Below are 72,089 nucleotides of genomic sequence, written 5' to 3'. Positions count from 1 at the left end.
TAATCCTTTGTCAGTTGCTTCATTTGCAAATATTTTCTCCCATTCTGAGGGTTGTCTTTTCGTCTTGTTTATGGTTTCCTTTGCTGTGCAAAAGCTTTTAAGTTTCATTAGGTCCCATTAGTTTATTTTTGGTTTTATTTCCATTGCTCTAGCAGGTGGGTCAAAAAGGATCTTGCTGTGATTTATGTCATAAAGTGTTCTGCCTATGTTTTCCTCTAAGAGTTTGATAGTGTCTGGCATTACATTTAGGTCTTTAATCCATTTTGAGTTTATTTCTGAGTATGGTGTTAGGGAGTGTTCTAATTTCATTCTTTTACATGTAGCTGTCCAGTTTTCCCAGCACCACTTATTGAAGAAGCTATCTTTTCTCTGCTGTATATGCTTGCCTCCTTTATCAAAGATAAGGTGACCATATGTGTGTGGGTTTATCTCTGGGCTTTCTATACTGTTCCACTGATCTATATTTCTGTTCTTGTGCCAGTACCATACTGTCCTGTTTACTGTAGCTTTGTATTATAGTCAGAAGACAGGGAGCCTGATTCCTCCAGCTCCGTTTTTCTTTCTCAAGATTGCTTTGGCTCTTCGGGGTCTTTTGTGTCTCCATACAAATTATGAAATTTTTTGTTCTAGTTCTGTGAAAAATGTCATTGGTAGTTTGATAGGGATTGTGTTGAATCTGTAGATTGCTTTGGGTAGTATAGTCATTTTCACAATGTTGATTCTTCCAATCCAAGAACATGGTATATCTCTCCATCTATTTGTATCATCTTTAATTTCTTTCATCAGTGTCTTATAGTTTTCTGCATACAGGTCTTTTGTCTCCTTAGGTAGGTTTATTCCTAGATATTTTATTCTTTTTGTTGCAGTGGTAAATGGGAGTGTTTTCTTAATTTCACTTTCATATTTTTCATCATTAGTGTATATGAATGCAAGAGATTTTTGTGCATTAATTTTGTATCCTGCTACTTTACCAAATTCATTGATTAGCTCTAGTAGTTGTCTGGTAGCATCTTCAGATTCTCTTTGTATAGTATCATGTCATCTGCAAACAGTGACAGCTTTACTTATTCTTTTCTGATTTGGATTCCTTTTATTTCTTTTTCTTCTCTGATTGCTGTGGCTAAAACTTCCAAAACTATGTTGAATAATAGTGGTGAGAATGGGCAACCTTGTCTTTTTCCTGATCTCCGTGGAAATTGTTTCAATTTTTCACCATTGAGGACAATGTTGGCTGTGGGTTTGTCATATATGGCCTTTATTATGTTGAGGAAAGTTCCCTCTATGCCTACTCTCTGGAGGGTTTGTATCATAAATGGGTGTTGAATTTTGTTGAAAGTTTCGCTGCATCCATTGAGATGATCATATGGTTTTTCTCCTTCAGTTTGTTAATATGGTGTATCACATTGATTGATTTGCGTATATTGAAGAATTCTTGCATTCCTGGGATAAATCCCACTTGATCATGGTGTATGATCCTTTTAATGTGCTGTTGGATTCTGTTTGCTAGTATTTTGTTGAGGATTTTTGCATCTATGTTCATCAGTGATATATGCCTGTAGTTTTCTTTCTTTGTGACATCTTTGTGTGGTTTTGGCATCAGGGTGATGGTGGTATCAAAGAATGAGTTTGGGAGTGTTCCTCCCTCTGCTGTATTTGGAAGAGTTTGAGAAGGGTAGGTGTTAGCTCTTCTTTAAATGTTTGATGGAATTCGCCTATGAAGCCATCTGGTGCTGGGCTTTTGTTTGTTGGAAGATATTTAATCACAGTTTCAATTTCAGTGCTTGTGATTGGTCTGTTCATATTTTCTATTTCTTCCTGGTTCAGTCTCGGAAGGTTGTGCATTTCTAAGAATTTGTCCATTTCTTCCAGGTTGTCCATTTTATTGGCATAGGGTTGCTTGTAGTTATCTCTCATGATCGTTTGTATTTCTGCAGTGTCCATTGTTACTTCTACTTTTTCATTTCTAATTCTATTGATTTGAGTCTTCTCCCTTTTTTTCTTGATGAATCTGTCTAATGGTTTATCAATTTTGTTTATCTTCTCAAAGAACCAGGTTTTAGTTTTATTGATCTTTGCTATCATTTCCTTCATTTCTTTTTCATTTATTTCTGATCTGATCTTTATGATTTCTTTCCTTCTGCTAAATTTGGGGTTTTTTTGTTCTTCTTTCTCTAATTGCTTTAGGTGTAAGGTTAGGTTATTTATTTGAGATTTTTCTTGTTTCTTGAGGTAGGACTGTATTGCTATAAACTTGCCTCTTAGAACTGCTTTTGCTGCATCCCATAGGTTTTGTGTCATCGTGTTTTCATTGTCATTTGTTTCTAGGTATTTTTTGATTTCCTCTTTGATTTCTTCAGTGATCTCTTGGTTATGAAGTAGTGTATTGTTTAGCCTCCATGTGATTGTATTTTTTACAGATTTTTTCCCTGTAATTGATATCTAGTCTCATAGCATTGTGGTCGGAAAAGATACTTGATATGATTTCAATTTTCTTAAATTTACCAAACCTTGATATGTGACCCAAGATATGATCTATCCTGGAGAATGTTCCATGAGCACTTGAGAAGAATGTGTATTCTGTTGTTTTTGGATAGAATGTCCTATAAATATCAACTTAGTCCATTTTGTTTAATGTATCATTTAAAGCTTGTGTTTCCTTATTTATTTTCGTTTTGGATGATCTGTCCATTGGTGAAAATGGGGTGTTAAAGTCCCCTACTATTATTGTGTTACTGTCGATTTTCCCTTTTATGGCTGTTAGTATTTGCCTTATGTATTGAGGTGCTCCTATGTTGGGTGCATAAATATTTACAATTGTTATATCTTCTTCTTGGATTAATCCCTTGATCATTATGTAGTGTCCTTCTTTGTCTCTTGTAATAGTCTTTGTTTTAAAGTCTGTTTTGTCTGATATGAAAATTGCTACTCCAGCTTTCTTTTGATTTCCATTTGCATGGAATATTTTTTTCTATCCCCTCACTTTCAGTCTGTATGTGTCACTAGGTCTGAAGTGGGTCTCTTGTAGACAGCGTATATACGGGTCTTGTTTTTGTATCCATTCAGCCAGTCTATGTCTTTTGGTCGGAGCAGTTAATCCTTTTACATTTAAGGTAATTATCGATATGTATCTTCCTATTACCATTTTCTTAATTGTTTTGGGTTTGTTATTGTAGGTCTTTTCCTTCTCTTGTGTTTCCTGCCTAGAGAAGTTCCTTTAGCATTTTTTGTAAAGCTGGCTTGGTGGTGCTGAATTCTCTTAGCTTTTGCTTGTCTCTAAAGGTTTTAATTTCTCCGTCAAATCTGAATGAGATCCTTGCTGGGTAGAGTAATCTTGGTTGTAGGTTTTTCTCCTTCATCACTTTAAATATGTCCTACCACTTCCTTCTGGCTTGCAGAGTTTCTGCTGAAAGATCAGCTATTAACCTTATGGGGATTCCCCTGTGCGTTATCTGTTGTTTTTCCCTTGCTGCTTTTAATATTTGTTCTTTGTATTTAATTTTTGATAGTTTGGTTAATATGTGTCTTGGCATGTTTCTCCTTGGATTTTTCCTGTATGGGACTTTCTGTGCTTCCTGGACTTGATTAACTATTTTCTTTCCCATATTAGGGAAGTTTTCAACTATAATCTCTTCAAATATTTTCTCAGTCCCTTTCTTTTTCTCTTCTTCTTCTGGGACCCCTATAATTCGAATGTTGGTGCGTTTAATGTTGTCCCAGAGGTCTCTGAGACTGTCCTCAATTCTTTTCATTCTCTTTTCTTTATTCTGCTCTGCAGTTGTTATTTCCACTATTTTATCTTCCAGGTCACTTATCTGTTCTTCTGCCTCAGTTATTCTGCTATTGATCCCTTCTAGAGAATTTTTAATTACATTTATTGTGTTGTTCATCACTGTTCGTTTGCTGTTTAATTCTTCTAGGTCCTTGTTAAACAATTCTTGTCTTTTCTCCATTCTATTTCAAGATTTTGAATCATCTTTACTATCATTATTCTGAATTCTTTTTCAGGTAGACTGCCTATTTCCTCGTCATTTGTTAGGTCTGGTGGGTTTTTGCCTTTCTCCTTCATCTGCTGTGTGTTTCTCTGTCTTCTCATTTTGCTTAACTTGCTGTGTTTGGGGTCTCCTTTTCGCAGGCTGCAGGTTCATAGTTCCCATTGTTTTTGGTGTCTGTCTCCAGTGGCTAAGGTTGGATCAGTGGGTTGTGTAGGCTTCTTGGTGGAGGGGACTGTTGCCTGTGTTCTGGTGAATGATGCTGGATCTTGTCTTTCTAGTGGGCAGGTCCACGTCTGGTGGTGTGTTTTGGGGGTGTCTGTGAACTTAGTATGATTTTAGGCAGCCTCTCTGCTAATGGATGGGGTTGTGTTCCTGTCTTGCTAGTTGTTTGACATAGGGTGTCCAGCACTGTAGCTTGCTGGTCACTGAGTGGAGCTGGGTCTTGACGTTGAGATGGAGATCTCTGAGAGATTTTCACCATTTGATAATATGTGGAGCTGGGAAGTCTCCTGTGGACCAGTGTCCTGAACTTGCCTCTCCCACCTCAGAGGCACAGCCCTGATGCCTGGCTGGAGCACCAAGAGCCTGTCATCCACATGGCACAGGATAAAAGGGAGAAGAAAAAAAAGGAGGAAGAAAGAAGAAGATAAAATAAAATAAAATAAAGTAAAATAAAATAAAATAAAGTTATTAAAATAAATAATAGAAAATAGTTATTAAAATTTTTTTAAAAAGTAAAAAAAAAAAAGAAAGAAAGAAGAGAGCAACCAAACCAAAAAACAAATCCACCAATGTTAACAAGTGCTAAAAAATATACAAAAAAACCAAAAAAAAAAAAAACAAAACAGAAAACGGACAGACAGAACCCTAGGACAAATGGTAAAAGCACAGCTATATATACAAAATCACACACAGAAGCATACACATACACACTCACAAAAAGAGAAAAAGGGAAAAATATATATATATCATTGCCCCCAAAGTCCACCTCCTCAATTTGGGATGATTTGTTGTCTGTTCAGGTATTCCACAGAGGCAGGGTACATCAAATTGATTGTGGAGATTTAACCCACTGCTCCTGAGGCTGCTGGGAGAAATTTCCCGTTCTCTTCTTTGTTTGCACAGCTCCCGGGGTTCAGCTTTGGATTTGGACCCACTTCTGTGTATAGGTCGCCTGAGGGCGTCTGTTCTTCACTCAGACAAGACGGGGTTAAAGGAGCAGCTGCTTTGGGGGCTCTGACTCACTCAGGCCAGGGGGAGGGAGAGGTATGGAGTGCGGGGCGAGCCTGCGGTGGCAGAGGCCAGCGCGATGTTGCACCAGCCTGAGGCGTGCCGTGTGTTCTCCCGGGGAAGTTGTCCCTGGATCACTGGACCCTGGCAGTGGCGGGCTGCACAGGCTCCCGGGAGGGTCAGTGTGGAGAGTGACCTGTGCTTGCACACAGGCTTCTTGGTGGCTGCAGCAGCAGCCTTAGCATCTCATGCCCGTCTCTGGAGCTCCTTTAAGCAGCACTCTTAATCCCCTCTCCTTGTGCACCAGGAATCAAAGAGGCAAGAAAAAGTCTCTTGCCTCTTTGGCAGCTCCAGACTTTTTCCTGGACTCCCTCACGGCTAGCTGTGGCACCCTAGCCCCTTCAGGCTGTGTTCACGCAGCTAACCCCAGTCGTCTCCCTGGGATCCAACCTCCGAAGCCCGAGCCTCAGCTCCCAGCCCCCACCCGGCCTGGCGGGTGAGCAGACAAGCCTCTCAGGCTGGTGAGTGCTGGTCGCCACCGATCCTCTGTGTGGGAATCTCTCCGCTTTGCGCTCCACACCCTTGTTGCTGCGCTCTCCTCCGTGGCTCCAAAGCTTCCCCCCTCCGCCACCCGCAGTCTCCGCCAGTGAAGGGGCTTCCTAGTGTGTGGAAACCTTTCCTCCTTCACAGCTCCCTCCCACTGGTGCAGGTCCCGTCCCTATTCTTTTGTCTCTGTTTTTTCTTTTTTCTTTTGCCCTACCCAGGTACGTGGGGTAGTTTCTTGCCTTTTGGGTGGTCTGAGGTCTTCTGCCAGCGTTCAGTAGGTGTTCTGTAGGAGCTGTTCCACATGTAGATGTATTTCTGATGTATTTGTTGGGAGGAAGGTGATCTCCACGTCTTACTCTTCTGCCATCTTGAAGCTCCTCCCCCAGAATTTTTTGTATTCCAAGATTTTGTAGCCAAATTTTCTATTGAAAATTATGGTTTATTGATTCCATTTAAATTTTTATTAAAGTAGAATATTTTTTGGCTTAGGGTATGAAGTTACATTATTAGTCATTTATCTTTAAATAGTTATGCTATTTGTTGCATAATTATTTTGCCCAAGATTTATAATGCCAAAATTATATATTAAGTGTTACATCTGTGGTTTGTTTCTGGACTTCCTTTGATATTTAAACGCATCTTCTATAACTGTTTTGACTACTGCATTTATAGTAAAATCCAGCATATGCTACTGTATAGACTAGCCAGCCCCTGCTCACTCCATGAGCCTCTCTTTTTGGAATCATCTTGTTTATTATTAAATTCTAGATAAATTTGTGACTATTTTTTCAAATTCTTCCAAAAGTTTGTGGTTTTTCTTTGTAACTACTACATCAATTATTCTACTAATTAATTAGGGGAAAACATTATTTTTAGTACCATTCAAACTTCCTATTCAGAAACATGCTCATTATCTACAATTATACAAATATTCAAAGTCCTTTAAAAATATTATGGTTTTCTTGCAGGGGAACCTTTAAGATGACGGAGGAGTAAGATGAGATCACCTTCCTCCCCACAAATACATCAGAAATACAACTACATGTGGAACAACTCCTACAGAACACCTACTGGACACTGGCAGAAGACCTCAGACTTCCCCAAAGGCAAGAAAATCCCCACGTACCTGGGTAGGGCAAAAGAAAACAGAAAAAACAGAGACAAAAGAATAGGGATGAGACCTGCATCTCTGGGAGGGAGCTGTGAAGGAGGCAAAGTTTCCACACACTAGCAAGCCCCTTCACTGGTGGAGACAGGGGGTGGGTGGAAGGACAGCTTTGGAGCCATGGAGGAGAATGCAGCAACAGGGGTGCAGAGGGGAAAGTGGAGAGATTCCCACACAGAGGATCACTGCTGACCAGCACTCACCAGCCTGAGAGGATTGTCTGCTCACCCGCTGGGGTGGGTGGGGGCTGGGAGCTGAGGCTTGGGCTTCGGAGGTCAGATCCCAGGGAGAGGACTGGGGTTGGCTGTGTGAAGATAGCCTGAGGGGGCTAGTGCACCACAGCTAGCCAGGAGGGAGTCTGGGAAAATGTCTGGACCTGCTGAAGAGGCAAGAGACCATTGTTTCAGGGTGCACGAGGATAAGGGATTCCTTCCCCATGTGCCCACAGAAGGCAGAGCACCACCTAAGCGAGCTCCAGAGATGGGCACGAGCTGTGGCTATCAGCTTGGACCACAGAGACAGGCATGAAATACTAACGCTGCTGCTGCCACTAAAAATCCTGTGTGCAAGCACAGGTCACTATTCACATGCCCCCACCCCAGGAGCCTGTGCAGCCTGCCACTGCCAGGGTCCCATGATCCAGGGACAACTTACCCGGTAGAACACATGGTGCACCTCAGGCTGTTCCAACATCATGCTGGCTTCTGCTGCTGCAGACTCACCCCACATTCCAATTATAACTACTGTACTCCTCCCTTCTCCCAGCCTGAATGAGCAAGGGTCACCTAATCAGCCGCTGCTTTAACCCCCTACTGTCTGGGCCTGGAACAGATGCCTGAGGGCGACCTACATGCAGAGGTGGGGCCAAAACCAAAGCTGAACCCCAGGAGCTGTGAGAACAAAGAAGAGAAAAGGAAATTTCTCTGTGCAGCCTCAGAAGCAGTGGATTAAATCCCCACAATCAACTTGAGGTACCCTGTATCTGTGGAATACTTGAATAGACAATGAATCAACCCAAAAGTGAGGTGGTGGCCTTTGGGAGCAACTGTAGACTTGGGGTTTGCTGTCTGTGACTGACTTGTTTCTGATTTTTATGTTCATCTTAGTATAGTTTTTAGTGCTTGTTATCATTGGTGGATTTGTTTATTGCTTTAGTTGCTCTCTTCTGGGTTTTTTTATTTTTAATATTAAATTTTAAAAAAAATTTTAATAATTAAAAAATTTTTTTCTTTCTTTTTTTCTCCCTTTTCTTCTGAGCCTTGTGGTTGACAGGGTCTTGGTGCTCTGGCCTGTTGTCAGGCCAGAGCCTCTGAGGTGGGAGAGCCAAGTTCAGGGCGTTGGACCACCAGAGACCTCCCGGTCCCATGTAATATCAATCAGTGAGAGCTCTCCCAGAAATCTCCATCTCAATGCTAAGACCCAGCTCCACTCAATGACCAGCAAGCTCCAGTGCTGGACACCCCATGCCAAACAACTAGAAAGACAGGAACACAACCCCACCCATTAGCAGAGAGACTGCCTAAAATCATACTAAGTTCACAGACACCCCAAAACACACCACTGGATGCGGTCCTGCCCACCAGAAAGACAAGATCCAGGCTCATCCACCAGAACACAGGCACTATTCCCCTCCACCAAGAAGGCTCCACAACCCACTGAACCAACCATACCCACTGGGCACAAACACCAAAAACAACAGGACCTAGGAACCTGCAGCCTGTGAAAAGGAGACTCCAAACACAGTAAGTTAAGCAAAATGAGAGACAGAGAAATACACAGCAGATGAAGGAGCAAGGTAAAAACCCACCAGACCAAACAAATGAATAGGAAATAGGCAGTCTACCTGAAAAAGATTTCAGAATAATGATAGTAAAGCTGATCCAAAATCATGGAAATAGAATGGAGAAAATACAAGGAACGTTTAAAAGGACCTAGGAGAACTAAAGAGCAAACAAACAATGCTGAACAACACAATAAATGAAATTAAAAATTCTCTGAAGGAATCAATAGCAGAATAACTGAGGCAGAAGAACAGATAAGTGACCTGGAAGATAAAATAGTGGAAATAACTACTGCAGAGCAGAATAAAGAAGAAAGAATGAAAAGATGAGGACAGTTTTAGAGACCTCTGGGACAGCATTAAAGCATCAACATTCGAAATATAGGGGTCCCGGAAGAAGAAGAGAAAAAGAAAGGGACTGAGAAAATATTTGAAGAGATTATAGTTGAAAACTTCCCTCATATGGGAAAAGAAATAGTCAATCAAGTCCAGGAAGTGCAGAGAGTCCCATAAAGGATAAATCCAAGGAGAAACACGCCAAGACACATATTAATCAAACTATCAAAAATTAAATACAAAGAACAAATATTAAAAGCAGCAAGGGAAAAGCAACAAAAAACATACAAGGGAATCCCCATAAGGTTAACAGCAGATATTTCAGCAGAAACTCTGCAAGCCATAAGGGAGTGGCAGGACATAGTCAAGTGATGAAAGGGAAAAAACTACAACCAAGATTACTGTACCCAGCAAGGATCTCATTCAGATTCGACGGAGAAATTGAAACCTTTACATACATGCAAAAGTTAAGAGAATTTAGCACCACCAAACCAGCTTTACAACAAATGCTAAAGGAATTTCTCTAGGCAGGAAACAAAAGAGAAGGAAAAGAAAAATAAACAGAAAACAATTAAGAAAATGGTAGTAGGAACATACATATTGATAATTACCTTAAATGTAAATGGATTAAATGCTCCAACCAAAAGACATAGACTGGCTGAATGGATACAAAAACAAGACCCGTATATATGCTGTCTACAAGAGACCCACTTCAGACCTAGGGACACACACTGAAAGTGAGGGGATGGAAAAAGATATTCCATGCAAGTGGAAATCAAAAGAAAGCTGAAGTAGCAATACTTATATCAGGCAAAATAGACTTTAAAATGAAGACTATTACAAGAGACAAAGAAGGACACTACCTAATGATCAAGGGATCAATCCAAGAAGAAGATATAACAATTGTAAATATTTATGCACCCAACATAGGAGCACCTCAATACATAAGGCAAATACTAACAGCCATAAAAGGGAAAATCGATAGTAACACAATCATAGTAGTGGATTTTAACACCCCACTTTCGCCAATGGACAGATCATCCAAAATGAAAATAAATAAGGAAACACAAGCTTGAAATGACACATTAAACAAGGTGGACTTAATTGATATTTATAGGACATTCCATCCAAAAACAACAGAATAAACTTTCTTTTCAAGTGCTCTTGGGACATCCTCAAGGATAGATCATATCTTGGGTCACAAATCAAGCCTTGGTAAATTTACAAAAATTGAAATCATATCAAGTATCTTTTCCAACCACAGCACTATAAGACTAGATATCAATTACAGGAAAAAAACCTGTAAAAAGTACAAACATATGGAGGCTAAACAATACACTACTAAATAACCAGGAGATCACTGAAGAAATCAAAGAGGAAATCAAAAAGTCCTTAGAAACAAATGACAATGAAAACATGATGGCTCAAAACCTATGGGATGCAGCAAAAGCAGTTTGAAGAGGGAAGTTTATAGCAATACAGTCCTACCTCAAGAAACAAGAAAAATCTCAAATAAACAATCCAACCTTACACCTAAAGCAATTAGAGAAAGAAGAACAAAAACCCCCAAAGTTAACAGAAGGAAAGAAATCATAAAGATCACAAATAAATGAAAAAGAAGTGAAGAAAACAATAGCAAAGATCAATAAAACTGAAAGCTGGTTCCTTGAGAAGATAAACAAAATTGATAAACCATTAGACAGAGTCATCAAGAAAAAAAGGAGAAGACCCAAATCAACAGAATTAGAAATGAAAAAAGAGAAGTAACAACTGACACTGTAGGAATACAAAGAATCATGAGGGATTACTACAAGCAACTATATGCCAATAAAATGGACAACCTGGAAGAAATGGACAAATTCTTGGAAAAGCACAACCTTCTGAGACTGAACCAGGAAGAAATAGAAAATATAAGCAGACCAATCACAAGCATTGAAATTGAAACTGTGATTAAATATCTTCCAACAAACAAAAGCCCAGGACCAGATGGTGTCACAGTCGAATTCTATCAAACATTTAGAGAAGAGCTAAAATCTATCCTTCTCAAACTCTTCCAAAATATAGCAGAGGGAAGAACACTCCGAAACTCACTCTGCGAGGCCAACATCACCCTGATACCAAAACCAGTCAAAGATGTTACAAAAAAAAAAAAAGAAAAAGAAAACTACAGGGGAATACCTCTGAAGAACATAGATGCAAAAATCCTCAACAAAATACTAGCAAACAGAATCCAACAGCACATTAAAAGGATCATACACCATGATCAAGTGGGGTTTATCCCAGGAATGCAAGGATTCTTCAGTATACTCAAATCAAGCAATGTGATACACCATATTAACAAATTGAACGAGAAAAACCATATGATAATCTCAATAGATGCAGAAAAAGCTTTTGACAAAATTCAACACCAAATTATGATAAAAACTCTCCAGAAAGTAGGTATAGAGGGAACTTACCTCAACATAACAAAGGCCATATATGACCAACCCACAGCCAACATCATTCTCAATGGTGAAAAACTGAAACCATTTCCACTAAGATCAGGAACAAGACAAGGTTGCCCACTCTCACCACTATTATTCAACATAGTTTAGGTAGTTTTAGCCATAGCAATCAGAGATGAAAAAGAAATAAAAGGAATCCAAGTCGGAAAAGAAGAAGTAAAACTGTCATTGTTTGCAGATGACATGATACTGTACATAGAGAATCCTAGAGATGCTACCAGAAAACTACTAGAGCTAATCAATGAATTTGGTAAAGTAGCAGGATACAAAATTAATGCACAGAAATCTCTTGCATTCCTATACACTAATGGTGAAAATTCTGAAAGAGAAATTAAGGAAACACTCCCATTTACCATTTCAACAAAAAGAATAAAATACCTAGGAATAAACCTACCTCAGGAGAGAGAAGACCTGTATGCAGAAAACTACAAGACACTGATGAAAGAAATTAAAGATGATACAAACAGATGGAGAGATATACCATGTTCTTGGATTGGAAGACTCAGCATTGTGAAAATGACTATACTACCCAAAGCAATGTACACATTCAGTGGAATCCCTATCAAACTACCAATGAGATTTTTCACAGAACTAGAACAAAAAATTTCACAATTTGTATGGAAACACAAAAGACCCCGAATAGCCAAAGCAATCTTGAGACAGAAAAACGGAGCTGGAGGAATCAGGCTCCCTGTCTTCTGACTATAATACAAAGCTACAGTAAACAGGACAGTATGGTACTGGCACAAAAACAGAAATATAGATCAATGGAATAGGATAGAAAGCCCAGAGATAAACCCACGCACATATGGTCACCTTATCTTTGATAAAGGAGGCAGGAATATACAATGGAGAAAAGATAGCCTGTTTAATAATTGGGGCTGGGAAAACTGGACAGCTACATGTAAAAGAATGAAATTAGAACACTCCCTAACACCATACACAAAAATAAACTCAAAATGGATTAAAGACCTTAGCATAAGGCCAGACACTATAAAACTCTTAGAGGAAAACATAGACAGAATACTCTATTACATAAATCACAACAAGATTCTTTTGGACCCACCTCCTAGAGAAATGGAAATAAAACCAAAAATAAACAAATGGGACCTAATGAAACGTAAAAGCTTTTGCACAGCAAGGGAAACCATAAACAAGATGAAAAGACCACCCTCAGAATGGGAGAAAATATTTGCAAACAAAGCAACTGACAAAGGATTAATCTCCAAAATATACAAGCAGCTCATGCAGCTCAATATCAATAAAAACAAACAACCGAATCCAGAAATGGGCAGAAGACCTAAACAGACATTTCTCCAAAGAAAAAATACAGATTGCCAACAAACACATGAAAGGATGCTCAACATCACTAATCATTAGAGAAATGCAAATCAAAATGACAATGAGGTATCACCTCACACCAGTTAGAATGGGCATCATCAAAAAATCTACAAACAATAAATGCTGGAGAGGGTGTCAAAAAAAGGGAACCCTCTTGCACTGTTGATGGGAATGTAAATTGATACAACCACTATGGAGAACAGTATGGAGTTTCCTTAAAAAACTAAAAATAGGGCTTCCCTAGTGGTGCAGTGGTTGAGAATCTGCCTGCCAATGCAGGGGACATGGGTTTGAGCCCTGGTCTGGGAAGATCCCACATGCCGCGGATCAACTAGACCCGTGAGCCACAACTACTGAGCCTGTGCATCTGGAGCCTGTGCTCTGCAACAAGAGAGGCCACGACAGTGAGAGGCCCGCACACCGCGATGAAGAGTGGCCCCCACTCGCCGCAACTAGAGAAAGCCCTTGCACAGAAACGAAGACCCAACACAGTCAAAAATAATAAATTAAAAAAAAAAGAACAGACATATTGATCAACGGAACAGAATAGAAAGCCCCAAAATGAACCCACACACACAGGGTCAATTAATCTACCACAAAGGAGGCAAGAATATCCAATGGAGAAAAGATGTAAATATTAACCATTCAATTAATGGTGCTGGTAACACTTGCCAGCTACATGTAAAACAGTGAGATTAGAACATTTCCTCACACCATATACAAAAATACACTCAAAATGGTTTAAAGACGTAAATGGAAGACCTGACACCATCAAACTCCTAGAAGAGAAGATAGTCAGAACACTCTCTGACATAAATCATAACAATGGTTTTTTGGATCTGCCTCCTAAGGCAAAAGAAATAAAAGGGAAAATATACAAATGGGACCTAATTAAACTCAAAAACTTTTGCACAGCAAAGATACTTATCGACAAAATAAAAAGACAACCTACTGAGTGGGAGAAAATACTTGCAAATGATATGACTAATAAGCAATTAATATCCAAAATTAATAGTGAACACAACACAGTATAACCCCCCCCCCCACAAAGAAACCAATTAAAAATGGGCAGAAGATCCAAACAGACGTTTTTCCAAAAAAAGTACAGATGTCCAACAGGCACATGAAAAAACGCTCAGCATCGCTAATCATCAGAAAAATGCAAATCAAAACCACAATGAGATATCCCTTCACACCTGCCAAAATGGTTATTATCAAAGTCTACAAATAACAAATGTTGGCAAGGATGTAGAGAAAAGGGAACACTAGTACATTGCGGGTGGGATTGTAAATTGGTGCAGCCACTATGGAAAACAGTATGGAGGTTCTTCTAAAAACTAAAAGTAGAACTACCATATGCCCCAGCAATTCCACTGCTGGCTATATATGTGAAGAAAATGAAAACAGTAACTTGAAAATATACATGCACTCCAATGTTCATAGCAACATTATTTAAAATAGCCAAGATATGGAAGCAACCTTAGTGCCCTTCAACAGATAAATGGATATATCTTTATACACACACACACACACACACACACACACACACACACACATACACATACACAATGGAGTATTAGTCATAAAAAAGAATGAAATTTTGCCATTTGCAACAACATGGATGGACCTAGAGTGTATTATACTTAGTGAAATAAGTCAAAGGCAAATACTGTTATTACTTATATGTCAAATTTTAAAAATAAAACAAATGAATATATGTGACAAAACAGAAACATACTCACAGATACAGAGTAGAAACTAGTGGTTACCAGTTTGGAGAAGGAAGGTGGAAGGGGTGAGATAGAAGTAGAAGATTAAGAGATACAAACTACTATGTATAAAATAAGTAAATATATATATTATACAGTATAGGGAAATATAGTCATTATTTTGTAATAACTTTAAATGGAATATAATCTGTAACAATATTAAATCTCTATTTTGTACACCTGAAGCTAATATAATATTGTAATTCAACTATACCTTAATGAAGAAAAGATAAGGAGACAACCCTAAAGGCAGCAAGAGTAAAAGCAACTAGTTTTGTACAAGGGAACTCCCATAAAACCATAAGCTGACTATTCAGCGGAAACTTTTCAGGCCAGAAGGGAGTGACATGATATAGTCAAAGTGATGAAAGGAAAAAAAAAATCAATAACCTAGAATACCCTACCAGGCAAGGTTATCATTCAGATTTGAAGGAGAAAGAAAGAGTTTCACAGACAAACAAAAGCTAAAAGAGTACAGTGCCACTAAACTGGCTTTACAAGAAATGTTAAAGGAACTTCTCTAAGCCAAAAACAAAAGTCCACAAATAGTAATGTGAAAATTATGAAAGTAAAAATCTCACTGGTAAAGGCAAACAGAGTAAAAGACATAGATCAACCATAAAGCTTGTAAGATGGTTAAAGGACAAAAGTAATGATGAAATAAAAATTTGTATTCTAAGGCAAGTCAAAGAAAATTTAAAACAAAAGAATTTTCTCTGCTCTTTGGCCTCCTCTTTCCCCTCCACTGTGCATCACATATCTGCATTTTGCATCCACCAAAGCTCCTCATTGGCAGAAACACTTGCTCAACCATAATGAGTAACATTCTCCTGGCATTAACAAGACAACTCCTTAAAAGATAACATTTCTTCTTGATCTTGTAAGGGGTCATCATGACCCACCACTTTGTACTTACAGATTGGGATTATGCAAACTATGTCATTGAATGTACAGCCCACTGTCTCAAAAACCTATATAACTGTTCTTTGACCTCAGATGGGTGGAACAGTTCTTAGAACATTCTGAGAGCTTATTCCTTGGAAACAATCATTAATTTGGTATGGATAAAAACTTTCATTTCTTTCTTAGATTATTTTTTTTGTCAACAGTGGTAAAATCATCTATAACTATAATAAGTAGTTAAGGGATACACAATAAAAAATGATGCAACATATGATGTAAAAAACATTAAATGTGGGGTGGGGGGGGAGTAAAAATGTAGGTAACCATCATCTTAAAATAATCATATATACATATATATATATATATATGGATCTTATGGTGATCACAAAACAAAAACCTAGATACACAGAAAAATAATAGATATACATGCAAAAAAGTGAAAGGAATCCAAACATAACACTAGAGATAATCATCAAATCACAAGGGAAGAGAGCGAAGAAGAGAAAGGAACAAAAAAGAACTACAAAACAACCAGAAAACAATTAACAAAATGGCAATAAATACATACCTGTCAATAATTACTTTAAACGTAAATGGAGGGACTTCCCTGGTGGTGCAGTGGTTAAGAATCCACCTGCCAATGCAGGGGACATGGATTCAAGCCCTGGTCCGGGTAAATCCCACATGCCATGGAGCAACTAAGCCCATGTGCCACAAAGCACTCTAGAGCCTGTGAACCACAACTACTGAGCCTGCATGTCACAACTACTGAAGCCCGAGCACCTAGAGCCCATGCACACCGCAATGAAGAGTAGCCCCCACTTGCTGCAACTAGAGAAAGCCCACATGCAGAAATGAAGACCCAATGCAGCCAAAACTAAATAAATAAAATAAAATAAATGATAAAAAAAGTAAATGGACTAAAATTGGCTGAATTTATGAAAAAAAAAAACCCCACAAGACCTATACATATACTTCCTACAACAGACTCACTTCAGATCTAAAGACACACAGAGACCAAAAGGGGGAAGATGGAAAAGGTATTCCATGCAAACGGAAAAGAAAAGTAAGCTGGAGTAGCATTACTTATATCAGGAAAATAGACTTAAAAACAAATACTGAAATAAAGGACTAAAAAGGACATTACATATTGATAAAGGTATGATTCTAACAAGAAAGAATAACAATTGTAAACATATATACATCCAACATAGGCGCACCTAAATTCATGAAACAAATATTAACAAACATAAGGAAGTTGACAGTAATACAATAATATTAGGGGACTTTAACATCATACTTACATCAATGGACAGATTATCCAGACAGAAAATCAAAGAGGAAACACTGGCTTTAAATGATACCTTAGAGCAGAGGGAATTGATATATAGAGAACGTTTCATCCAAAAGCAGCAGAGTACACATTCTTTTTAAGTGCACATGGAATATTATTCAGCATATCCCATGCTAGGCCACAAGAGAAATCTCAGTAAATTTAAGAAGTTTGAAATCATATCAAGCATCTTTTCAGAGCACAATAGTATGTGAATAAAAATCAACTAAAAGAGAAAACTGTACAATACACAAACATGTGGGGGTTAAACACATGGCGACTAAACAATCAATGGGTCACTGAAGAAATTAAAGAGGAAATAAAAAAGTACCTGGAGACAAATGAAAATAGAAACATAATGATAAAGAATCTATGGGCTGCAACAAAGGCAATTCTAAGAGGGAAGTTTATAGCAATACAAGCCTACCTAAGGAAACAAGAAAAATCTCAAAGAAATAATCTAGCCTAAAGGAACTGGAAAAATAAGAACAAATAAAACACAAAGTTAGTAGAAGAAAAGAAAGAATAAAGATCAGAGCATCAAAAAATGAAACAGAGACTAAAAACCCCAAACAATGGAAATGATCAAAAAAACTAAGAACTGATTTTTAAAAATTAATTAATTAATTAATTTATTTATTTATTTTTGGCTGTGTTGGGTCTTCGTTTCTGTGCAAGGGCTTTCTCTAGTTGCGGCGAGTGGGGGCCACTCTTCATCACGGTGCGCGGGCCTCTCACTGTCGCGGCCTCTCTTGTTGCAGAGCACAAGCTCCAGGCACGCAGGCTCAGTAGTTGTGGCTCACGGACCTAGTTGCTCCACAGCATGTGGGATCTTCCCAGACCAGGGCTCAAACCCATGTCCCCTGCATTGGCAGGCAGATTCTCAACCACTGTGCCACCAGGGAAGCCCTAAGAACTGATTTTTGAAAAGAGAAAAAATGGCCAAACCTTTAGCTGGACTCATCAAGAGAAAAAGAGAGCTCAAATAAAATCATAAATGAAACTAACACACCATTGTAAAGCAATTGTACTCTAATAAAGATGTTAAAAAAAATGAAAGTGGAGAAATTATAACTGACACCACAGAAACAAAGAATCATAAGAGATTACTGTGACCAATTATGTGTCAATAAAATGGACAACCTAAAGAAATGGATAAATTCCTAGAAATGTACAATCTACCAAGGCTGGATTCAGTCAGAAAACTGGAAGACTGGATTCAGGAAGAAATAGAAAACAAGAACAGACCAATCAGCAGTAATAAAATTGAATCAGTAACAAACTCCACCAAAACAAATGTCCAGGATCAGACAGCTTCACAGAGGAATTCTATCAAACATTTAAAGAAGACTTAATACTTATCCTTTCAAAATTTCCAAAAAATTGAAGAGAAAGGAACACTTCCAAATTTATTAAAAAAAGCCAGCATCACCCTGTTACCAAAACCAGACAAAGACACTCACACACACCAAAAATACAGACTAATACCACTGGTGAAAATAGATGCAAAAATCCTCCACAAATATTAAGAAACTGAATTCAAAAATACTTTAAAAGAAAGATACAACATGATGAAGTGGGATTTATCCCAAGGATGCAAGGATGATTCAATAGTCATAAATCAATCCATGTGATATACCACATTAACAAACTGAAGAATAAAAATCATATGATCAGGCCAATAGATGCAGAAAAATCTTTTGACAGAATTCAACATCCATTTATGGTAAAAGCAGTTGACAAAGTGAGTAGAAAGGGAACATAATAAAGGGTTATATATGATAAACATACAGCCATCATCATACTCAATAGTGAAATACTGAAAGCATTTTCTCTAACATTGGGAAAGAGACAAAGATGCTCACTCTTGCCACTTTTATTAAACATAGTACTGGAAGTCCTGGCCACAGAAATTGACAGAAAAATATTCAAGGGATCCAAATTGGAAAGGAAGAAGTAAAACTGTCACTGTTTTCAGATGACGTAATACTATATATAAAAATCCCAAAGAGGCCACCAATAAACTGTAACAACTAACTAATTTTGTAAAGTTGCAGGATATAAAACTAATATACAGAAATCTGTTGCATTTCTATACATTAAAAAATATTAGAAAGAGAAATTAAGAAAACAATCCCCTTAAAAATTGCATCAAAAGAAAATTTAACCAGGAACATGAAAGACTTGTATTTGGAAAACATAAGACATCAATGAAAGAAACTGAAGTAGATACAAACAACTGGAAAGACACACTCATCTACAACACAAACCACAAGATTCTATATTTGTCTCTATATTTACCTTTATCAGGGATTTTATACTTTTACATGGTTTTGTGTTGCTGTTTATTGTCTCTTTGCTTCAACTTGTAGGACTCCTTTTAACATTTCATGTAAGTCTGATCTAGTGGTGATAAACTTCTTCATCTTTTGTTTGGGAAAGTCTTACCTTCTTTTTTTTAGGGATAGTTTTGCTGGATATAGTATTCTTGGTTGGCAGTTTTTTTTTTCTTTCTTTGAATTTATCATTCCATTCCATTCTAGACCACAAGATTTCTGTAGAAAATATGCTGATAGTCTAATAGGCACTCTCTTGTGTATAACAAGTTGCTTTTCTCTTGTTGCTTTCAAGATTCTCTCTTTATCTGTGGCTTTTGACAGTATGATTATAATAATGTATCTCAGGAAAGGTCTCTTCAGATTTATCCCAGTTGGAGTTCTTTGTGCTTCTTCAACTTGTATGTCTATTTCTCAGACTTGGGAATTTTTTGGCTATTATTTCTTCAAATAGTTTCTCTTCTCCTTTCTCCCTTTCTTCTCCTTTCAAGACTCCCATAATGTGCATGCTGTTCTGCTTGGATGTGTCCCATAAGTCCTTTTAGCTCTCTTCATTTTTCTTTATTTGTTCTTCTTTTTGATCCTCTGCCTTGGTAATTTCAAAAGTTCTGTCTTCATGTTCATTGATTCTGTCTTCTGCCTGGTCAAGTCTATTGCTTAGTCCTTCCCATAAATTTTTCAATTTAGTTCTTGTATTCTTCAGTTCCAGAATTTCTGTTTGGTTTTCATTTATAGTTTACATCTCTGTTGATAGTCTCATTTTGTTCATGCATTTCCCCCCTGATTTTGTTTAGTTGCCTTTGCTCTCTTTAATTCATTGAACATCTTTATCATGGTAATTTTGCATTCTTTGGCAATTCATGTATTTCTGTTTCCTTTAGGTTCAGTTTCTGGAGGTTTAATTGGTTCATTTAAATGTGTCATGATTGCCTGTTTCTTCTTATGTCTTGTTATTTTTGTTATTGAGGTTTTTAGCATCTGAAGAACCAGCTAACTCTTCCAAACTTTGTACTCTGGTCTCATACAGGGAGGACTTTCTTCACAAAGCCTGGCTAGAGATTCTGGAGACCTCTCAAGCCTTTTCTTGGTATGTGCCCTCTCTGGCTTTTGTGTGTAATCTCCAATTTGAAGAAGTTGGCTGATTTTTACTCAGGACCTCTCCCTATTGTTTGTAGTATTGAGACCTAGCAGACACTGTAGTAAATCACTGTCCGGGGTCTCCACCTAGTGTCTGTTTGTGGTATTGCACATTCTGGTGCAGGGTTTATGTCTTTTTTTCAGAGGATGCCCCCCCCAACCTGGCATCCATTCTTATTTGTATAGGTGATGGTCTCCCCAGAAGTGGCCCCCCCCAATAAATCACTTGGACATACAATCTTCTAATTTCCTCCCCAGAAAGAAGATAGGAGTTGGTGGTTTCCAATCCGATGCACCTCAGTGTGAGGTGTGGGGAGGGGCTCTAACCAGAGAGAGTGGAGAGTGTCAGGAATTCCCTACTGGTTGATGCTGTTGGCTTCATGCTCATCTGGGGTGCATGAATTTTTAACTGGCTTCTGGATTTCTCACAGAAGTTTTTTGTCATCTTCTTGTTGTTAAATCTGTGGGGAAGGAAGGTCTAGGGCTTCTTATTCTGCCATCTTGCTAATGTCACTCCCAGAATTAATAGAATTTTTACTTTGAATTGGTTGCCAGTGAGTACCTAAGGAAAAGTGAGAAAAATCCTATTGGAACCTGGAGAAGTGAGGATCCATATTATATAGTTGCAGAAAGCTTAACAACACTGTCCTTACTAATATGTGGAAAGTGGAAAATGGGCTTAATAAACTGGGTGATATAGCTAAGAAAATTATCAAGCAAAATGTCAAAGATGTCACTTGATTTTTCTTGCTGATTTTACAAAAAAATGAAGGGAGAGAGATAAATTAAGAACTACTAAAGTAAGAAGAATGAGGACATGATGGGTTTTAGTTTTATTTCTAGATAGCAGGTGAGCTAAAAATTAGCATTGGATTCTCAGGAAAGACCAAATCCAGGCTATTATCAGAAAAAACATTTTTACACATCAAGTAGAGACGTGAGTATAAAGTCATTTGATAAGACCTCACAAGGATCAAGGTGTTGCTACGGATGAGTTTATGTCATCTGATAAGCTGCTATGGATGAGAATATGGAAGGCTATAAACTTCCATTATGGGTATTGTAATTCAGGCCTGGGTTTGTAATTGAAAATAAGATAATGAGACATTCACCCAGATTCAGACAGACCAATTTGTTCAATTTGCAGCATCAAGCTACTAGGGACAATTATGTTTTCTCCTGCTCCTTGGACAATAACATAGTCTCTTGTGTTTCTGGAAAATGATTCTGCTCCTGGGCAATAAAAACCACAGAATTAAAGCCTGAACACAAACTATGGTATATGCTCTTTAGGCTACTGGGCAGTTAAACAGGCCAATTGAAGATACATACTGTAGGACTCTTATGTATCTGATGATTACTTTAGGGGGTACCCACAGGAGTGACTGATAATGTTCTCATGATGGATATTACCTATTGATAACAGGCCAGCAAATGGCAACAAACTTTTAAGATCCAGATTGAAGATCAGTGAGCTCTCTCATTTATAGTGCACAATCTGGCTCCCTCCCGCCTATGCTGTGTGGACTGGTATTGATTCAATGACTTTGACGTAATCCCTATAGTCAAACTTTATCCGTTCAAGGAAAAACAGAACTGGGGCAAAGTCTAAAATTCATCAGTTCCTAAGGAGCACCAGATACATTATGCACTGATGAAGGTGTATTGGGGAACTTATGGCAACAAAGGAATCTCTTCATATTTTTGGATACTGAGGAATAATTCACTGTGCTGCCAGGAGATACTCATGTTACATTGGGAAATTACTTTAACTGGATATGGAAATAACTTTCAGATTGGACAATGGACTGTTATAATTTTGTGGGTGGGAACTTTAGGGCTATTTCACATCAAGTAGTGGTGATTGATACTGCTGAATGCATTGTGGGAATAGATATGTTATATATGTGTAGTACTCTGGTTATTGTAAGGGATGTTCCCAATGGGGAAATGTTGTAATTCGAAGCAGATTAGTAAGATAAGTGTACACCAGGAACCATCTATCTTCCCCAGCATTGTCACGTAGTTCCTTTGTGATAGTAGAGGATAGCATTGTAGAGGGAAGCAGGTTACTACAGTAATCATGGAGATAATGGAGGAAGAAGAGCTTAATAAAAATATCACATTATTAAATAGCTTTGTGTGATCAATCAAAAAAGTCCAATGAAGCTTGGTGCTCCACTGTGGACCCCTGAAATTTAGGGAGGCATTATCTCCTCTGCAACTGCAGTTGTGATATCATGAAGTTGTGGAGTCGTGATGGAGTCCATTGTGCAGACCGAGGGCACGTGTTAAGCAGTGATGACATTGCTAATGCCTGTTAAGAGACAGTTTCTCGTTGCCATTTGGGTTCTAGTGAGGTATGAGCCTTCCTGCCCTGCCTCCCTCAGAATGGAGCTGCCGAGTATAAAATATATACTTTAGCTGCAGACTAGCATCAGCTCTTCATCAGTGGGGTGTCCCACAACTCAGATTGTAGTCTTCTGGCCCCTTTTTGTGACCTCCTTTGTGGTTTGTGGGACAAAGACTATGAAGAACTTGTATCCTTGGCTACTCTTCACTTCACTGTCTATGTAGATAAATAAAAATGGTTTGTTTTATCTGTACTCTCTGAATTAGTTAAGGCCCTGATCTTTTGATGTGATCTTGACAGACTAAGGATGAGCTCTTGGAGTTGTGGTTCAAAAATGGAGCATGGAGGAAATATAACCAGCAAAAGAGATATTAGGAATAGCTAGAAAATCTATTTTAGATATTGTCTACTTCAGATATTCTTTTACTTATTATTGCTTGCTTCTCCTGATATCTCTGTAAATTTTACCCTCATCCATACAGTCATCCAAATAAAATGCCTGGTTTTCCCTTAACTCTTTATTGTCATTCACTCAAAATTCAAACAATGTCAAATTCGGTCAATTCTATCTACTAAATCTATTTCTATCATCATAATGAAATCAGAATGAAAATCATAACATTTCCTGACCTAATACAATTTTAGCCCAAAATGAAGAAACAGTATTCATGGTCTCTTGGTGTGCAGTAAAGATTTTAACTCAATGGCTTAGGATGTTCAAAACCTGCTCTATCTGAGGAAAGGGCTGGCCTTTTTCTCTCTCCTGGGAGACAACCTATAAGCCTTTTGAATATTTGATTTGATACGGGTTTATTTGTATATTTGGGACTTGGGCTATGACAGATAGTTTAGCTATGAATCTGATTTATGGTGAATGAGTGCTTTTGTTAACCTGGGGCCATGGGTCATTTTATATCAGTCTGACCTCTTGGGGGACCATAACTGAGTAGTTAAGGGCAGTCACTTGGGCCTGTCCATCTTACAAGACAGACACCCAATAAAAACCCTGGACACCTAGGCTTGGGTGAGTTTCTGTAGCTGGAATTTCTTCATACATCTTGTCATATACCACATACGTGTTGCTGGTAGAATTAACCAGTGTATGTAACTCCAAACAGGAAAGGACAACAGGAAGCTTGTGCTTGATTTCTTCTGGATTCCACCTAAAGCATTTTTCCTTTTCTGATTTTAATTTTTCTTTCCACTGTAATAAACCATAAGCATACTATAACAGCTTTTCAGAATTCTGTTACTCCTTCCAGTAAATCAGGAAACTCAAATGTGTTCTTGGAGACCCCCAACACTCTTGGGAAACTTCAGTGAAGGTAAATCAACAGATTAGTCTTTGTTTTGCATCTGGTGTTTTGGGATAAAAAAACCTCTTAGCCATTAATTTTCATGCAGGAGATTTATTAGAACTACAATCTATAAGTTTGTGAGGAAGGCATGACTGGTTACAGCTAAATGTTGAACCAGTATTGTTGTAACAGAGTGCCCAGGCAATCTATGGGAGGAGGTAGAGATGGAAGAGCCCTTCAGAAATGTCTGGTATCGAGTCACAGAATGAGCCAAGTTAAGACGACAAGGACGAGTTATTGTGTATGAGCAGTCCCTCAGGAGTGTAACATTGAAGGATGTACATCACTTTGACCAAGGACCAGTCCAAGGAATAAATGTGTGCATTAAGTCATACTCTTGTTGTAGCCCATCTATCTTGCCCATAGGGATGGTATGCTTTATTTATCATTGCCATAAGTTATCTAAAATGGAACAGTATCTGCTATATCTAGGAAGTGAAACACATTGATAAATGACAAAAAGCAGCTCTTTAGTTGAGATATCCTTGTATAAGAGTTTTCAGCTCCTATAGAACATGCTATACAGACAATGGCTTATGGTGACTAAGCCACTTAGTCTCTGTCTTGTGATCAACAGCAACTCATGGACTCTGGAGAAAATAGATTCTGGGAAACAGGGATCAACTAATGTATCTTTGAGTTTTCTGAAAAGAAGGATGATAGGATGGTAAAAAACAAAAATAAACAAACCCCACCTTTACTAAATTGCATGAGTGCAATTGCAGGTCTCTAGTTTTCACACATTTCCTTTTCTCAGGTTCACTACAAGACTATATTCCACTCAGTGATGTCATAATAACTTTGAGAATAATAAAGGGTAATAACTTAGAGAGGGTACCAATGGAAGCCTCTTTCAGCAGAGATTTCCATGCCATCTCATTCCATAAGTCACCTGCTGTCCTACTAATAGCTGCACTTGCTTTATGTACTATCCTTCTTTAGGAACCGTTGACTAGATTCCATGATACTATTTCTGAATAATTAATAGAATCAGGTTTTATATAACGATTGTCAAAAATTATATACAGCCTCATGGTTCAAAAAGGTATGGTTGCCAAGGCCTCTGTTAGTGGGTAGTCTGTGTCTATGTCCAGGAAGAAGCTCTAATATTACAATTAGGAGACACGATTTGCCATATAGCATTTCCTCACTTGATTTTAAATGTCATTAGTTATCTGAATTTGGTTTTTCCTTTTATAAAAATCCTTTTAAGAAATACTACAAAATACAGAGTAAATGAAACATGTTCACTGATAATCCTGTTGCAAAACAGTGACAGATTGGAAACAATGGACCATGTTCACTGATAATCCTGTTGCAAAACAATGGCAGATTGGACGTTTTTGAAGAATGACCCTGCAACTCTGTGTCAGACTGAAAGGAAAATTCCCCAAGCCTCTCACCACAATTTTCTATACTTGTGCTTACTATACTTCTCCACCAAAATATACGTCACTCTACTCTCTGTATCACAGAGCATCTGCTGGGCCACAACTGCTGGTGTAACGTCAAAGACCCATGAGGACCTGTGGGACTTTTTCTGCCATGAAACATCAGATTTTATGGACTGGCAGCTAGCCTTTGGGGTGATGTACAATAGATGCTGTCTAGTCTTTCCCATGATGGGATATCAAACATTTCATTAGGAAGAAGACCGAATAAACCAATGACATTCATTATTGATAATTCCTTGGCATTTCCTTTCTCTCTTTCCCACTTTTTGCAAGTGGTAATTTCTGTGCTTCTTGATCTCTTGGAAGTCATTTGGCAGGGAAAAGGCAAAAGAAGACGTAAGACTGGGGCTTCCCTGGTGGTGCGGTGGTTAAGAATCCGCCTGCCAATGCAGGGGACACAGGTTCAAGCCCTGGCCCGGGAAGATCCCACATACCATGGAGCAACTAACCCCCTGAGCCACAACTACTGAGCCCACGTGCCAAAACTACTAAAGCCCACGCGCCTAGAGCCTGAGCTCTGCAACAAGAGAAGACACCGCAATAAGAAGCGTGTGCACCAAACGAAGAGGAACCCTCACTTGCTGCAACTAGAGAAAGCCCGTGCACAGCAATGAAGACCCAAAGCAGCCAAAACTAAATGAATAAAAATAAAAAATAAATAAATTTATTTTAAAAAGAACTGAAATTTAAAACAAAGAAGACTCTAAGGCTGACTTGATTGTGTTTCAAAAACTAAAGCCCATGGGGTAACTAGAAGGTATGTGTGGACGAGCTAATAAGAGAAAGAAGTTGAGTGTCTAGGAAGTCTGAGGATGGAGGAGTGCTTGTAGGTTCTGGGGGAGCAGGGACCCAGTCCTGAGCCCTGGCAACACTCTATGGAAACAGAAGACCCCTTCCATTGTGGCTGTAAAAGGAGCTGAGCTGTCAGATGAGAAGCCCCAGATTCCAACATTTCATTGTGGTGTGGATGGCAGACTTGCTGCACCTGAGTGTTCACTGGTCCAGTAGTAACCTCTTTGAACAGGTAACTGATAACCAGTGCAGCTCCTCCTTGTAACCGTATATACTCCTGGAATCTAGATAGCTCTGGTGTGGAAGACTTGTGGAAATAATTTCCCAAAGTAACTGATTTGCAATTTTCTACCAGCCTGGAGGGAATGAGGACTTTAAAATAAATTTTCTTTGCCCATAGAAAATAAAAATGTGATGCCACGCCAGTACACATAGAGTAATATCTGCTACATCTGTTTTTATAACTTTTTTTTCATTTCCTCTTTGTATCCAAGGTTCCTATCATACTGCTTGGTGACTATTACATGCTGAATAAATGGTTGCTGAATCAATGAAAGATTTTTAAAGCTCTTTATAATGACACCATTCTGTTTTATGCAATTGTATGGCATATGTTATTTTATAACTCCACCATCAATTAACAAGTTTCCATTTACATTCTTCGGAAAATAAAAGTTGGTATTTTACTTAGTTTATATGTCTTTAAATTCCAGTGGTTTTGTACAGTTTTTCATAAATTTATTAGTCATAGGATTTTTTTCTTTTGAAAATTATATGCTCTTGCCTTTTGACCATCTAATATTGAATTATGTATTCTTTTCATGAATATATATTAGAATCCTACATATTAATATATAATCATTTTGAAAATTGTTAATTTGTCTTTTGCAGTTTATTTTTGATAGTATCTTATAATATTTTAAAATGTTGCATTATCCTTTTAAAATTTAGAGTACAGAAACTTACAAAGAAGAAAGTAAAATCTCATAAAGGTACACCACTAAAAGTTAACAGCTTTTATCATTTTGGTGAATATTTTTTCTAGATTTCTCCCATAAGGTTTTAGAGTTTTGTCCAATAGAGGTTTTAAATGAGTATTTAGTCAAATCTGCCTGTATTTAAATCATTGGCATTTGCTTTACTTATCAGAACATTTTCTTAATCCCAAGATTTTGTACCCACATTTTCTATTGAATAACACGGCTTAATTGTTCCATTTGTCATTTTAACCATATGGAATATATATTTTTTTGGTTTAGAGAATGAAATCAAATTATTAGTCATTTATTTCTAAAGTTAGTTAATGATATTTATTACATAATCATTTTTTTCTACCAGTGATTTATGATGCCCAAATTATCAAATTTTAAGTGTTCTACACACCACCGTCTCATTCTGGACTTCTTTTGATTTGTAAATGCATCTGCGTTTCATTTCAGCATATGCTGCCCCCAATACTTGCACCACCTACCCTCCATAAACTTCATTTTTCTGGATCTTGTCTATAATTAATTTGTAGATATATTTGGAACTTTTTCAAATTGTCCCCAAAGTAATTATTACATCAATTACTCAGTCATTAATTAGAGCAGAATCAATGTTTTAAATACTATTCTAGCTTTCTTTCCAGAAACGTGCTAGGGTTCTACAATTATACACATATTTTATTATGATTCCTTTAAAAGTATTATGACTTTCCTCAAACTTCTTATTATGATTAGTCATAGGCATTTTATATATAGTTATTTAGAACTGCAATTGTAAATGGGGTCCATTTTTCCTTTATATCTTTTTATTTATTTGTTTTCCAAATTTTGCCAATATCTGGGAATGATCCCAATTTTTCTTGTTTATCTTGCTCTTTGATTAGCAGTTAGTTCCTGGAATCCTTTAAAACTGTGTCACTTTCATGGAGGTATCTTCCTGCTTTGCTTTTCTTGAGCCTCTTCTCCTAGAGCAAATACAATGAAAACAACAAACAAACAAAATTTTAAAAACATGGAAAAACATCTATGTCCTGCATTCTTTAGAGCAAGCTGATTCTTGGTCCATGAGTTTTGATGAAAACCATGACACCTGCCCTGAGAATCTGAGTGAATTTTGTGAAGAAAAAAGCCAAGCTCCCAGGGCAGGATCTGGAGACGCAGCTTTGATAGTTTCAGCGCTCACCCTTGGACACCATGGTATTGGCTAACGGGGTCTTTGGAAGAGGAAAGGGAAGTATATAAAAGTTTTTAAACCCTTTCAAATTCTTGGTCACTTAAAAATACCAATAACTACCACCTTTTTCCTCTCTTTTCTTAACACTTTCATTCCCAGTGAAAACCAGACGGTCTGAATCTTACAGGCAGCACAATAGGACTCCTTCCCCTGAGATATATTGTCATCTGTGGAAGGGGCTCTTGTCCTCTCCCTGATCTCCCTCGGATCTTCAGTGACCAGGGCAGGTCACAGACCTACAGACACCAGCAATCTCAGAGAGGTTACTGCCCTCACTGGGCTGAGGGCTGCCAGGATCTGAGGGATGAGAATCTGGTGTCTGGATCTGTGCATGTTTGTGAAACACCTTCAAGGGTATGTATGTCACACTAGGGCATTAATTTTGGCTTCTTCATCACTAAACCTACTGGTGCCTACTGGTGTTGGTCTGTGCGATCTAGGGAGGCTTGGGGGAGTCTGAGGTCACTGTGAGGAGGGATGAGGCTGTAGCTAAACCAAAGGCACTGACCACCTGGAGTAGTCTAGGTGTAAGCCTTCTCCTGGGGACAATGACCCTGCATGGTGCCTTGCCCTCCTCAGCACGAACCTATATCACACAGCAACCCTAAGGGAGAGCCAGCGGTTTACTCACTCCTTTTCCACATCCTGGATGGAGTCAGGCAGAGGCTTATTCCTGGTTTCAGGAAGGAGTGGAACAACAAGGCCAGCGAGGATGGAGCAAACTCCATAGATGACCCAGGGTAGGTGGGGAGAATAGACTGTTAGGATCATCAGGAGGGGAGCCAGGGCTGCCCCAACATTGGAAGCAATTCCCATGAATCCTGAGGCTGTTACCCTTGGAGTGCAAACAACAATACAAAAATAATCTGGTGTAAATCCATACAAGTAATTTGTAATTTATTATTTTGCTTTGATTATGGGAGACACCTCAGCAGTATTTAGACACATGAAGGTTGATGACGTACTCTTACATTTAAAATATGCTCGTATTTGCTCACAAATTTTTCAAGTGCACAAGTGCATTAAGACATGTTTTCATCATTTAAAAAATACTCTTGCCAACAGCACCTACCCTTTAATGGTTCAGCAGATTATGGGAGATGATACATTAAAGGGCTTAACTCATGCCTGACAAAAGTGAGATTTTAACAAAAATTTTGGCTATAATTTTTGTTATTATTAATACTATTATAATCAATGCTTTTGATAATGAATCAGATTAGTTTTCTTCCCACTATAAGTCTTGATTAGCTGGGAAAGGTCTGTTTTGACCCTGATAGAGCTTCCATGAGATTGTGTACCTGATAATGGTGGGGACTAGTTCATTTCCATGGACAAAAGTACACATGAGAGCCATAGAAGAAACTGCTATTCCCAAAGTTGACAAAGCCACACGCAAGGTCTGTATTTCTGGAGAAGAAGACAAGTGAGACTCAGGAAATCTGAGCTGAAGAAATCACCATCCACCAAACTGTAAGTGAAAAAGACACAGTTGGGGGACATCCCTGGTGGTCCAGTGGCTAAGACTCCACGATCCCAATGCAGGGGGTTTGGGTTCGATCCCTGGTCAGGGAACTAGATCCCACATGCCGCAACTGAAGATCCCGCACACGGCAATGAAGGTCCCGCGTGCTGCAACTAAGACCCGGTGCAGCCAAATAAATAATTAAGTAAATAAATAAATATTTTTAAAAAAGAAAAAGACAGTTGGAGACATTTGCATGTGTTAAATACCTGGTAGAGAAAGCACACAGGGGCAAAGAATGTGCACAGCCTAATAGCTGAGAAATGTGACATCTGTATATTGCAGCTTAAATAAGAAATTAAAAACCTGAGTTATTGCATCAACTCTTCCTACATATCAGAGATTTCAGAAATTTGCCAAAGATGGAGAGGGGAACAAAAGCCCAGCAAGAGTTTGCTTTCGTTTACTCTGTCCAGTGTCTCCTCTGCCTTTCATGTATAACATAGGACTATCATATGAGCAATTACTGATGGATGTAAGACTCATCAATATCCTCCAGGAGTTCAAAACCTGGGTGTTTACACAATATTGACATGAGGCTAGTAATGCAGTAGAGAGTAATAAAAGAATGGGGCTCATATTAATGGATAAGCTGGAGAATTGCTTGATCTAGAATAATATTTGAAGATTCAAGAATAAGGATCTGTTTTAGGGAAAATATAGTTAGACTTTGGAAACCTCTGAAAGGAAGTTTCAGAAAGTCAGTTTTCTATTCCATTAAAAAAATCATGAAAGCATTACAACATGGGAGTGGGCTCTGTTGTAAGGCAGCAAATTCACGTTGATGCTGATATTCAAGATGGGATCCTGTAAAGTGTATCACTGCACTGGGAGTTAGCTGAAACATGGTGACCACCTGGGTTCCCCTATTCATTACATATGGTCATTTAATTTAGTAAAATTGATTTTAAGAGAGGCTGTTAACAGCTTAATGCCTTTTTGTTACTCCCTGTACCTTCTATGCTTGAAGACAAAGGATTAAAAATACCTTAGAGTCAAGATGACACCCTGGGACCAGGGTTACAGTTATGGCGACCTAATTCCAGACACAAGAGTGGATATATAGAATCAGGGAGTAAATTTTCACTGAAACTGTAGTAATAAGAAAGAGACCAGACAGAGAAAGTGACAGTTGTGTCCTCACATGAGATACATACATACATATGTCACTATTATACATAGTGACATAATACTGTCATTTACAGTTACAAGTGTGATTGGCCAAAGAGAAAGTGATCAATTGCTCTCCCAGAGAAACTATCAGGAATAAATGGCACCAATTACCAAATACATCTCAGATATGGTGAAGACAACCATATGTCTGAACTGACTTTTCCTGACCTTTGACTATTTCTCAGCCACTTAATGACAGAATCTATCCTAAATCCTCAGATTGGTTTTGGAAAATCCTTAGAATCCTAGTCTTCACTTCCTTCTGGTTTCAGATTCTGTTTTCAAATCTCTGAGGTAAGACATTTTCTTATTTCAACCTGTGCTCTTTTCTCACCTTGAGGTGCAAATGTGATGGCCAGAATGGAGACTCCAAGGAGAAACATGAAGAGCGTCTGGCTTACTTGACGGCCCAGGTGATTCAGTGCCAAAAATGCAACATAATTGGCTGGGAGGTTGACTGCACCAAAAAGAACCTGGAACAGGAAAACATTGCTCCCCATGTACTGGAGGTGGAGAATCAGGCCAAAATAGGACATGAAGTTTGCAAATCTGTGGTGAACAAAAATGAAAGACACTTACCATAAGGTTTAGAGCCTTTGTCTTACAAATGATGATAACAAATATTAACCAGGCAGCCGGTAGTTGGTTTTAAAGTATAAAAACATGGTATATTTTATGGAATAATTCATCACAAGATGATGATTTTAAAATTCTAAAATTGGAGCCCCTAATTATTGTTAAGTTTTGGGGGAGGGTTTGGAGTGTTTTTTTGTGGAGGATGCATGATGGAGCCTTCTAGTGTTTTAGAGTTTTTTTCTATATCTTTATCTGGGTGATGGTTGCATATTTACATATGGAAATATTCATTGAGCTGTATATTTTTGTGCACTTTACTGCTTGTAATTTTACCTCCATTAAAATGGAAACAAACAAGTGAAGAAAGTTAAAGCCAATGTCTGTACCATGACTGAAGTTCTCAGTCTCAGTTTCCAGTGATGAGATTGGTAGGGTGATATGATAAACAAAACTCTCTGCTGTATAAATAGCTCTGGGTCAGTATTTTCATAACCCTTTGACTACTCTAAACACAGCAATTATCATTATGGCTTCCTCTGTATTTTATCTCAAATCTGTTCCCACAACATGTTGTATCCTTTGATATGGGGTAGATTCATGTCTCCACTATTTTAACGTCCCTCATGCACTCTGAGAAGCCCACCTCACAAAGGACAGGAGACAGATGCTCTTACGCAGGCTGGGTGTGCGGAACAAGTCAAACACAGAAGGTTTGGTCTGTGCGGCCTCCAGCTCTTCCTGCAGGGTGGATCTCACAACCTTCAACAACAACAACGACAGACTGTTCAGTTGTCACACAATGGGAGGCACTGTGAGGCCCTCAACAGATGACAAGATAGATGATGTCCCTTTCTGTCTACTGGAAAATATAGCCACTGAGGATGTAATGACAGGAGTAAAAGTGGTATGAATAGAGAATTACAGAGTTAAAGGGGACAGAAGGAAATGATGTAGCAACAAAAATATTCAAACATAAGATTCGAGAGGGCTACAGGGCATCAGAAAGGGAGTGTACCTTAGATACACAGATTAGAAAGGGAATCAAATGCAGAGTTGCTTGGATTATGTTCCAAAGCTCCATTTGTGCCAGATGGGCAAGAAAGACCTGAGAACTAAGCTTGGTTATCAGCTGGCTGTCCTTTGCAGAGAAACTGTTTATCTCAGGAAAAAGAACATTTCCTGAGAATCTTTATTTTGGTTCTTTTCTCAGTCACTTTGGGGGAAATCCTGGCATGTTATGCCTCCATGAATGAGATGTCTAGAATTAAAACTGAGGATGAAATTAGGAGAGATCTTGGTATAGAATGATTTAAACCCAGAGTTGGTTATAATCTGGAGTTACTTAATAGCCCTGCGACGTGCTAAGTATATACCTTGAGGAAGGTAATTAAATATTTCTAAAACTCAATTTACTTGTCATTAAAAAGAAGAATAAGTAGAAGAATCAGAGTAGGTGGAGAGTAGGTGGAGAAAAATAATAGCATTTCCCTCACAAGGATTTCCTGGTCCATACATGAGGCTAAAAATATGCCTAAGGAATTATATCCAGCATACCTCAGATACTTACTTGTTAGTTATTCAAACAATATAGTCTTAATTCTTATCCCACCTCTACAAATGAAAATGTACCATGAAGTCCATTGGAATAATTCCATGAGGAATTCAGAGAAATGAAAGGCCACCCTAACTGAGGACCTACACATGCAAGAATGTCCTTTCATTTAAAGAACAAGCCTAAATAGTGAAATATTGGACTTACATTTTTAGAAGAAAGGAGTCAGGATTGCATCTAGCACCAGAATCCCATGACCACAGGCCATTGTCATGGATGATAATGTCAGAACGTGCTCAAATAATACTTTAAACTTGGGCCAGATGAGGGATGCAATGCCTCCAAGACTAGCCTTAAGTTACATTCAATATCAAAGTTAAAGTTTGGGATATGGTGTGGTTATTTTACACTGGCCGTTCATTTTTGGTGAGCAAGCAGAGATGTGAATAGTGTTAGCAGATGTATTTGGGGGGCGATGCCAGATCACTTACTGGAACTCAAGGAGCTCCTCCTCCCTGGTAAAATCCTTATTCAAGGGAAAAGAGGCCCATATTCAAATGGGAGCCTGCTGTATCTTCACTTTTTAAAAGGCACTTTTCTCTCTGATCTTCTCTTCATTTTCTTGCTTAAAAAATGCTTTGTACCGGGCTTCCCTGGTGGCGCAGTGGTTAAGAATCCTCCTGCCAATGCAGGGGACACGTGTTCGAGCCCTGGTCTGGGAAGATCCCACATGTCTCGGAGTAACTAAGCCCGTGTGCCACAACTACCGAGCCTGTGCTCTAGAGCCCGTGAGCCACAGTTACTGAAGCCTGCGCGCCTAGAGCCTGTGCTCTACAACAAGAGAAGCCCCCGCAATGAGAAGCCTGCACACCGCAACGAAGAGTAGCCCCCCTGTGCATCGCAACTAGAGAAAGCCTGCGCGCAGCAACGAAGACACAACACAGCCAAAAATAAATAAAATAAATTTATAAAAAAAAAAAAATGCTTTGTACCACTCATAACACTATCCTGGGGTAAAAAGCATGAAACAGCCCTCGTCTGAACCCTTGCCCAGTAGCGTTCTGGAATCAGTGTGTAAAAATTCACAAAAGCCCTTTGTTAAATTTTTAGATAGTTTGTAAAGCAGTTGCCATCTTGTTGGTGGCATGAAACTCACTGTGGTGGTAATAGTCACACCACGGAAATTGATAATTACCACAAATCTGAGATCTATGGCTTTTTTTCCTCTTGTAATGTTAAGTGTTAAACATTTACCAACACACCACTGGCTTGACCCCTCTGCAAGTCATTTGGACTGCTCTCAACTGCAAATTTAATCATCTCTCTGCCTGGTTTAAACCTGGATAGTTCTACCTTAACCTGTAAGACCCATTTCAGATATAACTACTTCCAAGATGCATTCATTGCCCACATACTTGCAGTTCAGATTATATGTCCCTCCTTGACATTCACATTCCACCCTTGCTTTAATTCAAAGAGACTTTATCAAGCCCATTTTACTTGTTGAGTGTGATCTTTTTGAAGATAGAAACAGTAGACTTTTCCACTCCGCGACTGTCACAGGATCTGTCATCAAGTAGTCCTGAAATAAACTTGGAAGGGAAAGAGGAAGACAAAAAGAAAGAGGGAAGACAGGGAGGGTAGAAGAAACTGGCTGAAGGTGGAATGCATTTAGAAGCTGAAAGATCTGAAATTCAAGAACCAATATAGGTATAAAACATTGATTTGGAGAGTTTTGAGAAGATGTTTGTCAATGAGATCAGAAATGGAGAAAATGGACATTTATTTCTTCAAAATTACAATTTATGATATTTAGAAAGAAACGTCTCTTAATGTAGAATAGTTGGGAAAACTCTGAAGTTTTATGGATGTAAGAGAAACCTGCAGAGGATTCAGGGGAGAAATTTGTGTTGGTCTCTCATAGTTGCCATGTCACTTACAGTCACGTAAGTGTGCCATCATTGAGTTTGTGAGAATCAAGTTTCAATTGAATACTTTTTTATGGTTTGATTGGACAGTGCACCTTGGGATCCTTTAAGAAAGTGTATTTCTTATACAGCCTGAAGTGTAATTCAGGCTGGGCTACTGTGGAGCATGAGTTCTTGTGTTTCTACTGGGTCTGAAACAATTAGGACAATAGAAAAGACGACTGAAAAAGACTGTACATGTCACACAGGAATGGGAGGAGGAAATTGGACAGAGCAGAGGTCAGAGGAGAGTATCAGAATTTGGAATGTACAGAGTTTAGAGCAGGAAGGAAGGTAGATAAGACCATAACTGCATTGAAATACCAGAACCAGTAGAATGAAATGAGCAGGGGAGGAGGACAATTTATTAAAAGATAAAGAAGGAAAAGATGGAAAAATGAATCTGCCAAAGGATGATTGAAATAAGAACTGACCAAAAAGAAGTTGCCTGAGAAACACTGGTGGCTTGGGGTAGGCACACTTTCTTCATAATCTTCATGTTTCCAAGAAGAAAGACTTTGAAAGAGTAATACTACAGAACACTTTATACCTACCCTCACTGCCCCTGGAGGACTGAGGTATTTGACTGGTAAATTAGGAGAATGCAATGGATATGCTTCAGTGACCCAGAATGCCTTTAGAACAAAAATTCATTCAGATTTGCTGCCTGGGTCACACCTTATATTTAACAATGCAGGCTCTGCATCTATGGAAAAACCTGGCACTTGTGAATAAGTTCAGTTGTGGGTTGAAGTGTTAGCAAACTTATTGTTGCTTGAAATTTATACATTTCCTCTACTTCAGTTTTCACTGTAGTGAAAAACATAATTTTTTATTGTCATCTTTCTGAGCACATTAACTATCCCTCAGTTGGGTGTGATTTAGGCAGAGGAAATGTTTATCATTTACTGGACTCCAAGACAGCCAAAACTGGATTAATCAATGGATTGTTATTGATATAAAGGGGAACAGCTTTAAGTTAGAAGGATTGTCTGGAGTGAATGTGTTTGGCAATCTGTCAGATGGAGGTTAAACATGACTAAGACCACAAATTTCTGAATAATCTTTACAAAATTTAAAAAATGAAATTAAGGCAATTTTGGGTACTCATTCATGCATAGAATCCAGTTCCTAAACCAAATTTCATTTGTTCCTCTTGTACAATGTTGTCTTTCTTCTTGGCACTGAGGTGATTGTCAGTTGCCATTTACCCTGATAATGCATTGTTCCTTTCTTTCTTCCAGCTCGTAACACTTATTTTTGTTATTTACCGGCAAATAACTTTCCTGTAAGATTTAAGCTTTAATTCTTTGGATTGGGCCAACCTGGTAGACAAAATACTAGGTGCGGGCTTGGAACTAAAGATACTTCCAAGATGTTAGTTGGCCCAAAATAATTTCCTATAAGTCAGGTATATATTGACACAGTCTCAGAGTGCCGTAGAGCTCCACCTAAATTTCAAAATTTCTCTAAAAAAAGGACTATGCCAATGGTTCTTTATCATCACAGGGCCTCTCAGTGCCACTGCCTCTGTGTAATAACCCCAGGCACCACGCCACCCTTCTCAGGACCCCAGCAACATGCCTGCCTGTGGATCCCATCACCAGACCTGCCCTTGGCCCATGACCAGCAGCAGGCCCATCCAGGGACCCTGAAATGAGACTTGCCTACCAACAACAGCACCTGTGGACACTGGCATCTAGCCTGTCCACAGACAATGGCACTGGGCCTGGCCACAGACCCCAGAACAAGTTCTGCCTCTCCATGGATGCTAGCAGTGCACCCTCCCAACTGCAGACCCTGGCTGAAGGCACAGCCATATGTGGACTGAGGCAGTAGGACCACTAATGAACCCTGCTAACTGACCCACCTGTAGTCTCTGCCAACTGGCCTGCACAGAATTTCCAGTGACTGGTGAAGAGCTTCCCTGCCAAAGCCAGACTGTAAAGACTGGAAGAAGTAACTGCTTCTTCATATGCACAAACACCAATACAAGGCTGCAAGGATCACAAAGAATCAGGAAAACATGACATCACCAAAAGAACAAAATAAAGCACAAGTAACCAATTCTTAAGAAGTGTAGATCTACAAACTGCCTACAAAGATTTCACAATAATCATAAAGAAGCTAGTGAGCTGCAAGAGAACCCAGAAAGACAACAAAATGAAATTAGGAAAACAACACATAAAGAATATAAGGAGTTCAACAAAGAGACAGAAACCATAAAAAAAAAACCAAACAGAAATTCTGGAGCTGAAGCATATAATAAATGAACTAAAAAATTCAATTAAGAGCTTCAACAGCATATTTGATCAAACAAAATAAAGGACCTATGAACTCAAAGACAGGCCATTTGAAACTATATAATCAGAGGAACAGAAAGAAAACAGAATGAAAAAGAGTGAAGACAGCCTAAGGAACTTATGGAACAATATAAAAAAATCAACATACACATTATAGGAATCCCATAAGGAGAAGAGAGAGAGAAAGGACCAGAAAGCTCTCTTAAAGAAATAATGGATGGAAACTTCCCTCATCTGGGGAGAGTGGTGGATATTCAGATTCACGAAGCTCAAAGGACTCCAAATAGGTAGACCCTAAAGAGGTCTACATGGAAACATATTATAACTAAACACTCAGAAATGAAATATAAAGAGATAATTTTGAAAGCAGCAAGAGAAAAGTGACTCACCACACTCAACAAAACTCCCATAAGACCATCAGTGGATTTCTCAGCAGAAATTTTGTAGGAAAGGAAAGAGTGGAATAATATATTCAAAATACTGAGAGAAAAACCTGCCAACCAAGAATGGAGTACCCAGCAAAAATGTCCTTTAAAAATGAGGAAGATAAAGACTTTCCCAGAGAAAAACTGAGGGAATTTGTCACCAATAGATGTGCCTTATAGGAAGGGCTAAAGGAAGTTGAAATGAAAAGGATACTAAACAGAAACACGAAAGCATATGAAAGTAAAAATCTCTATGGTTAAAGTAAATATAAGACAAATACAGAATAATATAATACCGTAATGGTGGCATGTAAATTTCCTTAACACTAGTATAAAAGCTAAAAGACAAAACTGTTAAGAGTAACTAGAACCACAAAAATTATTAATAGATATATGATTTGAGAGAAATGAATTCTGGCATTAATAACATAAAACATGTGCTTAGGGAAAGTAAAAATATAGTTTAAGTTGTTATCAGCTTAAAATAGACTGTTATAACTATAAGAAGTTTTATGCAAGTCTCATGAAACAAAAAAAAAAACAACACTGTAGGTTTTCACCTACAGTGGCTATACAAAATAAAAACAGAAAAGAATCAAACTATTGTATATCACTACAAAAAATCAAATCACAAGGGAAGACAGCAATAGAAGAGAGGAAAAAAGAACTATAAAACAGAGAAAACAATTTATCAATTGTAAGTACTTACCTATCAATAATTACTTTAAACGTAAATGGATTAAACTCATCCATCAAAAGATATAGGGTGGCTGAATGAATTAAAAAAAAAAAAAACAAGATCCAATTTTATGCTATCTGTAAGACAGTCACTTTAGATTTAAAAACACAGTAGACATAAAGTGAATGGATAAAAAAAGACATTCCATGCAAATGATAACCAAAACAGAGCAGGGATAGTCAACCTGTATAGATAACATAGACTTTAATCAAAAGCTGTCACAAGAGACAAAGAAGGTAATTTATAATGATAAAAGGATCACTGCAACACAAAGATATGACATATAACCCACAAAGATTGAATCAAGAAGAAACAGAAAGCCTCAATAGGCCAATAACTAATAAAGAGTATGTGACAGTAATTTTTAAAATTCCAGAAATAAAAGCCTAACACCATAGGGCTTTACAGGTGAATTCTACCAAACATTTAAAGATTAATTAATTAGATATTAATTAATTAATACCAATCCTCTCAAACTCTTCCAAAAAATAGAAGACAGGGACAGTTCTAAACTCATTTTGTCAGACCAATATGATCCTGATACCAAAGTGAGACAAAGATACCATAAGAAAAGAAAAGAAAAGAAAAATGCAGGCCAATATTCTTGAAGAACATAGTTGAAAAAATCATCAAGATATTAGCAAACCAAATTCAACAGCATATTAAAAGGATCATGCACCATTACCCAGTGGGCTTTATTCCTGGGATGCAAGGACGGTTCAATATAAGCAAATCAATGTGATACACCAAATTAACAGAATGAAGGCTAAAGATCATGTGATTACCCCAATAAATGCAGAAAATACATTTGACAAAATTCAATGCACTTCCATGGTAAAAATTCTCAACAAATTAGGTATTGAAGGAACTTTACATTAAAGGCCATGTATCTAAAGCCCACAGCTAACATCATACTCTATGGTGCAAAACTGAAAGCTTTTCCCTTAAGATCTGGAACAAGACAAGGATCACACTTCAGTGTAGGACTGGAAGTCCTGGCCAGAGCAATTAGGTAAGAAAAATAATAATAAAAGGCATTCAAATCAGAAAGGAAGAAGTATAGTTATCTGTTTGAAGGCAACATGATCTAATTTGTAGAAAACCCTAATACATATCCAAACAATTGTTAGAACCAATAAATGAATTCAGTAAAGTTTCAGGATACAAAATTAACATATAAAATCAGTTATATTTCTATACACCAGCCATAAACTGTCTAAAAATAAAATTAAGAAAACAATCCTGTTTGCAATAGCATCAAAATAATAAAGTATTTAGGGATAAGCTTAACCAAGGAGGTGAAAGACTTGTATACTGAAAACTATAATCCCTGAAGAAAGAAATTAAGGCAGATACTAGAAAATTGAGAGACATCATGTTCATGGATTAAACAAATAAATTAATACTGTTAAGATGTCCATACAACACAAAGCAATATGCAGAGTCAATAAATCCCTGTCAAAATCCCAATGGCATTCTTTACAGAAATAGAAAAAACAATCCTAAAATTCATATGGAAACACAGATTCCCACAGTCAAAGCATTTTTTTTTGTTAGTTTCTGCTTTATAACAAAGTGAATCAGTTATACATATACATATGTTCCCATATCTCTTCCCTCTTGCATCTCCCTCCCTCCCACCCTCCCTATCCCACACCTCTAGGTGGTCACAAAGCACAGAGTCAAAGCATTTTTGAACAGAAACAAAGCTGGAAGCATCACATATTCTGATTTCAAAATATATTACGAAGCCACAGTAACCAAGAGTGTGATACTGGCACAAAAACAGACATATAGACCAATGGAACAGAATAGAGAGCCCAGCAATAAACTCATGCATATACAGACAATTGATTTCTGACAGTTGTGCCAAGAATTCACAATGGGGACAGGATATTGTCAATAAATGGTGTTGGGAAAACTGGACATCCACATGCAAAGGAATGAAACTGGAAACTTACACTATACACAAAATCAACACAAATGGATTAAAGACTAAAATGTAAGATCTAAACTGTAAAATTCCTAAAGAAAACATAGGAGAAAAGTTTGTTGATATTGGTCTTAGCAATAATTTTTTGGATGTGACACCACAAGCACAGGCCATGAGCAGAAATAGACAAATCGTACTAAATACATCAAACTGAAAAGCTTCTACACAGCTAGGAAATAATTGACAAAATGAAAAAGCACCTACAGAATGGGAGAAAATATTTGCAAGCCATATGTCTTATAGAGGGTTAATATCCAAAGTACATAGGAAATTCGTACAACTCAATAGTAAAAAAGCCAAATAACTTAATTTAAAAATTGGCATACGAACTGAATACACATTTCTGCAAAGACAACATACAAGTGGCCAAGAGGTACATGAAAAAGTGCTTAACACCACAAGTTGTTAGGGAAAGGCAAATCAAAATTACGAGTTATCACTTCACACCAGTTAGGATGGCAATTATATAAAAAAGTATTTAGTGTTGGTAAAGATGTGGAGAAAAGGGCACCCTTGTACACTGCTGCTAGGAATGTGAAATGGTGTAGCCACTATGAAGACAGTATGGAGTTTCCTCAAAAAATTAAAAATAGAACTAGTATATTATCCTGTAATCCCTCTTCTGGATATATATCCAAAGGAATTGAAATCAAGACCTTGAAGAGATATCTGCACTCACATGTTCACTGGATCATTATTCACGATAGCTAAGATATGAAAACAACCTAAATGTCCATCCATGGATGAATAGAAAATATATATGTGTGTGTGTGTGTGTGTGTATACACATATATATGTAAAATGGCATATTATTCAGCAATAAAAAGAAGGAAATTCCACCCTTTTCCACAGCATAATGAACCTAGAGGTCATTATGCTAAGTAAAATAATCCATGTGCAAAAGAACAAATACTACATGATACCACTTATACGAGGAATCTAAAAGAGTCAAACTCGAAGAAGCGGAGAGTAGAATGGTGTTTGCCAGGTGCTGGGGGATGTGAGAAATGGGGAAATATTTGTCATAGAGTACAAAGTTTCAGTTGTGCAAGATAAGTCAATCCTAGGGATCTACTTTACAGTCTAGTGTCTAGGGTTATAATACTGTACCGTATACTTAAAATTTGCTGTGAGGGTAGATCTTATGTTGAGTGTTATCACAAAAAAATAATGAATAAAGGGCAGAGAAAGTTTTAGGAGGTAGTGGGTATGTTTATTGCATAAACTGTGGTGATGATATTTAGATGTATACTCATCTGCAAATACATCAAGTTGTGTACATTAAATATGTACAGCTCTTTGTATGTTAATCATACCTCAATAAAGTGTGTTTTAAAAAATCTATCACACGTGCAATTGAACTTATTTGCAGAAATGTTTTATTGCTTCTCTTTGGCTGTCTAGCTCTTAGCACTCTCTTTTTCCTGTTAAATGAGGGCAGATGATTTCTCCTTGTCTCTATTAGCATTCTTTTCATTCTCTTATCGTTGGAAACAAAAAAGTTAACGACAGAAATACCGTATGATCTGGCAATATCAATTATGGTTATATAGCCAAAAGAATTGTACACAGGATCTTGAAGAGATATTTGCATACTCATATTCATTGCCACACTATTCACATATGGAAACAACCTAAATGCCCATCAATGGATGAATGGATAAAGAAAATGTAGCATATTCATACCATAGGATATTATTCAACCATAAAGATGAGGAAATCCTGCCATATGCTATATCATAGATGAATCTTGAAAATTTTGCTAAGTGAAGTAAGTCAGTCACAAAAGGATAAATAGTTCTCGTAGAAGGACAAATACTGCATGATTCCACTTATATGAGGTATCTAAAATATTAAAATAATAGAACAATAAGTAGAATGGTGGTCACCAGGGACTGGGGACAAGGGAATTGAGAAATTGTTGTTTAATGGGTATAGAGTTTTAGTCATGCAAGATGAAAAAGTCCTAGAGCTCATTGTACTTATAGTTAACAATACTGTATTGTACAGTTAAAATTTTTAGATTTCATTCTATGCATTTTGACCACAATAAAAGTTATTTTAAAACATATGTTAAAATTTCTCTTATTAATATTAAAGCTCTGTGAAAAATGGAATTCTGACTCATACTGCTATGCATGACCAAGCACCATGCCTACTACATTTTTTCAATAAATAATTTATATGTTCATGACATGATGAATGGTCTACTTTATGACATACAGCAGCGTCTGCCTTCCATACCTGGGGTGGAAAATAAAAAAAGAGCAAGACCTCTTTGAAGCATTTCCACTCAGTCATGCTCTTGGAACTTGTAATAAGTAGGATGTAAACTCCACAAAACAGAGATTTGGACTATTGTGGTCATTACCAAATTTCCTATATAGAACAGAATGCCCTTTCAGTAAATATACCATGAATGGAAGCATATATGATTGACTTGACAAATAATCCTCCTTATGCTCTATTCTGCATGGTCACTAAGCTGCCCTTCAACTTGCCTTACTATCCTGAAGAAAAAAAAAAAACCATTGAAATGTTAATTGGAAAGAAATGGATTAGTTTTTGTTACTTTCTCTAATACAAAGTGAGAACAATAACAACCTTTACAATCATAAATACTGTACCATTTTTCTAGATTCCACATACATGCGTTATCTGCCTCTGTTGAGTAAAATATCTGCATCCAGTCCTTTCGGCATCAGCATCCTAATGTTCACTCAAACCATGTTGACAGCTATTGAAGACCAGGACAATGAGGTAAGAAGACCCCAAACCACACCAGTGTTCCCACCCTTTATTCACTTTATGGACACCGACTAGTGTATATGTCAGGTCATGTCTTTCCTATATTCCATAACCAACTCCCTCTCCTGTTCACCTCCATGGTTAGGGCGTCTCCAGCATTCTTCCTTCCATTCCTGTGAGCAGCTTTTCTAAGTTCCTTTAAGCCCTCCTCGGGTTTGTTGGTGATAATCAGCCACCGAGCAGACTCTGCCAGCCACCTGATCAAAGAAGAGGACAGAGGTGCCATCAACTTTCATTTGCCCATTTTTTTTCACATAGGCTTTTTCCTGAAATGCCTCTCCCCTCCCATCTAATACCTATCTCTTGTTTTGTTATACCAGGAAATATAAACTTATGTTCTTTTGTACCATAACTAGGAAGCTGTGAAGATGACCTCTCCATGCAGTACACCTTCACTGCCGGGAATATAGAGTTGGAGTCATAGTGCCCTCCCCACATTATTCAGGGGGATATTATCAGTTTTAGCAAATAAAACACTGTGTTTGGGCTTCCCTGGTGGCGCAGTGGTTGGGAATCCGCCTGTCAATGCAGGGGACACGGGTTCGAGCCCTGGTCCGGGAGGATCCCACATGCCGCGGAGCAACTAAGCCCGTGCGCCACAACTACTGAGCCTGCGCTCTAGAGCCCACGAGCCACAGCTGCTGAGCCTGCGTGCCACAACTGCTGAAGCCCATGCGCCCTGGAGCCCGTGCTCTGCAACAACAGGGGCCACCCCAATGAGAGGCCCACGCACCACAGCGAGGGGTAGCCCCACTTGCCACAACTGGAGAGAGCCTGCGCGCAGCAACGAAGACCCAAGGCAGCCAAACATAAATAAATAAATAAATAAAAACTAAAAAAAGCACAAACAAACAACAAAAAAACCCACTGTGTTTAGTTAAATTTGAATTCAGATAAACAGTGAATATGGGTAATTCTTGAGTATGACTATGTCCCATGCAATATTTTGGACATACACTAAAAAGTATTTGCTGTTTGTTTGAAATTTTACTTTAATGAGACACTATTTTATCTGGTTAGTAAATAAAAATACAGAATTCTTAGGTAAATAGAAATTTCATATAAACAATGAATAATTTTTAGTGTAACTATGCTCCATACAATATTTGGCATACTGTACGAAAAGTTTATTGTTTTATCTAAAATTCAAGTTTAACTGAATGCCCTTGATATTATCTGGCAACCCTACCCGTTCTGCTTCTTTAAGTGTACATAGGGCACAGATTAGTAGAGCATATGCTCAAGTGTTGACTAAGACCAACCAGAATTCTTGCATCCTACCTTCAGGTACCTTGCATCTAGGATCCTCTAAGACAAAGGAAGTAAGAAAGCTTATACCTTGAGGAAAGAAAGAAGACAAATAATGGTACAGAAAACACCAGCTGAAGGGTGTGCCAGTCTCGAATGGCAAAAGCTAGTCCTCCTAGGGCGATCTGTCCCATGCAAGCAGCACAGATTGACATGGTCATTGCCATGACTTGGAATCGGGGCACTGTCCATTCTACAACTGAAAGAAAACACAAACAGGATTTTGACTTCAAACAAAGTTAGAATTTCAAAGTCAAAGTTAAGGCTTGGAAAATGTCAAAGACCCAAAGTTTTGACTTACTAAGCACAGAAATATTTGTCAGGATGCTCATGGTAGAAAACCCAGCCAAGAAGCGTAGGGAGCAGTAAATGAGGAAGGTGGGAGCAAAGGCTGCACAGGTGTCAGTAATGGCGAGCTGGAGCAAACACCATCTGAGCATGAACCTCCTCCCAAACCTGAGAAATGGAAACAGGTTAGATATAGTAATAGTAACAGCCTGTTGTAGAAATGAACAAAAAGAAGACACACTTTGAAACTTAGGGGATGTTTTGTTATTTTTATTTTATTTTAAAATGTTTTCTGTTTTTCTTTTTTTCCCCAGTTTTATTGAGATATAATTGACATACAGCACTGGACAAGTTTAAGGTGTACAGCATAATGATTTGCCTTACATACATCATGAAATGATTATCACAGTGTTTAGTGAACATTCGTCATCTCATATAGATACAACATTAAAGAAATAGAAAAAAAATTTCCTTGTGATGAGAACTCTTAGGATTTACTGTCCTAACAGCTTTCATATATAACACACAGCAGTGTTAATTATATTTATCGTGTTATACATTACATCACTAGTACTTATTATCTTATAACTGGAAGTTTCTACCTTTTGACTGCCTTCATCCAGTTCCCCCTCCCCTCATGCCCGACTCTGGTAACCACAAAACTGATCTCTTTTTCTATGAGTTTGTTTTTGGAGTATAATTGACCTACAACACCGTGTTAGTTCCTGTTACACAACATAGTAATTCCATATTTCTATACATTTCAAAATGATCACCACGATAAGTCTAGTCTGTCACCATACAAAGATATTACATTGTTATTGACTATATTCCCCACACTGTACATTTCATACCCTTGACTCATTTATTTTGCACCTGGAAGTTTATACCTCTTAATCTCCCTCACCTATTTCTTTCCCCACACACCTGTCCCCTCTGGTAACTACCTGTTTGTTTGTTCTCCGTATCTATAACTGTTTCTGTTTTGTTATGTTTGTTCACTGTTTTCTTTTTTAGATTCCACATATAAGTGAAATCAGTACTTGTCTTTCTCTGTCTGAATTATTTCACTTAGCATAATACCCACTAGGTCCATCCATGTTGTTGAAAATGGCAAGATTTCATTCTTTCATATGTTTTATATGTTTCATATATATATATATATAACATATCTTCTTTATCCATTAATCTATTGATGGGCACTTAGGTTGCTTCTATATCTTGGCTATTGTAAATAATGCTGCAATGAACTTAGGGGTGCATATATTTTTTTGAATTATTGCTTTTGTTTTCTTCAGATAAATACCTAGGAGTGGAATTTGTGGGTCATACGGTAGTTCTATCTTTAAGTTCTGAGGAATCTCCACACTGTTTTCCATAGTGGCTGCACCAATTTACATTCCCACTAACAGTACCTAAGCGTTCCCTTGTCTACACATCCTCACTAATTTATTGTCTTTTTGATAGTAGCCATTCTGACAGATGTGAGGTGGTTTCTCATTGTGGTTTTGATTTGCATTTCTCTGATGGTTGCTGATGCTGAGCATCTTTTCATGTGTCTGTTGGCCATCTGTATGTCTTCCTTGGAAAAATGTTTATTCAGATCCTCTGCCCACTTTTTAATTAGGTTGTTTGCTTTTTTGATGTTGAGTTCTATGAATTCCAGTATATTTTGGATATTATCCCCTTATTGTATGTATCTTCTCCCATTAAGTAGTAACCTTTCATTTTGTTGATAGATTCCTTCCCTGTGTAAAAGCTTTTTAGTTTGATGTAGTCCCATTTGTTTATTTTTACTTTTGTTTCCCTTGCCTGAGGAGACATACACCACCCCCCCTCAAAATTACTAAGACCCATGTCAAAGAGTGTGCTTCTTATGTTTTCTTCTAGAAGTTTTATGGTTTCAGGCCTTACATATAAGTCTTTAATTCATTTTAAATTTATTTTTGTGCTTGGTGTGAGAGAGTGGTCTAGTTTGATTATTTTGCGTGTAGCTGTCCAGTTTTCTCAACACCATTTATTGAAGAGACTGTCTTTTTCCATTGTATATTCTTGCCTCCTTTGATGAGACTAATTGCCCATATAAATGTGGGTTTATTTCTGGGTTTTCTATTGTGTTCTATTGACCTATGTGTCTGTTTTTGAGCCAGTATCATACTGTTTTGATTACCGTAGCTTTGTAGTATAGTTTGAAACCAGAGAGCATGATACTCCAGCTTTGTTCTTTTTTCTCAGGATTGTTTTGGCTGTTTGGGGTCTTTCATGTTTCCATACAAATTTTAGAATTATTTGTACTAGTTCTATGAGAAATACCACTGGTATTTTGATAGGGAGTGCATTGAATTTGGAGATTGCCTTGGGCAGTATGGTCATTTTAACAATATTCTTCCAATCCTTGAGGACAGTTTATCTTTCCATTTGTTTTGTTGTCTTCAGTTTCTTTAATCAGTGCCTTATAATTTTCCAAGTACAGGTCTTTTACTCCCTCAGTTGGACTTATCCCTAGGAATTTTATTCTTTTTGTTGCAATTGTAAATGGGATTGTTTTCTTAATTTTTCTTTCTGATAGTTTCTTGGTTAGTGTATAGAAATGTGACAGATTTCTGTATACGGTAAGTTCCCTATATATGAATGAGTTCCGTTCTGAGAGCACATTCGTAAGTCCAATTTGTTCGTAAGTCCAATGAAGTTAACCTAGGTACCCAACTAACACAATCAGCTGTACAGTACAGTACTGTACTGTAATAGGTTTATAATACTTTTCAAACAAATAATACATAAAAAACAAACACAAAAATAAAGAAAACATTTTTAATCTTATAGTACAGTACCTTGAAAAGTACAGCAGTACAGTAAAACAGCTGGCATACAGGAGCTGGCATCAAGTGAACAGGCAAGAAGAGTTACTGACTGGAGGAGGGAAGGGAGGTGGGAGATGGTAGAGCTGAAAGATCGTCAGCAATAGGAGACTGAGTGCAAGCTGCAATTGCACTCATGGATGACGTTGATGGCACAGCTTCTGGTTCCTTGATAGATTCAATTCTATCTACCCTCTTGAAAAACCAATCCAGTGATGTCTTGGTAGGAGATCTTTTTTTTTTTTTTTTTTTATTTCTCATCATAGATGACACAGTAGCACTGGATTGCATTCTGAATGGCTGCTGCAAACTTCATGTACTGTTCTACATTTTGGTCCTGTGTCTCAAAAACTAACAGTGCCTCCTCAAAGAAGGAAAATCCCCTTGCCATCTCCTGCGTCATGAATCTCTTTGGTTCTTCCGTTACTTTTTCTTCCTCTTCTCTCTCTTCGTCCTTTCTCTGGGCACATTCACATCTTTGAAAGTTTGCAACTTACTGTATTAATTTTATATCCTGCAACTTTTGCCAAGTTCATTGATGAGTTCTAGTAGTTTTTTGGTAGCATCTTTAAGATTTTCTGTGAATAGTATCTTGTCATTTACAAACAGTGACAGTTTTACTTCTTCCTTTCCAATTTGGATTACTTTTATTTCTTTTTTCATCTGGTTGTTGTAACTAGGACTTCCAAATCTATGTAAATAAAAGTGAATAAAATTGGTGAGAGTGGGCATCCTTGTCTTCATCCTGATATTACTAGAAATGCTTCCAATTTTTCACCATTGAGCATGATGCTACTTAGCTATGGGCTTGTCATATATGGCCTTTATTGTGTTGAGGTATGTTCCCTCTTTGTTGAGAGTTTTTTTTTTATCATAAATGGATATTCAATTTTTCAAGGTTTTTCTGCATCTATTGAGATGATCATATGATTTTTATTCTTCAGTTTGTTAATGTGGTGTATCACATTGATTGATTTACAGATATTGAACCATTCTTGCATCCCTGGGATAAGTCCCACTTGATCATGGTTTGTGATACTTTTAATGTATTATTGATTTCTGCTGTGATATTTATGATTTTTTTTCTTTCTACTAACTTTGGGTTTTGTTTGTTCTTCTTTTTCTCATTCCTTTAGGTGTAAGTTTAGATTGTTTATTTGAGATTTTTCTTGTTTCCTGAGGTAAGCTTGTTTAAAACTCCCTCTTAGTACTGCTTTTGTTGTATCCCATAGATTTCAGATCGCTGTGTTTTCCTTTTCATTTGTCTCTAGGTATTTTTTAATTTCTTCTTTGATTTATTCAGTGAACCATTGGTTATTTAGTAGCATTTGTTTAACCTCCACATTCTTGTGGTTTTTGCAGTTTTTTTCTTGTATTGGATTTCTAGTCTCATAACATTGTTGTCAGAAAAGATGCTTGATATGATTTCAATTTTCTTAAATTTACTGAGACTTGTTTTGTGCCCTATCATATGACTTATCCTGGGGAATGTTCCATGAGTACTTGAAAAGAATGTGTATCCTGCTGCTTTTTGATGGGATATTCTATATATATATCTATTAACTCCATCTGATTTAATGTGTCATTTTTTTTTTTAAATATAGCTTTCCCTCTTTTTTTTTTTTTTTAAATAGGGAGCATTTTCTTTTTTCAAATTTTATTTATTTATTTTATTTATGGCTGTGTTGGGTCTTCATTTCTGTGCGAGGGCTTTCTCTAGTTGTGGCAAGTGGGGACAACTCTTCATCGCGGTGCGTGGGCCTCTCACTATCGCGACCTCTCTTGTTGCGGAGCACAGGCTCCAGACGTGCAGGCTCAGTAATTGTGGCTCACGGGCCCAGTTGCTCTGTGGCATGTGGGATCTTCCCAGACCAGGACTCAAACCCGTGTGCCCTGCATTGGCAGGCAGATTCTCAACCACTGCGCCACCAGGGAAGCCCTTCAGGTGTCTTTTGCAAGTATTTTTTCCAAGTCTGTGATTTGTCTTCTCATGCTCTTGATTAAGTTTCTTTTTAATTGCAGTATAATATATAAAATATGATTTGCTATTTTAGCCACTTTTGATTGTATAGATCACTCACTGGTATTAATTACATTTACAATGTTGTGCAACCATTGTCACTAGCTACTGCCAAAATTTTTCAAAATCCTCAACAGAAACTTTGTACCCATTAAGCAATAACTCTCCATTCCTCTTTCTCCCCATCTTCTGGTATCTATATTCTACATTATTCTCTATGAATTTTCCTATTCCACATATTTTATATAAGTGGAATCATAAATATTTGTCCTGTTTTTTCTGTCTTATTTTACTTTACATGTTTTCATGGTTTTAGTATGATTCAGAACTTTATTTCCTTTATGGCTGAACAATTTCCATTGTATGTACATATCACATTTTATCCATTCATCTGTTGATGGATACTTGGGTTGTTTTCATTTTTTGGCTATTGTGAATAATGCTGCAATGACATTGTTGTATAAGCTATCTGTTTGAGTTCCTGTTTTCAATTCTTTCTGTTTTATACCTAGCAATGGAATGCTGGGTCATGTGGTTTCCCTAAATTTAGCTTTTTGAAGAACTCCCAAAGTATTTGTCATAGTGGTGGCACCATTTTACCTCCCCATCAGTAATGTACAAGATTCTAATTTCTCTATATCCTTGTGAATACATGTTATTTTCCTTTTTTTTTTTTTGAATTATAGCCATCCTAGTAGGTGTGAAGTGGCATTTTATTGTGGTTTTTGACTTGCATTTTTTAAATGACATCATGTTGAGCATCTTTCTATGTACTTATGCACTATTTGTATAACTTCATAAAAGAAAGGTATATTCAAGTCCTTTGCCCATTTAAAAATTGAGTTTTTTGTCTTTTTGTTGTTGAGTTGTAGGAGTTCTTTGTATAGTCTAGATATTAAACCCTATTCCCTTGGTCTATTTGCCTATCTTTATTCTTTATATATGATTTACAAATATTTTCTCCCATCAGATAGGTTATCTTTTCACTTTCTTGATAATGTCCTTTGATGTGCAAAAGTTTTTAATTTTGATGAAGTCCTATCTATATATATTTTCTTTTGTTACTCAGGCTTTTGGTGTTATATCTAAGAGTACATTGCCAAACCCAAAGTCATGTAGATTTACACCTGTTTTTTCTTGAGTTTTATAGTTTTAGATCTTATATTTTTGTGTTAATATTTATTATGGTTTTAGGTTTTATCACATTCTTTTGCATGTGGATATCCAATTGTCACAGCACCATTTGTTAAGTGGGCCGAATTTTACCCATTGAATGGTCTTGGAACCTTTTTCAAAAATCAATCAGCATAGATATATTGTTTTATTTTTATTTCTGCAAGATGAGTAGTTCTGTGTTACAGAACTGTTAGAAATGAACATTCTGACTCTGAACACTTTTATAAGGTACCTTTTATAAGGTCATAAATTCAGAATTCACAGTTTTCACCTGAGATAACAGATGGCATTATGCTAGTAGTGGTAAGGGGCACCTTAATTCCCCATACCCTTTAGAGGAGACAGGCTTGGGTGGTGGCAATGGTTGGCTGTCTAATTCAGAAGTGGTATGGTCAGGCACAGGGTATTCCAATTTCTAATACCACAAATGGTGACAGAGATTGTCATTAGATTAATTACCTTACATGGTTGAAAATTTTACCTTTAAAGTAATGTTTCAGCAAAAATAAAAATCAAAGTCATTGGAATACACCACCAAGACACTTTGCTATGTATAACACAGGTTTCTTAGGAATGTCTACCCATCACACTTGAGAAACAGGGACATGATGACCTTGCTCTGAAAATCCACAAGCATTCAGCTAAGAGAGACTGAACAGGGCCCCCTGGCTAAGGCATGCAACACTGTTTTCCATATTGTATCATTGAACAGGTTGAATCTCATGATGTGAAACACATCTTTCTCTCTGTTCCCATAGGTACCTCTTTCTCATCTTTATAAACCACAGGTTGTGGCACCTCTGTTCTAAACCTCATCCTAAAATGCTCCCATATCTGATGGAGATGTTGTTTCTGTATCCCATACACAGTGCTCACAGCTGATAAAATAGCCCTCACCACATGGACTGTAATTCTCCCTTTGTTTGTGTTTCTAGATCCCTGGGGAGCAAGGAAGCCCCAGGGCAGTGTAATTTGCCATAAGTGTTTCTTAATGGAAGAATGATTCATGAGTTCATGAAAATACCTGAGTAAAGAGAGCTGTGATCCAGAGACACTCACCTGTCTGATAAATGGCCATATATGATGCTTCCCACCAGCATTCCAGCCATGAACAAGAATTTGGCCATTGATTTTAGTGACTGAGATTCACATACCAGGTCCCACTGGAAGAGAAGGCAACCAACAAAGGAGAGCTCCACAACTTATAACCCCTCAGTGGAAACCTGATTGAAACAGTTTAAATGATTTACACGTTTCTTTATTTCAGCCCCTTTTTCCTCCTCTCCAGCTTCCTTTTTTACTTTAGTTGACTTTTATCATTCAGGTATCAACTTAAACATAACTTCCTTTAGGAAGCCTCCTCTAAACCTGTTGGTTATATTGATGCCTTTTTAAATTCCATAATAAGTGATTCTCAAACTTGGCCACAGAGTGCAATCATTTGAGGAGCTTTAAAAATTTACTGATGCCAGAATTTCATTACAGATCTTCTCATATGGTTGCTCTGGGGTACAGTGCTTGGAGATTTTGATCAATATCCCTGATATTTCTAATTTTCAAGCCAGGCTGAGCATTACTGACCTTTTAAACACATCGCATAAATTATTTGCTTAACCTTTGGTCTTTTAAAAATAAAAGCCATATAATAGCAAGGTCACATCTATTTTTGAGTTCATTATACTCATTAAATATATAGGTGTCTGGCATTCAGTAAAGAAGTAATTAATATTTGCTGAAAGAATGAAGAATGAGCCCCTAATAGTGACTAAAATGTCTAGAAGTTTGTTCATTACTCTGTTACCCTTAAACACCCAGACCATGCACTCATAAGATGTAAATGGGGCCTCTTACCTCAGTCACCACAGTGGAGGAGAAGGAGCTTTGGTCATACACCCAGCCATCCACACAGGGTTCTGTGTCCAGATCACTCATGTCGGGGAAGGTCCCATTCAGGTGAAGGAGCTGCCACTGGGGGAGGAGGAAGCGACGACACTTCTCGGGCCTCAGGTTTGAGTCCAGTGGGATGGAGATTCTCAGGAGGGTGTCTTGGCTGAGGGTCCCAGTGCCATTAGCAGAGTCAGTGTCATTGTCAAGGATGTGAACCCAGCAGCGATGACCAGGAACAGCTGCAGTGAAGTTCTCCAATAGAATATGAGGGTACACTATGAGGCTGGAGATACAAAGGAAAACCATCTGAAGGATCTGGAATCTCCCCAGGCCTCCAACTTGATCCAGGAGGTCCTGAAAGGCCATTGAGCTGAGCAGTGATCCCCAAGGGGAGGCAAAATGACTGTTTAGAGAAGTTCAAAGGGAGGAGAAGTTTCCTCTCACTATGTCACACACTAAGTGTGTATTGATCCTGATCTCAGTGTAAGCTCAATGGGCCCTGTCTCACCTTCACAACAAGGCCATGGAAGCTATTTCTCCAACTTGTTTGGGGATCAGGTCGGTAACTGTCTTCTTTAAAGTCACAGAGAAATATTTTGCTGAGATGCTTCCAGCAATTGACAAAACTGTTTAAAGGTCTACTTTGTGAAAATTCTTTTTGTCAGCAGTGTCCCAAAGTGACATCGGACTTTGAGCTACACATCTGTAAATAAAATAAAATAAACCTGCTACATGGTTTGCAGTCCCTTTCAGAACATGTCATTTGTCAGACTCGAAAGTGAAACGTTTTTTATTTTTCTGTGAAAAGTACTGAAAGTAAGTGCTTTGCTTGCTTAGTACTGAATTTTGATTAAAAGAGTTAATGAAAATAGTCCTTAGTTAATTTAAAGCAAGTGAAATATGATACAATATTTTTCTTTTGGTAAATGACATTATTCTGCTTAAAGTCAAATCAAACCATGATTTCACATTGAAAATAAATTACTCAAAATGGGGGCAGGGTGGGTAGTGATGGAGGGCAGAGGGCTAAGTCAGTGGTAAGTGCATAGAGACGTTTATTTTTTACAGGCTTACAGATTCATTCAGATAATATTTGTGAGGACCTTTTCTGTTCTAGGAACACAGCATTGTGCTAGACAAGGTCTTTAAGTGTAAGACTATGGTGAGTAAGGGAGAGGTATGTAAATAACTACAATCTGATATTATAAAACATATATATGGCAAATGCACAATGTGCTATGGAAGAATTGAAGAGCAACATAGGAAAAATATCACCTTTGTTAACACTAAATCTTCCATTGAAAATTCTTTTGAAGCCTTATTGTGGTATAATTCATATAACACATAATTCTCTTTAAAATATACACTTACATGGATTTTATTTGTTCACAGTTGTGCATCCATGACTATGCTCTCATTACAGAACATTTTCGTCACCACAAAAGAAACCTGTACCCACGAGGAGTCACACTCCATTCCCCACTTTACCCCTAACTCTTAGCAACCACTAATCTAGATCTGTCTCTATGGATTTGCCTAATTCATGTATTTCATAGAAATCATGTTATAAAATATGTGGGCCTTTGTATCTGGCTTCTTTCTGGCTTTTTTTTGCACTTAACATAATGTTTTCAAGTTTCATCTATGTTGTAACATATGCCATTCTTTCATTCCTTTTTATGACTAATTAATTCTTTTTATGGCAATTAATTTGACTTTATTATTTTTCTACATATATATTTAATTTTTACTTTATATTGGAGTATAGTGGATTAACAATGTTGTGTTAGTTTCAGGTGTACAGTAAAGTGATTCAGTTAAACATACACATGTATCTATCCTTTTTCAAATTCTTTTCCCATTTAGGTTATTACAGAATACTGGGCAAAGTTCCCTGTGCTACACAGTAGGTCCTTGTTGGTTATCTATTTTAAATATAGCAGTGTGTAAATGTCAATCCCAAATTCCCAATTTATCCCTCCCCCCACCTTTCCCCTTTGGTAACCATAAGTTTGTTTTCTAAGTCTGTGAAACTGTTTCTGTTTTGTAAATAAGTTCATTTGTATCATTTTTTAAAAGATTCTGCATATAAGAGATATCATATTATATTTGTCTTTCTCTTTCTGACTTACTTAGTATGATAATCTCCAGGTAATCTATGTTGCTGCAAATGGCATTATTTCATTCTTTCTTACAGCTGAGTAATACTCCACCGTATATATGTACTACATCTTCTTTATCCATCCCTTTGTTGATGGACATTTAGGTTGCTTCCATGTCCTGGCTATTGTAAATCTCATTGTAGTTTGCATTTCTCTAATAATTAGTGATGTTGTACATTTTTTCATGTGCTTTTGGCCATCTGTATGTCTTCTTTGGAGAAATGTCTATTTAGATCTTTTGCCCACTTTTTGATTGGGTTGTTTGCTTTTTTGATATTGAGCCACATGAGCTGTTTGTATATTTTGGAGATTAATCTCTTGTTGGTCGCTTCATTTGCAAATATTTTCTTCCATTCTGTGAGTTGTCTTTTCAGTTGTTTTTTTTTTTTTATGGTTTCCTTTGCTGTGCAAAAGCTTTTCAGTTTAATTAGATCCCATTTGTTTATGTTTGTTTTTATTTTCATTACTCTAGGAGGTGGATCCAAAAAATATTGCTATGATTTATGTCAAAGAGTGTTCTATGTTTTCTTCTAGGAGTTTTATTGTATCTGATCTTACATTTAGGTCTTTAATCCATTTTGAGTTTATTTTTGTGTAAGGTGTTAGAGAACGTTCTAATTTCATTTTTTTACATGGAGCTGTCCAGTTTTCCAAGCATCACTTATTTAAGAGACTATCTTTTCTTCATTGTATATTCTTGCTTCCTTTGTCATAGATTAATTGACTATAGGTGCGTAGGTTTACTTCTGGGCTTTCAATCCTGTTCCCTTGATCTCTGTTTCTGTTTTTGTGCCAATACCATACTGTTTTGATTATTGTACATCTGTAGTGTAGTCTGAAGTCAGGGAGCCTGATTCTTCCAGCTCCATTTTTCTTTCTCAAGATTACTTTGGCTATTGGTGGTCTTTTGTGTATCCATACAAATTTTAAGATTTTTTTGTTCTAGTTCTGTGAAAAATACTATTGGTAATTTGATAGTGATTGCATTGAGTCTGTAGATTGCCTTGGGTAGTATAGTCATTTTGACAGTATTGATTCTTCCAATACAAGAACATTCATATATCTTTCCATCTGTTTATGTCATCTTCAATTTCTTTCATCAGCATCTTACAGTTTTCAGAGTACAGGTATTTTGCCTCCTTAAGTAGGTTTATTCCTAGGTATTTTATTCTTTTTGATGCAATGGTAAATGGGATTGTTTCCTTCATTTCTCTTTCTGATCTTTCATTATTAGTGTATATGAATGCAAGAGATTTCTCTGTATTAATTTTGTATCCTGCAAATTTACTGAATTCATTCATGACCTCTAGTAGTTTTCTGGTAGCATCTTTAGGATGTTCTATGTATAGTTTCATGTCATCTGCAAACACTGACAGTTTTAATTCTTTCTTTCCAATGTGGATTTCTTTTATTTCTTTTTCTTCTCTGATTGCTGTGGCATTTGCCTTATATATTGACTTGCTCCTATGTTAGGTGCATATATATTTACAATTGTTACATCTTCTTCTTGGACTGATGCCTTGATCATTATGTAGTGTCCTTCTTTGTCTCTTGTAACAGTCTTTTTTTTTTTAAACAACTTTATTGGAGTATTATTGCTTTACAATGGTGTGATAGTTTCTGCTGTATAATAAAGTGAATCAGCTTTACGTATACATATATCCCCATATCTCCTCCCTCTGGCGTCTCCCTCCCTCTCTCCCTATCTCACCCATCTAGATGGTCACAAAGCACCAAGCTGATCTCCCTGTGCATTGTGGTTGCTTCCCACTGGCTATGTATTTTAAATTTGGTAGTGTATATATGTCCATGCCACTCTCTCACTTTGTCCCATCTTACCCTTCCCCTCCCCGTATCCTCAAGTTCATTCTCTAGTAGGTCTGTGTCTTTACTCCCGTCTTGCCCCTAGGTTCTTAATGACCATTTTTTTGTTTGTTTTTTAGATTCCATATATATGTGTTAGCATACGGTATTTGTTTTTCTCTTTCTGACTTACTTCACTCTGTATGACAGACTCTAGGTCCATCCAACTGACTACAATTAATTCAATTTCATTTCTTTTTATGGCTGAGTAATATTCCATTGTATATATGTGCCACATCTTCTTTATCCATTCATCTGTTGATGGGCACTTAGGTTGCTTCCATGTTCTGGCTATTGTAAATAGAGCTGCAATGAACATTGTGGTAATTGACTCTTTTTGAATTATGGTTTTCTCAGGGTATATGCCGGGTAGTGGGACTGCCGGGTCATATGGTAGTTCTATTTTTAGTTTTTTAAGGAAACTCCATACTGTTCACTATAGTGGCTGTATCAAGTTACATTCCCACCAACAGCGCAAGAGGGTTCGCTTTTCTCCACACCCTCTCCAGCATTCATTGTTTCTAGATTTTTTGATGATGGCCATTTTCACCAGTGTGAGGTGATACTTCATTGTCATTTTGATTTGCATTTCTCTAATGATTAGTGATGTTGAGCATTCTTTCATGTGTTTGTTGGCAATCTGTATATCTTCTTTGGAGAAATGTGTATGTAGGTCTTCTGCTCATTTTTGGATTGGGTTTTTGTTTTTTTGATATTGAGCTGCATGAGCTGCTTGTAAATTCTGGAGATTAATCCTTTGTCAGTTGCTTCATTTGCAAATTTTTTCTCCCATTCTGAGCGTTGCCTTTTCATCTTATTTATGTTTTCCTTTGCTGTGCAAAAGCTTTTAAGTATCATTAGGTCCCATTTGTTTATTTTTGTTTTTATTTCTATTTCTCTAGGAGGTGGGTCAAAAAGGATCTTGTGTAATTTATGTCACAGAGTGTTCTGCCTATGTTTTCCTCTAAGAGTTTCATACTGTCTGGCCTTACATTTAGGTCTTTAATCCATTTTGAATTTATTTTTGTGTATGGTGTTAGGGAGTGTTCTAATTTCATTCTTTTACATGTAGCTGTCCAGTTTTCCCAGCACCACTTGTTGAAGAGGCTGTCTTTTCTCCATTGTATATTCTTGCCACCACTGTCAAAGATAAGGTGACCATATGTGCAAGGGTTTATCTCTGGGCTTTCTATTCTGTACCATTTGATCTACATTTCTGTTTTTGTGGCAGTACCATACTGTCTTCGTTACTAGCTTTGTAGTATAGTTTGAAGTTGCAGAGCCTGATTCCTCCATCTCCGTTATTCTTTCTTAAGATTGCTTTGGCTATTCAGGGTCTTTTGTGTTTCCATACAAATTGTGAAATTTTTTATTCTAGTTCTGTGAAAAATGCCATTGGTAGTTTGATAAGGATTGCATTGAATCTGTAGATTGCTTTGGGTTGTATAGTCATTTTCACAATGTTGATTCTTCCAATCCAAGCACATGGTATATCTCTCCATCTGTTTGTATCATCTTAGTTTCTTTCATCAGCGTCTTGTAGTTTTCTGCATACAGGTCTTTTGTCTCCTTAGGTAGGTTTATTCCCAGGTATTTTATTCTTTTTGTTGCAATGGTAAATGGAATGTGTTTCCTTAATTTCTTTTTCAGATTTTTCATTATTACTGTATAGGAATGCAAGAGATTTCTGTGAATTCATTTTGTATCCTGCTACTTTACCAAATTCATTGATGATCTCTAGTAGTTTTCTGCTAGCGTCTTTAGGATTCTCTTTGTATAGTGTCATGTCATGTGCAAACAGTGACAGTTTTACATCTTCTTTTCTGATTTGGATTCCTTTTATTTCTTTTTCTTCTCTGATTGCTGTGGCTAACACTTCCAAAACTATGTTGAATAATAGTGATGAGAGTGTGCACCCTTGTCTTGTTCCTGATCTTAGGGGAAATGGTTTCAGTTTTTCACCATTGAGAATGATGTTGGCTGTGGGTTTGTCATATATGGCCTTTATTATGTTGAGGTAAGTTCCCTCTATGCCTACTTTCTGGAGGGTTTTTATCATAAATGGGTGTTGAATTTTGTCAAAAGCTTTTTCTGCATCTATTGAGATAATCATATGGTTTTTCTCCTTCAGTTTGTTAATATGGTTTATCACATTGATTGATTTGCATATATTGAAGAATCCTTGCATTCCTGGCATAAACCCTACTTGATCATGGTGTATGATCCTTTTAATGTCTGTTGGATTCTGTTTGCTAGTATTTTGTTGAGGATTTTTGCATCTATGTTCATCAGTGATGTTGGCCTTTAGTTTTCTTTTTTTGTAACATCTTTGTCTGGTTTTGGTATCAGGTGAATGGATAAAGAGGATGTGGTACATATACACAATGGAATATTACTCAGCCATAAAGAGGAACGAAATTGGGTCATTTGTAGAGACGTGGGTGGACTTAGAGACTGTCATACAGAGTGAAGTAAGTCAGGAAGGGAAAAACAAATATAGTATATTAACGCATATATGTAGAATCTAGAAAAATGGTACAGATGAACTGGTTTGCAAGACAGAAATAGAGACACCGATGTAGAGAACAAACGTATAGAGACCAAGGTGGGAAAGTGGTGGGGTGGTGGGTGGGGTATGAACTGGAGGATTGGGACTGACATATATACATTAATACGTATAAAATAGATAACTAACAAGAACTTGCCATATAAATAATAAATAAAATAAAATTTTAAAATATTAAAATAAATATGTCATTTATTATAAACATTATGAATAGTTTTCTCATTAATGCTTGCCCTTGAATTCTTAAATTATTTTATTTCACAATTTACATTTTTTTTAACACCATTGGGAAAGTGGCTGGAGTGTGTGATGATGTGATGAATTGGGAGATTTGGATTGACATATATACACTAAGATGTATAAAATGGAAAACTAATAAGAACCTGCTGTATAAAAAATAAGTAAAATAAAATTCAAAAATTCAGAAAAAAAAAGGATAATAGTACATGACTTTAACTCCCCACTTACAGCAATGGACAGATCATCCAAACAGAAAATAAATAAGAAACACAAGCTTTAAATGACTCATTAGACCAGATGGACTTAATTTATATTTATAGGACATTCCATGCAAAAACAACAGAATACACTTTCTTCTCAAGTGCACACAGAACATTCTCCAGAATAGATCACATCTTGGGTCACAAATCAAACCTTGGTAAATTTAAGATAACTGAAATTGTATCAAGCATCTTTTCCAACCACAACACCATGAGACTAGATATTAGTTACAGGGGAAAAAACTGCAAAAAATGCAAACACATGGTTAAACAATATGTTACTATACAACCAAGAGATCACTGAAGAAATCAAAGAGGAAATCAAAAAATACCTTGAAACAAATGACAATGAAAACACGATGACCCTAAACCTTTGGAATGCAACAAAAGCAGTTCTAAGAGGGAAGTTTATTGCAATTCAATCCTACCTTAAGAAACCAGAAAAATCTCAAGTAAACAACTTAACCTTACACCTAAAGCAATTAGAGAAAGAAGAATAAAAAAACAGAAAAAAACCCCAAAAGTTAGCAGAAGGAAAGAAATCATAAAGATCAGATCAGAAATAAATGAAAAAGAAATGAAGGAAACAATAGCAGAGATCAATTAAACTAAAAGCTGGTTCTTTGAGAAGTTAAACAAAATTGATAAACCATTAGCCAGACTCTATAGTAAAAAAAGGGAGAAGACTCAAATCAACAGAATTAGAAATGAGAAAGGAGAAATAACAACTGACACTGCAGAAATACAAAGGATCATGAGAGACTACTACAAGTAACTATATGCCAATAAAATGGACAACCTAGAAGAAATGGACAAATTCTTAGAAAAGTACAACCTTCTAAGACTGAACCAGGAAGAAATAGAAAATATAAACAGACCAATCACAAGCACTGAAATTGAAACTGTGATTAAATATCTTCCAACAAACAAAAGCCCAGGACCAAATGGCTTCACAGGTGAATTCTATCAAACATTTAGAGAAGAGCTAACACTTATCCTTCTCAAACTCTTCCAAAATATAGCAGAGGGAGGAACACCCCCAAACTCATTCTACGAGGCCACCATCACCCTGATACCAAAACCAGAGAAAGATGTCACAAAGATAGAAAACTACAGACCAATATCCCTGATGAACATAGATGCAACAATCCTCAACAAAATACTAGCAAACAGAATCCAACAGCACATTAAAAGGATCATACACCATGGTCAAGTGGGGTTTATCTCAGGAATGCAAGGATTCTTCAATATACGCAAATCAATCAGTGTGATACACCATATTAACAAATTGAAGGAGAAAAACCATATGATCATCTCAATAGATGCAGAAAAAGCTTTTGACAAAATTCAACACTGATTTATAATAAAAAACCCTCCAGAAAGTAGGCATAGAGGGAACTTACCTCAACATAATAAAGGCCAAATATGACAAACCCACAGCCAACATCGTTCTCAATGGTGAAAAATTGAAACTATTTCCTTTAAGATCAGGAACAAGACAAGGTTGCCCACTCTCACCACTATTATTCAACATAGTTTTGGAAGTTTTAGCCACAGCAACCAGAGAAGAAAAAGAAATAAAAGGAATCCAAATCGGAAAAGAAGAAGTAAAACTGTCATTGTTTGCAGATGACATGATACTGTACATAGAGAATCCTAAAGATGCTACCAGAAAACTACTAGAGCTAATCAATGAATTTGGTAAAGTAGCAGGATACAAAATGAATTCACAGAAATCTCTTGCATTCCTGTACACTAATGGTGAAAAATCTGAAAGAGAAATTAAGGAAACCCTTCCATTTCCCATTGCAACAAAAAGAATAAAATACCTAGGAATAAACCTACCTAATGTGGCAAAAGACCTGTATGCAGAAAACTATAAGACACTGCTGGAGGAAATCAAAGATAATACAAACAGATGGAAAGATATACCTTGTTCTTGGATTTGAAGAATCAACATTGTGAAAATGACTATACTACCCACAGCAATGTACAGATTCAGTGCAATCCCTATCAAATTACCAATGGATTTTTTCACAGAACTAGAACAAAAAGTTTTACAATTTGTATGGAAACACAAAAGACCCCGAATAGCCAAAGCAATCATGAGAAAGAAAAACGGAGCTGGAGGAATCAGGCTCTGCAACTTCAAACTATACTACAAAGCTAGTAACGAAGACAGTATGGTACTGCCACAAAAACAGAAATATAGATCAAGTGGTACAGAATAGAAAGCCCAGAGATAAACCCTTGCACATATGGTCACCTTATCTTTGACAGTGGTGGCAAGAATATACAATGGAGAAAAGACAACCTCTTCAATAAGTGGTGCTGGGAAAACTGGACAGCTACATGTAAAAGAATGAAATCAGAACACTTCCTAACACAATTCACAAAAATAAACTCAAAATGGATTAAAGATCTAAATGTAAGGCCAGATACTATAAAACTCTTAGAGGAAAACATAGGCAGAACACTCTGACATATATCACAGCAAGATCTTTTTTGGCCTACCTTCTCGAGTAATGGAAATAAAATAAAAAATAAACAAATGGGACCTAATGAAACTTAAATGTTTTTTCACAGCAAATGAAACAATCAAAAACCAAAAAGACAACCTATAAAATGGAAGAAAATATTTGCAATTGATGCAGCTGACTTGGGGTTAATATCCAAAATATATAAACAGCTTGCAATACTGAAGAAACAATCTGAACAAAAATGGGCAGAAGACCTGTACATACATTTTTCCAAAGAAGACAAATGGATGACGAACAGGCAAATGAAATGATGCTCAACGTCGCTAATGACTAGAGAAATGCAAATCAAAACCACAGTGGGGTATTAGCTCACAGCTGTCAGAATGGCTATCATCAAAAAGACCACAAATAACAAATGTTGCTGAAAATATGGTGAAAAGGGAGCCCTTGTACACTGCCAAACGGAATGTAAATTGGTGCACCCACTATGGAAAACAGTGTGGAGAGTCCTCAAAAAAAAACTGGAAAAGAAACTACTATATGATCCAGCAATTCCACTCCTGGGTATACATCCCCCCCAAACCAAAACACTAATTGGAAAAGATACAGGCACACTAATGTTTGTAGCAGCATTATTTACAATAGCCAAAACATGGAAGCAACTCAAATGTCCATCAGCAGATGACTGAATTTAGAAGATATATTCCATAAGTATATATGGAACATTACTCAGCCAAGAAAAAGAATGAAATATTGCCATTTGTAGGAACATGGATGGATGTAGAGAATATCATGCTGAGTGAAGTAAGTTAGACAGAGAAAGACAAATACTATATGATATCAGTCATATGTAGAATCTAAAAAATAATACAAACGAATGTATATACAAAACAGAAACAGACTGATAGACATAGAAAACAAATTTATGGTTACCGAAAGGGAGAGGGAGTGGGAAGGGACAAATTAGGGGTATGGGATTAACAGAAACAAACTACTATACATAAAATAGATAAGCAACAAGGATTTACTGTGTACAGGGAATTGTACCCAATATCTTGTAATAACCTATAATGGAAAAAATCTTAAAAATCCCTGAAACACTATGCTATACACCTGAAAATGACACAATATTGCACATAAACTATATATCAAATTACAAAAAAAAAAAAACCAACCTTAACAATCTTATTTAAAAATGGTCAGAGGAACTGAATAGACATTTCTTCAAAGAAGATATTCAAAAGGCCAACAGATTCATGACAAGGATTTCAACATCACTGGTCATCAGGGAAATGTAAATCAAATCTACAATGAGATACTACCTCACACCTGTTAGAACAATTATTGTATAAAAGAGGGGCGATGTTAAGTGCTGGTGAAGATGTGGAGGAAAAGAACAGATGTAGACAATTGATAGCAATGTGAATTGGAACAGCAACTAAAGAAAACAGTATGGAGGGTCCTCCAAGTATTAAAAATATAAACACAATATGATCCAACAATCCTACTTCTGGGTACCTAACCAAAAGAATGAAATCTCTATCTTAAAGAGATATCTGCACTACCATGTTCATTGCAGCATTATTTATAATACCCAAGACATGGAAACAACCTAAGTATCCACCAATAAGAGAATTAGAAAAATATATGTATATACCACCTATGAGATATAGATAGATGAAATATAATAGATACAGATATAATAGATAAATAATATGAAGAATATTATTCAGCCATGTGAAAAATCAAGAAAGCCTGCCATTTACAACACGGATGACTCCTTGAGGGCATTATGCTAAGTGAAATAAGTCATAAAGAGAAAGACAAACACTGTATAACCTTCCATATATGTGGAATCTTAAAAGCCTGAACTCATAGAAACAGGGAAGTGATTACCAGGTTGGTTGCCACGGGTAGCAGAATTGAGTGATGTGTTCAAAGGGCACAAACTTCCAGTTATACACTTAATAAGTTCTGGGAATGTTATGTACAGCATGTTGACTAGAGTCAGCAATATTTTACTGTAAATTTGAAAGTTCCTAAAAAATTAGATTTTTAAAGTGCTCAACAAAAAATATATATAACTATGTGAGGTGATGGATATGTTAACATTCCTTATTGTGGTAATTATTTCACAACATGTACATATATCTAATCATTATGTTGTACATTTTAAACGTACACAATTTTATATAAATCTTATCTCAATAAGCAGAAATTTTTTAATTTTAAAAAAGAAATAATTTGATTTGTAATCTTTTGGAATTGGCTTTTTTCACTAAGCAAAATTATACAGGTATCCATCCAAGTTGCTATGTTTATCTATAGTTTGTTTTCTTTTTATTGGTGAGTACACAAAATGTATATGCAAAAGTTAGTTTAACCAATCTTCTGGGGAAGGCCATCTGGATTGTTTCAAGTTTTTGTTTGCTTGTTCTTTATTGTAATATAATTGACATATAAGCTGTATAAGGTTAATGTACACAACATGTTGATTTGATACATTTGTATATTGCAATATGATTACCAGCATAGTGTTAGCTAACACTTTACTCATGTCACAAAATTATTATTTATTTTTTGTGTTGAAAACAATTAAGATCTAACTTATCAAGTTTGACATTTATAAAATAGTATTGTTGACTATAATCGCTAGCTGTGCATTACATCTCCAGACTTTATTTATCTACTAGTTGCAAGTTTGTAACATTGAACATTTCCCCATTTCCCCCGTCCCCTGATAACCACTATCCTACTCTCTGTTCCATGAATTTCCTTTTTCTTTTTTAGATTGGACATCTAAGTTACCTACAGAATCTGTCAATCTCTGTCTAACTTAATCTCACTTATCACAGTGTCCCCAAGGTCCATCCATGCTGTCACAAATAGCAGCACTTCCATTTTTATCATGGCTGAATTACATTCCATTTTTTATACATATATCATATCTTTGTCCATTCATCTGTAGATGGACACTTAGGTTGCTTCCATATCTTGGCTATTGTAAATAATGATGCAATAAACATGAGAGTGCAGGTAACTTTTAATTATCTTGTTTTCATTCCCTTTGGATATATGACAAGAAGTAAGATTGCTGGATTTTATGGTGTTTTTAAAAAGAATTTTTTTTTGTGGATCCTTCATACTGTTTTCCGTAGTGGCTGTACCAATTTACATCAGCATCAACAGTGTACAAGTATCCCCTTTACTGAACATAACTTATTATCTCTCATTTTCAGATGATAGCTGCTGATGAAAATTAATCAATCTTCAATCAAAAGGGAGAAATAAAGAATTTTATTCGAGCCAAGCTGAGCATTATAACCCAGGAGAAAGCCTTCCAGAAAATTCTGAAGCCTATCCCGTTTGTTAGAAGTCAAAAGCACAGTCACATACATTTTTGAGACAAAGAATTTTACATCAAAATGACACACTGACATTTTACATCAAGTTCACCAAAGATACATAGTCCAGTTCTGCACATACCAAGCAAGGAGCAGGTCACCATGACCTGTTAAATCAAGCATGCATTCCCTCCTTTCAGGAGGTCTGGTTAATGTATAATGCAGAAGCACATTGCCTACTAAGGAGAGTTCAATATGGGCAGGGAATATGCTATGCTTAAATTTTCTCATCCTGCCTTAAAACATAAATTTTTTTCCATCATAGCCATTCTAAGAGGTTGAGATGATTTCCTGTTGTATTTTTGATTTGCATTTCCATGATGGTTAGTGAATTTGAGCAAGTTTCCATATACCTGCTGGCAATTTGTATGTCTTCTTTGGGGAAATGTCTATTCAGGTTCTTTGCCTATTTTTAAAGTAGTGTTTTGGGTTTTGCTGTTGAGTTGTAGGAGTTCCTTAAGTATTAAACCCTTATCAGATAATGTGGTTTGGGAATACTTCCAAGTCCGTTCTATGTAATACTACACAGCAATAAAAAGGAATAAAATATTGATACAAACAAAACATACATTAATTTCATGTACAATATACTGAGAAAAAGCCAAATACAAAAATATTAACCTGTAATTCTAATTATAGGTTAATAATAAACCTAATACCTAGTGAAATATATATTGGAAGAGAAGTGAGGGCTATGTGACAATTCTGACTGAGGAATGAGCACAAAAGAGCTTTCTGGATGATGGAATTAATCTGCCCCTTGAAAGGATTGTAGATGACACTAGTATATGAATTTATGCAAATACATTGAATTTTAACTTAGGATTTGTACATTTGACCATGTGTAAATTTTATCTAATAAAGGAACCATAAACAACAACAAAATGATATGAATTGAAATGATTACTATAAACATTTAGAGGGTCATTATTAATAAAATGGTAAGAAGGAATATTACTTTGTACAGAAAATGTGTATCATCTTATTTACTAGTATATTTTCTAATTTGGGTGGTGGTTAAACAGTTGTTGTCTTTATAATAATTCTTAAAATATACTTATATTTTAATATACCCTTCTGTATGTAAATTTCAGTGCTCACAAGTTTAAAAGTGTACGTGGAATAAGAATGTTTTGCTGATAGCTATGCTAATTTTGAAAAAGAACAAAGGTAAGTGACTTTCTTACCCAGATTTTAAAGATACATAAAACAAGTGAGTAACTGAAGTTAAAGAAACACTGAGTTATAGGAACAGGAGGAGACAAGCTGACCAATAAAACAGAATAGGTGTTTCTGAAAACAAAGGATCTGTTATACAATGCAGAAAGCATAACATATAGAGAGGTTAGAGGATTTGTTTTAAAAGATTGTGATGGAAGTATATCCCATTCTGAACACAAATATAGGTGGATATCACAGCTTTTGCTAGAGTTGAACCCCAATAGAACTTAATAACCAGGTTGGTGTCCTTGCAAACTACATTTCCAGATGGCCTTGCCAATTGGACTATGGTTCGGGCAGTAGGAGGTGATGGTGAAAGATTGGAGAGCAAAAGGAGAAGGGAAGCAGTGACTTCACCAGTGACAATATCTCCTCTGTTTCTCCAGCAACCACCACCTGGTCCATTTCTTCCAGGCTCCTCTGGGTGACTCTGGAACCTGAACCTCCTCTGGTAGCACCAACTCCTCTATGTGTTGTCTAGACTTGTGGTAGCAGCTTCTTGTTACTGATGACCTAAATTGTCTTGCCACCACTTGTTGGAAAATTTGCAACTTAGTTCCCCATATTAAATCCTTCTTATTGAAATAAATGATATTTTGTGGGTTATATGATTGGATCCCAATACCTCGGGCTTTCTCATGTTCCTTTTATTCAATATTCCACAGTCACTTAATATGTTTCCAAAACTCTTAATGTGCCAAGAATTCTTCAACGTGATACAACACAGAACAAAACATACCTCTTCTATTTGAATAATGAGGAAATAGACAATATTCAAATATATAGCTGGGAGTACTAAGTGGTGTGAAGATGAAGCAGAACAAGGAAATATTAACATGTAAGGAGAATGCATAGGGAAATTCTCTCAAATGTGGTAGCAATTGGCTAGAGAACTGAAAGAACTAAAAAATTTTTGAAGTAAGTATTTTGTGGGGAAAAGAAAGGCAGTGGGAGTATGCCCGGTATCTTTTGAGACATAAAGGAAACTGGTGTGTCTATAACAAAGTTAGATAACACAAGAAAGATAAAAGAGACAGAGAGGGACTAAATCTAACATGGACTTGAGTGTAACAGTGTTGACTTTCATTCTGGATGAGTTGGAAGCCATAAGAGATATTTGAGCAGAGATTTGACATCACATGATAAATTTTAAAAGATTTACATGAAGATTTATTCGGAGAAATTGAGGAGGGGACAATAGTCCAGATGAGAAATGAGAGCGACTTAGACTTGGGAAGTTATAGTGCAGATAGTTAGGGTCAGCCAGATTCTGGATGTCATTTGAAGGTAGAGCAAGTTTTAAAACCTGGGGTTTACAGGAGAAGCTATGCTGGAGATGTAAATTTAGGAGCCATCAGTAAAGAGATGAAGAGAGTGGGTACACATAAAGAAGAGAAAATATTCAGGACCTGAGCCCTTCAGCACTCCAGTGTTGGAAGAGTCAGCACAGGAGAATGAGAAAGAGAAGCCTGCAATGAGTTAGTAAAACAAAAACAGAGTAGGGTTTGGTGGCCAAAAAAAGTTTCTAGGAAGAGGAATTTACCAGCTACCACAAATAACCATTTGGATGTGAAAATATGGAAAACATTAGGATCTTAAGAAATTTGGTGGGGTTGAATATGTTATAGGAATGGGTAAAAATATAAATGGGAAAGAAAGAAATCAGAGAATAGGGCAGTAGCTGAAGGAGAAAGTGGGTTCATAAGAAGTTTATTTTGTTTTCTGTTTAAGTTGGAATACTTCACTCACTGTTTGTACTTCAGGGCCCTGGTGATTAGAGAAAGCTTATCTCATACCACAGAATTCTTCTGTCTATGTCCTATTTTCTTGTCTCCCCAAAATTTGGGACAGCTCTGATCCCATTGATATAGAAGAATATGTCTTTTGGTTGAGGACAGCATCTTCCAGGGGCATCTTTCTTGGGAGGCCCCTTGAGAAGACCTCAGTTTTCAGCGCAACCTTGCCTTACAGAAGTTTCTCATGTGGTCTAGGCACTGTATGTCTCCACTAAGCAAACATGGATATGAACCCTAATTTTGCCCCCTTGTAATATTGAAGGGTTTCAATGAGATCAAAGGAATGAATTGAACTTTGGAACAAATCAATGAGAATGTCTTTTTGTGTGTGTGGTAATATACTTTGATACTTTCCTCTTTATCATTTTGTATCTACTGTCAGTGTTTCCTTTCTGGTTACCATATTCTTGCATAAAGCTTTTTATAGTTTGGACAGTCTATTTTAATCTGATAACAACTAACTTCGATTGCATGCAAAAACTCTACAATTTTACTTGCCACAAAACACACATGGTATATGCTATTTGTGTCAGAATTTACATTTCTTATTCTGTATTTATAAAACAAATTTTTTATTATATTTCACTTTATTTTTTTAACATCTTTATTGCAGTATAATTGATTTCAATGTGTGTTAGTTTCTGTTTTATAACAAAGTGAATCAGTTATACATATACATATATCCCCATATATCCCCCCTCTTGCGTCTCCCTCCCATCCTCCCTAATCCACCCCTCTAGGTGGTCACAAAGCACCGAGCTGATCTCCCTGTGCTATGCGGCTGCTTCCCACTAGTTATCTATTTTACATTTGGTAGTGTATATACGTCCTTTCCACTCTCTCACTTCGTCCCAGCTTACCCTCCCCCCTCCCCGTGTCCTCAAGTCCATTCTCTACGTCTGTGTCTTTATTCCTGTCCTGCCCCTAGGTTCTTCAGAATGATTTTTTTTTTTTTTTAGATTCCATATATATGTGTTAGCATATGGTATTTGTTTTTCTCTTTCTGACTTACTTCACTCTGTATAACAGACTCTAGGTCCATCTACCTCACTAAAAATAACTCAATTTTGTTTCTTTTTATAGCTAAGTAATATTCCGTTGTATATATGTGCTATATCTTCTTTACCCATTCATCTGCTGATGGACACTTAAGTTGCTTCCATGCCTTGGCTATTGTAAATAGAACTACAGTGAACATTGTGGTACTCTTTTCAAATTATGGATTTCTCAGGGTATATGCCCAGTAGTGGGATTGCTGGGTCATATGGTAGTCCTATTTTTAGTTTTTTAAGGAATCTCCATACTGTTCTCCATAGTGGCTGTATCAATTTACATTCCCACCAACAGTGCAAGAGGGTTCCCTTTTCTCCACACCCTCTCCAGCATTTATTGTTTCTAGATTTTTTGTGATGGCCATTCTGACCACTGTGAGGTGATACCTCATTGTAGTTTTGATTTGCATTTCTCTAATGATTAGTGATGTTGAGCATTCTTTCATGTGTTTGTTGGCAAACTGTATATCTTCTCTGGAGAAATGTCTATTTAGGTCTTCAGCCCATTTTTGGATTGGGTTGTTTGTTTTTTTTGTTATTGAGCTGCATGAGCTCCTTGTGAATTTTGGAAATTAATCCTTTGTCAGTTGCTTCATTTGCAAATATTTTCTCCCATTCTGAGGGTTACCTTTTTGTCTTGTTTATGGTTTCCTTTGCTATGCAAAGGCTTTTGAGTTTCATTAGGTCCCACTTGTTTATTTTTGTATTTATTTCCATTTCTCTAGGAGGTGGGTCAAAAAGAATCTTGCTGTGATTTATGTCATACAGTGTTCGGCCTATGTTTTCCTCTAAGAGTTTTATGGTGTCTGGCCTTACATTTAGGTCTTTAATCCATTTTGAGTTTATTTTTGTGTATGGTGTTAGGAAATGGTCTAATTTCATTCTTTTACATGTAGCTGTCCGGTTTTCCCAGCACCACTTATTGAAGATATTGTCTCTTCTCCATTGTATATTCTTGCCTCCTTTATCAAGGATAAGGTGACCATATGTGTGTGAGTTTATCTCTGGACTTTCTGTCCTGTTCCAAAGAACTATATTTCTGTTTTTGTGCCAATACCATAATGTCTTGATTACTGTAGCTTTGTAGTACAGTCTGAAGACAGGGAGCCTGATTCCTCCAGCTCCGTTTTTCTCTGTCAACATTGCTTTAGCTATTCGGGGTCTTTTGTGTTTCCATACAAATTGTGAAATTTTTTGTTCTAGCCCTGTGAAAAATGTCATTGGTAGTTTGATAGGGATTGCACTGAATCTGTAGATTGCTTTGGGTAGTATAGTCATTTTCACAATTTTGATTTTCCAATCCAAGAACATGGTCTATCTCTCCATCTGTTTGTATCATCTTTAATTTCTTTCATCAGCGTCTTACAGTTTTATGCATACAGGTCTTTGTCTCCTTAGGTAGGTTTATTCCTAGGTATTTTATTCTTATTGTTGCAATGGTAAATGGGAGTGTTTCCTTACTTTCTCTTTCACATTTTTCATCATTAGTGTATAGGAATGCAAGAGATTTCTGTGCATTAATTTCGTATCCTGCTACTTTACCAAATTCATTGATTAGCTCTAGCAGTTTTCTGATAGCATCTTTAGGATTCTCTATGTATAGTATCATGTCATGTGCAAACAGTGACAGCTTTACTTCTTCTTTTCCGATTTGGATTCCTTTTATTTCCTTTTTCTTCTCTGTTTGCTGTGGCTGAAACTTCCAAAACTATGTTGAATAATAGTGGTGAGAGTGAACAACCTTGCCTCGTTCCTGATCTTAGTGGAAATTGTTTCAGTTTTTCACCATTGAGAAACATGTTTCCTGTGGGTTTGTCATATATGTCGTTTATTATGTTTCGGTAAGTTCCCTCTATGTCTGCTTTCTGGAAGGTTTTTATCATAAATGGGTGTTGAAT

The 72,089-nt window shown here is 37.0% G+C and overlaps 1 protein-coding gene across 2 annotated transcripts; it reads right to left on the bottom strand.

Annotated features, from left to right (window-relative positions):
* Positions 1 to 28,219: 28,219 nt before the first annotated feature.
* LOC132370045 (organic anion transporter 7) lies at positions 28,220 to 53,513 on the bottom strand. 2 transcript variants are annotated; one of them, XM_059929771.1, is made up of 10 exons: positions 53,112 to 53,513; positions 52,320 to 52,423; positions 45,220 to 45,374; positions 44,949 to 45,117; positions 43,684 to 43,807; positions 32,467 to 32,582; positions 31,582 to 31,796; positions 29,851 to 29,959; positions 29,181 to 29,384; positions 28,220 to 28,280 (listed from the first exon to the last, which is right to left on the bottom strand). In XM_059929771.1, exons 1-10 carry the CDS (start codon positions 53,511 to 53,513, stop codon positions 28,220 to 28,222), a joined length of 1,659 nt encoding a protein of 552 aa, XP_059785754.1. The 2 variants fall into 2 exon arrangements, with proteins under 2 accessions (XP_059785754.1, XP_059785755.1); XM_059929772.1 differs by having other exon boundaries at positions 28,220 to 28,277.
* Between the last annotated feature and the right edge of the window lie 18,576 nt (positions 53,514 to 72,089).

Source organism: Balaenoptera ricei, chromosome 8, assembly GCF_028023285.1.
Source record: "Balaenoptera ricei isolate mBalRic1 chromosome 8, mBalRic1.hap2, whole genome shotgun sequence".
NCBI classification, from domain to species: Eukaryota; Metazoa; Chordata; class Mammalia; order Artiodactyla; family Balaenopteridae; genus Balaenoptera; species Balaenoptera ricei.
The sequence above is the reverse complement of the archived record's forward strand: the minus strand, read 5'-3'. Positions and strand labels throughout refer to the sequence as shown.

Excerpts from the sequence above, each read along its gene's own strand:
- LOC132370045 (XM_059929771.1), bottom strand. The coding sequence starts at position 53,513 with ATGGCCTTTCAGGACCTCCTGGATCAAGTTGGAGGCCTGGGGAGATTC. Across the intron at positions 31,797-32,466 it reads TGTCTCCTGTCCTTTGTGAG|ATTTGCAAACTTCATGTCCT; the intron begins GTGGGCTTCTCA and ends TGTTCACCACAG. Across the intron at positions 28,281-29,180 it reads ATCCAGGATGTGGAAAAGGA|GAGAAGAGGCTCAAGAAAAG; the intron begins GTGAGTAAACCG and ends TATTTGCTCTAG.